Genomic DNA, 72089 nt, shown 5'->3' with positions numbered 1-72089 from the left:
TCCAATACAAAGTATATTATTTCATGCTTTATTATAGAACTATGAAAGACAGTGGGACAGTTTTTTTTCATTCAAAGAGAAAATGGTTTTGATTTCTGCAGAAAAAGTCACTTGCCTGCATCTCAGTTTTGTAGGCTTTCTCCGTGTAGAGACGGAAGCATTTCCCTGGTCGTGTTCTGCCGGCGCGACCCGCCCTCAGCTGGGCAGAAGCTTTACTTATGGCTGTGACCAGCAAAGACTCCATTCTGATCTGAGGATTGTACACCTGACAGCAACTTCTGGCTCGTACAGGGCAGTCAATGAAAATATTGTCTGACCTTAAACCAGTGTGTGGCCTAAATCAGGTAGAGATGCACTTTGACATCATCAGATATGACATCATTACAGTCTGATTAGACTGAATCAAATTGATGTCCAAATGAGTCACAACAATGTCATTAGACACATCATTGATGTCACATCTAATATTGTGACATCATTACATGTAATCCAGTGTCATATATTTGACAGAATGACATCATCAGATATGACATCATTACAGTCTGATTAGACTGAATCAAATTGATGTCAAACTGAGTCACAACGATGTCATTAGACACATCATTGATGTCACATTTAATATTGTGACATCATTACATGTAATCCAGTGTCAGAATTTGTCAGAATGACATCATCAGATAATAGTTAAAAGTCTACATATAGACCTCTTGGAAATCAATGAAAACATTTTTTGATAGGTGCACGCGGAATCCCTCACACGAACAAAGAAAAAACATGGAGTCAACAAATGCACATCACTACAAAGACATACATGGCAATGTCCTGTTACATATATGTCGCAAAAATGAAGAAACACATTATACAACAAGACGAGTAGCACCTGGGGCAGAAGAGAAACTCGATGACACCAAGACAAAAAGAGACAGCGGTGTCATGAAAGGGGAAACGGAAAAGACAAAAGAACCCTTTCAGCTAAACGAGTGGACCCATAGGGACCCGTATCAACTGCCTTCCGTTCAGTACGGAAATCCAGCCCGCACTTCCTATAACCATAGAAAGAGCTTGCCACCCAGCAAACCTGATCAGTGCCTTCAAAATGATGTCCAGCACGAGCTCACACATCCTCAAACCAGCTCCACTGGCAAAGACCCAAAAGTCTCTGTAAAAGGAATGAGTCAGGACACGTCACCTCTGGTGTGTGTAGGGAAAAGAATGACTCTGGCGGACCCTGCTACAAAACCACCCAACCGGCTTTCTATCTTGGCATCCATGAAGCCGGCAGGGAACCTTAAAAAATTTGCCAAATAAATGTACAGTTTTTAGTTGTAGGCCAGTTAGTATAGTAACTTTAGACATTAGGATTAGAAAAGTCAAAAAAGGGAGAAAAAATATAGGGTCGGGGTTAGAGCATAAAAAGTAGGAAAGATTAAAATGAATGAAATCATGAAATTGGTTTCTGGACAGATGCCATTATGTAAATAAGTCATTTTTGTATTGATTGTAGGTTTAGTTTTCAATGCAAAATAATGTGTGATCAAAAAGTAGAAAGGGGTAGAATTACAAAAAGAGGACTCTAGTTGCTGAAAGTTTTTCATTCTTTTTTTAAGTTTATTAGTATTATTTGAATAACTTGTCATGTCCAACAGCTGAGAACAAAATAGGAGCTGAATGCTTGAAAAATGTAAAAGCGTCGCAATATAACATCGGACATGGGTCTAGTTTGCAAAATCTGAGTTTGGAGTCACATTCTCAAATCTCTAGGGGAAGTTTGTCCTAGTGCGAGGCCTGCAAATGACCAAAATACAGCAAGAATGACACATTTACATCATTATAGCAGACTTCCTGTGCGACTGACAACTTGGTACCAGGAAACTTTTTTTGGTTTCCATGTGATGAAGAAGCCCTGTTAATATCAAGCTTGTACGTTCAAGCACAATGTGAATCTGAATGGTAAAGATATAAACATATCAGATTTTTGGTATAAAATCGACATATCCTACCTTAAATCTTAATATTGGACAACTGCCATCAAGTAAAGGAATCTGGATTATCAATTTCTACCTGTCACTTTAAATAATCGGCAAGCAAATTAGATAAAGATCAAATATTTTCATAGAACTGGGCGCAGCGCTGCTGCCATCTGCTGGCCAAATGTGAAATAGCTTTCTTAGACTTGTGTCTCATCTTCCCATAGTAATGGTTTATCTTCTTCAATAACGTTTTATTGAAGGGGCTGCAGGTCAGAATAGATTCGATGACAGGCCAGACTGCAGACATACCTGGTTTACACAATATTAAGTTGTTAGATGATTGTGTGAACTAAGCGTAAGGTAAACAGATAAAAACAAAAGAAGACAACTCCGTGCAGAAGCTATTCTGACACTTACTTTGTTTGAAGGCATGGTAGACATTGAGCATCGTCAAGTGGTCTCCATCAATGTGAGCAAACCTCATCTTGGACTCGTCAGCTGCCTTCTTAGCCTCCGTAGGACGGACAAAGCACTGTGGGACTAAACAAGGTTGGTATGGGCCCCAACAAAGCCGCCCATACGGATGAGTCAAACGTTCACAGAAAAATGGAGCAAAGCCTATGATGCTAGGGCACTCGACACAGCGTTGGGACAGGGCAGGACCACCCTATCAAAAGGGTAGAGGGGGAGCTGCGGTCTTTTCTCATGGTCATTTCCAACAGTAATGGATTTTAGTGCGGAGAGAGGGGAGTCATTAAGCACATCCGTAAAACAAGAGTTTTCACACAACTACAGTGTTAGGAACACCAGCAACGACTGAACTTTGCAAAACTTCAGGATCTGACTTTGGAATTCCATAAAGACTACAATTATGACAGAAAATGTTAATCTCAAGGTACACAAGACAATTGTAAACAACTAACAATATTGAAACTCATAGTTATTGTAAGTAAAGATTAATACTGGAACTGTGACATAAACCCAAGTGGTGCCTGCCCTATCCACATGTATAAATGATTAAAAAAATATAAACTTAGTCCACCCTTAATTAAAATAACAAAATTGAGAATAAATATCTCAACATTTCTGCACCTAGAAAGTAAATTCTCTAAATGTTTAAAGTGAAAGGTAACAAGCTGGCCAAAAGGACAGGGTTTGTGTTTATTCTCAAAAACTAAGGAAAGATTTTTATGAACGATTTGTTTCAAAACGTTAATCAGAATGTTAAGCTTTTTTTTCTTTTTTTATGTAATCAAGAAGGAACCGAAAAGTCATTTTAAATAGTGCTGCACTCATTTCCTCCTCCTGTTAAATGTACAGTTTTTGGCTGATTTAGTAGCCAAGATCATTTTTCATCAGAAAAGAAACCGTGTTGCAGACGTCTTTACTGACACGTTATCAACCAGATCAGACTTGGCCTACAGCAGGCCAGAAGACGTCAGCCCAGTCCTGGGCATTACCTGACAGCATGGCGGTGATGGAAAGAATTTCGTTGGAGCAGTTAAACTCGCAGCTCGCAATGACCATCTTTGCTAGCTGAGGATCCAGTGGAAACTCCGCCATCATGGAGCCCAGCTCGGTGAGGTCTCCGTCATCGTTGAGAGCGGCCAGATAGTTCAGCAGTTCAAGAGCTCTCATGAGGGTCTCTGGAGCTGCAGGTGGAGGGAGACAGGTGGAGCATTTAGGTAGAGAAATGGAAGTTGGAACGGTCCAAATTCAGCAAAATGACTCACCTGGTGGATCCATGAAATTGGACCGAAGAATCTCGGGGTATGTGTTATCCTGGAGAAAAGAGAATAGAACTGAACATTTATTAATGACATTTTTATTATCAGAATACAGGTTGTTGCTCAGTTTGTAAATAAGGTTGTTGTCAAGGCAAAGTGTTAAAGCGTGTTTGCAAAATATGCTTCTAGAGATGGTTTGACCCTTTAACACTTGAGATGCAACACCTAAATAACACACATTCGTTTTGACATAACACAACTCCTCCACCGTTCACGCCATCCACGTTAATCAGCTGATTGTGACGTGGAGGTTTGCACGGCTAATGTAAGTGGATGCATAATTGGTGCAAAGCCGATGTTCTCCGTGACAAAATCAGTTGATGTGTGTTGATTACAAAAGCTCTTCACTATTGTAAAGTTTTACATATCAGTGCAAAACTGCTTTTCCCCGCTTCTGCTGGACTTGTGTTAATTGCGTAAACGTTTTGGAAGTCAAAAGTATGTAAACACTCTGGTATAAGAGGATTAAAATGATATGTTTTTCCTTAAGGTTTCACATTTGTCCAGTTTGTATCCTTAGATCTGTAAAAACTGCTTTTTATAAACTAACTGAATTGGTTAAATGTACTAAAGTATGAATCAAAATGAACTATAAAGCCAAACAAAATTGAAAAAGGTTTGGATCTAAAAACATTTTTCAATTTACAGGAATTTTCTTTTAACCACTGCAAGGTGATTCATTTCTCTACATTTATTTATTACAAATGGTTTGTCCTTCAGTTTGCTGAGCATCTATGGGTTTGCGAAAGATGCAGTTTTACTTGTTAGAAGGATTTCTTAAATAGTCCAACAGTTTTCATTCATGTGAAGCCAGACCCAGAGACTGCTTCCAATACAAAGTATATTATTTCATGCTTTATTATAGAACTATGAAAGACAGTGGGACAGTTTTTTTTCATTCAAAGAGAAAATGGTTTTGATTTCTGCAGAAAAAGTCACTTGCCTGCATCTCAGTTTTGTAGGCTTTCTCCGTGTAGAGACGGAAGCATTTCCCTGGTCGTGTTCTGCCGGCGCGACCCGCCCTCAGCTGGGCAGAAGCTTTACTGATGGCTGTGACCAGCAAAGACTCCATTCTGATCTGAGGATTGTACACCTGACAGCAACTTCTGGCTCGTACAGGGCAGTCAATGAAAATATTGTCTGACCTTAAACCAGTGTGTGGCCTAAATCAGGTAGAGATGCACTTTGACATCATCAGATATGACATCATTACAGTCTGATTAGACTGAATCAAATTGATGTCCAAATGAGTCACAACAATGTCATTAGACACATCATTGATGTCACATCTAATATTGTGACATCATTACATGTAATCCAGTGTCATATATTTGACAGAATGACATCATCAGATATGACATCATTACAGTCTGATTAGACTGAATCAAATTGATGTCAAACTGAGTCACAACGATGTCATTAGACACATCATTGATGTCACATTTAATATTGTGACATCATTACATGTAATCCAGTGTCAGAATTTGTCAGAATGACATCATCAGATAATAGTTAAAAGTCTACATATAGACCTCTTGGAAATCAATGAAAACATTTTTTGATAGGTGCACGCGGAATCCCTCACACGAACAAAGAAAAAACATGGAGTCAACAAATGCACATCACTACAAAGACATACATGGCAATGTCCTGTTACATATATGTCGCAAAAATGAAGAAACACATTATACAACAAGACGAGTAGCACCTGGGGCAGAAGAGAAACTCGATGACACCAAGACAAAAAGAGACAGCGGTGTCATGAAAGGGGAAACGGAAAAGACAAAAGAACCCTTTCAGCTAAACGAGTGGACCCATAGGGACCCGTATCAACTGCCTTCCGTTCAGTACGGAAATCCAGCCCGCACTTCCTATAACCATAGAAAGAGCTTGCCACCCAGCAAACCTGATCAGTGCCTTCAAAATGATGTCCAGCACGAGCTCACACATCCTCAAACCAGCTCCACTGGCAAAGACCCAAAAGTCTCTGTAAAAGGAACGAGTCAGGACACGTCACCTCTGGTGTGTGTAGGGAAAAGAATGACTCTGGCGGACCCTGCTACAAAACCCCCCAACCGGCTTTCTATCTTGGCATCCATGAAGCCGGCAGGGAACCTTAAAAAATTTGCCAAATAAATGTACAGTTTTTAGTTGTAGGCCAGTTAGTATAGTAACTTTAGACATTAGGATTAGAAAAGTCAAAAAAGGGAGAAAAAATATAGGGTCGGGGTTAGAGCATAAAAAGTAGGAAAGATTAAAATGAATGAAATCATGAAATTGGTTTCTGGACAGATGCCATTATGTAAATAAGTCATTTTTGTATTGATTGTAGGTTTAGTTTTCAATGCAAAATAATGTGTGATCAAAAAGTAGAAAGGGGTAGAATTACAAAAAGAGGACTCTAGTTGCTGAAAGTTTTTCATTCTTTTTTTAAGTTTATTAGTATTATTTGAATAACTTGTCATGTCCAACAGCTGAGAACAAAATAGGAGCTGAATGCTTGAAAAATGTAAAAGCGTCGCAATATAACATCGGACATGGGTCTAGTTTGCAAAATCTGAGTTTGGAGTCACATTCTCAAATCTCTAGGGGAAGTTTGTCCTAGTGCGAGGCCTGCAAATGACCAAAATACAGCAAGAATGACACATTTACATCATTATAGCAGACTTCCTGTGCGACTGACAACTTGGTACCAGGAAACTTTTTTTGGTTTCCATGTGATGAAGAAGCCCTGTTAATATCAAGCTTGTACGTTCAAGCACAATGTGAATCTGAATGGTAAAGATATAAACATATCAGATTTTTGGTATAAAATCGACATATCCTACCTTAAATCTTAATATTGGACAACTGCCATCAAGTAAAGGAATCTGGATTATCAATTTCTACCTGTCACTTAAAATAATCGGCAAGCAAATTAGATAAAGATCAAATATTTTCATAGAACTGGGCGCAGCGCTGCTGCCATCTGCTGGCCAAATGTGAAATAGCTTTCTTAGACTTGTGTCTCATCTTCCCATAGTAATGGTTTATCTTCTTCAATAACGTTTTATTGAAGGGGCTGCAGGTCAGAATAGATTCGATGACAGGCCAGACTGCAGACATACCTGGTTTACACAATATTAAGTTGTTAGATGATTGTGTGAACTAAGCGTAAGGTAAACAGATAAAAACAAAAGAAGACAACTCCGTGCAGAAGCTATTCTGACACTTACTTTGTTTGAAGGCATGGTAGACATTGAGCATCGTCAAGTGGTCTCCATCAATGTGAGCAAACCTCATCTTGGACTCGTCAGCTGCCTTCTTAGCCTCCGTAGGACGGACAAAGCACTGTGGGACTAAACAAGGTTGGTATGGGCCCCAACAAAGCCGCCCATACGGATGAGTCAAACGTTCACAGAAAAATGGAGCAAAGCCTATGATGCTAGGGCACTCGACACAGCGTTGGGACAGGGCAGGACCACCCTATCAAAAGGGTAGAGGGGGAGCTGCGGTCTTTTCTCATGGTCATTTCCAACAGTAATGGATTTTAGTGCGGAGAGAGGGGAGTCATTAAGCACATCCGTAAAACAAGAGTTTTCACACAACTACAGTGTTAGGAACACCAGCAACGACTGAACTTTGCAAAACTTCAGGATCTGACTTTGGAATTCCATAAAGACTACAATTATGACAGAAAATGTTAATCTCAAGGTACACAAGACAATTGTAAACAACTAACAATATTGAAACTCATAGTTATTGTAAGTAAAGATTAATACTGGAACTGTGACATAAACCCAAGTGGTGCCTGCCCTATCCACATGTATAAATGATTAAAAAAATATAAACTTAGTCCACCCTTAATTAAAATAACAAAATTGAGAATAAATATCTCAACATTTCTGCACCTAGAAAGTAAATTCTCTAAATGTTTAAAGTGAAAGGTAACAAGCTGGCCAAAAGGACAGGGTTTGTGTTTATTCTCAAAAACTAAGGAAAGATTTTTATGAACGATTTGTTTCAAAACGTTAATCAGAATGTTAAGCTTTTTTTTCTTTTTTTATGTAATCAAGAAGGAACCGAAAAGTCATTTTAAATAGTGCTGCACTCATTTCCTCCTCCTGTTAAATGTACAGTTTTTGGCTGATTTAGTAGCCAAGATCATTTTTCATCAGAAAAGAAACCGTGTTGCAGACGTCTTTACTGACACGTTATCAACCAGATCAGACTTGGCCTACAGCAGGCCAGAAGACGTCAGCCCAGTCCTGGGCATTACCTGACAGCATGGCGGTGATGGAAAGAATTTCGTTGGAGCAGTTAAACTCGCAGCTCGCAATGACCATCTTTGCTAGCTGAGGATCCAGTGGAAACTCCGCCATCATGGAGCCCAGCTCGGTGAGGTCTCCGTCATCGTTGAGAGCGGCCAGATAGTTCAGCAGTTCAAGAGCTCTCATGAGGGTCTCTGGAGCTGCAGGTGGAGGGAGACAGGTGGAGCATTTAGGTAGAGAAATGGAAGTTGGAACGGTCCAAATTCAGCAAAATGACTCACCTGGTGGATCCATGAAATTGGACCGAAGAATCTCGGGGTATGTGTTATCCTGGAGAAAAGAGAATAGAACTGAACATTTATTAATGACATTTTTATTATCAGAATACAGGTTGTTGCTCAGTTTGTAAATAAGGTTGTTGTCAAGGCAAAGTGTTAAAGCGTGTTTGCAAAATATGCTTCTAGAGATGGTTTGACCCTTTAACACTTGAGATGCAACACCTAAATAACACACATTCGTTTTGACATAACACAACTCCTCCACCGTTCACGCCATCCACGTTAATCAGCTGATTGTGACGTGGAGGTTTGCACGGCTAATGTAAGTGGATGCATAATTGGTGCAAAGCCGATGTTCTCCGTGACAAAATCAGTTGATGTGTGTTGATTACAAAAGCTCTTCACTATTGTAAAGTTTTACATATCAGTGCAAAACTGCTTTTCCCCGCTTCTGCTGGACTTGTGTTAATTGCGTAAACGTTTTGGAAGTCAAAAGTATGTAAACACTCTGGTATAAGAGGATTAAAATGATATGTTTTTCCTTAAGGTTTCACATTTGTCCAGTTTGTATCCTTAGATCTGTAAAAACTGCTTTTTATAAACTAACTGAATTGGTTAAATGTACTAAAGTATGAATCAAAATGAACTATAAAGCCAAACAAAATTGAAAAAGGTTTGGATCTAAAAACATTTTTCAATTTACAGGAATTTTCTTTTAACCACTGCAAGGTGATTCATTTCTCTACATTTATTTATTACAAATGGTTTGTCCTTCAGTTTGCTGAGCATCTATGGGTTTGCGAAAGATGCAGTTTTACTTGTTAGAAGGATTTCTTAAATAGTCCAACAGTTTTCATTCATGTGAAGCCAGACCCAGAGACTGCTTCCAATACAAAGTATATTATTTCATGCTTTATTATAGAACTATGAAAGACAGTGGGACAGTTTTTTTTCATTCAAAGAGAAAATGGTTTTGATTTCTGCAGAAAAAGTCACTTGCCTGCATCTCAGTTTTGTAGGCTTTCTCCGTGTAGAGACGGAAGCATTTCCCTGGTCGTGTTCTGCCGGCGCGACCCGCCCTCAGCTGGGCAGAAGCTTTACTGATGGCTGTGACCAGCAAAGACTCCATTCTGATCTGAGGATTGTACACCTGACAGCAACTTCTGGCTCGTACAGGGCAGTCAATGAAAATATTGTCTGACCTTAAACCAGTGTGTGGCCTAAATCAGGTAGAGATGCACTTTGACATCATCAGATATGACATCATTACAGTCTGATTAGACTGAATCAAATTGATGTCCAAATGAGTCACAACAATGTCATTAGACACATCATTGATGTCACATCTAATATTGTGACATCATTACATGTAATCCAGTGTCATATATTTGACAGAATGACATCATCAGATATGATATCATTACAGTCTGATTAGACTGAATCAAATTGATGTCAAACTGAGTCACAACGATGTCATTAGACACATCATTGATGTCACAAAAATGAAGAAACACATTATACAACAAGACGAGTAGCACCTGGGGCAGAAGAGAAACTCGATGACACCAAGACAAAAAGAGACAGCGGTGTCATGAAAGGGGAAACGGAAAAGACAAAAGAACCCTTTCAGCTAAACGAGTGGACCCATAGGGACCCGTATCAACTGCCTTCCGTTCAGTACGGAAATCCAGCCCGCACTTCCTATAACCATAGAAAGAGCTTGCCACCCAGCAAACCTGATCAGTGCCTTCAAAATGATGTCCAGCACGAGCTCACACATCCTCAAACCAGCTCCACTGGCAAAGACCCAAAAGTCTCTGTAAAAGGAACGAGTCAGGACACGTCACCTCTGGTGTGTGTAGGGAAAAGAATGACTCTGGCGGACCCTGCTACAAAACCACCCAACCGGCTTTCTATCTTGGCATCCATGAAGCCGGCAGGGAACCTTAAAAAATTTGCCAAATAAATGTACAGTTTTTAGTTGTAGGCCAGTTAGTATAGTAACTTTAGACATTAGGATTAGAAAAGTCAAAAAAGGGAGAAAAAATATAGGGTCGGGGTTAGAGCATAAAAAGTAGGAAAGATTAAAATGAATGAAATCATGAAATTGGTTTCTGGACAGATGCCATTATGTAAATAAGTCATTTTTGTATTGATTGTAGGTTTAGTTTTCAATGCAAAATAATGTGTGATCAAAAAGTAGAAAGGGGTAGAATTACAAAAAGAGGACTCTAGTTGCTGAAAGTTTTTCATTCTTTTTTTAAGTTTATTAGTATTATTTGAATAACTTGTCATGTCCAACAGCTGAGAACAAAATAGGAGCTGAATGCTTGAAAAATGTAAAAGCGTCGCAATATAACATCGGACATGGGTCTAGTTTGCAAAATCTGAGTTTGGAGTCACATTCTCAAATCTCTAGGGGAAGTTTGTTCTAGTGCGAGGCCTGCAAATGACCAAAATACAGCAAGAATGACACATTTACATCATTATAGCAGACTTCCTGTGCGACTGACAACTTGGTACCAGGAAACTTTTTTTGGTTTCCATGTGATGAAGAAGCCCTGTTAATATCAAGCTTGTACGTTCAAGCACAATGTGAATCTGAATGGTAAAGATATAAACATATCAGATTTTTGGTATAAAATCGACATATCCTACCTTAAATCTTAATATTGGACAACTGCCATCAAGTAAAGGAATCTGGATTATCAATTTCTACCTGTCACTTAAAATAATCGGCAAGCAAATTAGATAAAGATCAAATATTTTCATAGAACTGGGCGCAGCGCTGCTGCCATCTGCTGGCCAAATGTGAAATAGCTTTCTTAGACTTGTGTCTCATCTTCCCATAGTAATGGTTTATCTTCTTCAATAACGTTTTATTGAAGGGGCTGCAGGTCAGAATAGATTCGATGACAGGCCAGACTGCAGACATACCTGGTTTACACAATATTAAGTTGTTAGATGATTGTGTGAACTAAGCGTAAGGTAAACAGATAAAAACAAAAGAAGACAACTCCGTGCAGAAGCTATTCTGACACTTACTTTGTTTGAAGGCATGGTAGACATTGAGCATCGTCAAGTGGTCTCCATCAATGTGAGCAAACCTCATCTTGGACTCGTCAGCTGCCTTCTTAGCCTCCGTAGGACGGACAAAGCACTGTGGGACTAAACAAGGTTGGTATGGGCCCCAACAAAGCCGCCCATACGGATGAGTCAAACGTTCACAGAAAAATGGAGCAAAGCCTATGATGCTAGGGCACTCGACACAGCGTTGGGACAGGGCAGGACCACCCTATCAAAAGGGTAGAGGGGGAGCTGCGGTCTTTTCTCATGGTCATTTCCAACAGTAATGGATTTTAGTGCGGAGAGAGGGGAGTCATTAAGCACATCCGTAAAACAAGAGTTTTCACACAACTACAGTGTTAGGAACACCAGCAACGACTGAACTTTGCAAAACTTCAGGATCTGACTTTGGAATTCCATAAAGACTACAATTATGACAGAAAATGTTAATCTCAAGGTACACAAGACAATTGTAAACAACTAACAATATTGAAACTCATAGTTATTGTAAGTAAAGATTAATACTGGAACTGTGACATAAACCCAAGTGGTGCCTGCCCTATCCACATGTATAAATGATTAAAAAAATATAAACTTAGTCCACCCTTAATTAAAATAACAAAATTGAGAATAAATATCTCAACATTTCTGCACCTAGAAAGTAAATTCTCTAAATGTTTAAAGTGAAAGGTAACAAGCTGGCCAAAAGGACAGGGTTTGTGTTTATTCTCAAAAACTAAGGAAAGATTTTTATGAACGATTTGTTTCAAAACGTTAATCAGAATGTTAAGCTTTTTTTTCTTTTTTTATGTAATCAAGAAGGAACCGAAAAGTCATTTTAAATAGTGCTGCACTCATTTCCTCCTCCTGTTAAATGTACAGTTTTTGGCTGATTTAGTAGCCAAGATCATTTTTCATCAGAAAAGAAACCGTGTTGCAGACGTCTTTACTGACACGTTATCAACCAGATCAGACTTGGCCTACAGCAGGCCAGAAGACGTCAGCCCAGTCCTGGGCATTACCTGACAGCATGGCGGTGATGGAAAGAATTTCGTTGGAGCAGTTAAACTCGCAGCTCGCAATGACCATCTTTGCTAGCTGAGGATCCAGTGGAAACTCCGCCATCATGGAGCCCAGCTCGGTGAGGTCTCCGTCATCGTTGAGAGCGGCCAGATAGTTCAGCAGTTCAAGAGCTCTCATGAGGGTCTCTGGAGCTGCAGGTGGAGGGAGACAGGTGGAGCATTTAGGTAGAGAAATGGAAGTTGGAACGGTCCAAATTCAGCAAAATGACTCACCTGGTGGATCCATGAAATTGGACCGAAGAATCTCGGGGTATGTGTTATCCTGGAGAAAAGAGAATAGAACTGAACATTTATTAATGACATTTTTATTATCAGAATACAGGTTGTTGCTCAGTTTGTAAATAAGGTTGTTGTCAAGGCAAAGTGTTAAAGCGTGTTTGCAAAATATGCTTCTAGAGATGGTTTGACCCTTTAACACTTGAGATGCAACACCTAAATAACACACATTCGTTTTGACATAACACAACTCCTCCACCGTTCACGCCATCCACGTTAATCAGCTGATTGTGACGTGGAGGTTTGCACGGCTAATGTAAGTGGATGCATAATTGGTGCAAAGCCGATGTTCTCCGTGACAAAATCAGTTGATGTGTGTTGATTACAAAAGCTCTTCACTATTGTAAAGTTTTACATATCAGTGCAAAACTGCTTTTCCCCGCTTCTGCTGGACTTGTGTTAATTGCGTAAACGTTTTGGAAGTCAAAAGTATGTAAACACTCTGGTATAAGAGGATTAAAATGATATGTTTTTCCTTAAGGTTTCACATTTGTCCAGTTTGTATCCTTAGATCTGTAAAAACTGCTTTTTATAAACTAACTGAATTGGTTAAATGTACTAAAGTATGAATCAAAATGAACTATAAAGCCAAACAAAATTGAAAAAGGTTTGGATCTAAAAACATTTTTCAATTTACAGGAATTTTCTTTTAACCACTGCAAGGTGATTCATTTCTCTACATTTATTTATTACAAATGGTTTGTCCTTCAGTTTGCTGAGCATCTATGGGTTTGCGAAAGATGCAGTTTTACTTGTTAGAAGGATTTCTTAAATAGTCCAACAGTTTTCATTCATGTGAAGCCAGACCCAGAGACTGCTTCCAATACAAAGTATATTATTTCATGCTTTATTATAGAACTATGAAAGACAGTGGGACAGTTTTTTTTCATTCAAAGAGAAAATGGTTTTGATTTCTGCAGAAAAAGTCACTTGCCTGCATCTCAGTTTTGTAGGCTTTCTCCGTGTAGAGACGGAAGCATTTCCCTGGTCGTGTTCTGCCGGCGCGACCCGCCCTCAGCTGGGCAGAAGCTTTACTGATGGCTGTGACCAGCAAAGACTCCATTCTGATCTGAGGATTGTACACCTGACAGCAACTTCTGGCTCGTACAGGGCAGTCAATGAAAATATTGTCTGACCTTAAACCAGTGTGTGGCCTAAATCAGGTAGAGATGCACTTTGACATCATCAGATATGACATCATTACAGTCTGATTAGACTGAATCAAATTGATGTCCAAATGAGTCACAACAATGTCATTAGACACATCATTGATGTCACATCTAATATTGTGACATCATTACATGTAATCCAGTGTCATATATTTGACAGAATGACATCATCAGATATGACATCATTACAGTCTGATTAGACTGAATCAAATTGATGTCAAACTGAGTCACAACGATGTCATTAGACACATCATTGATGTCACATTTAATATTGTGACATCATTACATGTAATCCAGTGTCAGAATTTGTCAGAATGACATCATCAGATAATAGTTAAAAGTCTACATATAGACCTCTTGGAAATCAATGAAAACATTTTTTGATAGGTGCACGCGGAATCCCTCACACGAACAAAGAAAAAACATGGAGTCAACAAATGCACATCACTACAAAGACATACATGGCAATGTCCTGTTACATATATGTCGCAAAAATGAAGAAACACATTATACAACAAGACGAGTAGCACCTGGGGCAGAAGAGAAACTCGATGACACCAAGACAAAAAGAGACAGCGGTGTCATGAAAGGGGAAACGGAAAAGACAAAAGAACCCTTTCAGCTAAACGAGTGGACCCATAGGGACCCGTATCAACTGCCTTCCGTTCAGTACGGAAATCCAGCCCGCACTTCCTATAACCATAAAAAGAGCTTGCCACCCAGCAAACCTGATCAGTGCCTTCAAAATGATGTCCAGCACGAGCTCACACATCCTCAAACCAGCTCCACTGGCAAAGACCCAAAAGTCTCTGTAAAAGGAACGAGTCAGGACACGTCACCTCTGGTGTGTGTAGGGAAAAGAATGACTCTGGCGGACCCTGCTACAAAACCACCCAACCGGCTTTCTATCTTGGCATCCATGAAGCCGGCAGGGAACCTTAAAAAATTTGCCAAATAAATGTACAGTTTTTAGTTGTAGGCCAGTTAGTATAGTAACTTTAGACATTAGGATTAGAAAAGTCAAAAAAGGGAGAAAAAATATAGGGTCGGGGTTAGAGCATAAAAAGTAGGAAAGATTAAAATGAATGAAATCATGAAATTGGTTTCTGGACAGATGCCATTATGTAAATAAGTCATTTTTGTATTGATTGTAGGTTTAGTTTTCAATGCAAAATAATGTGTGATCAAAAAGTAGAAAGGGGTAGAATTACAAAAAGAGGACTCTAGTTGCTGAAAGTTTTTCATTCTTTTTTTAAGTTTATTAGTATTATTTGAATAACTTGTCATGTCCAACAGCTGAGAACAAAATAGGAGCTGAATGCTTGAAAAATGTAAAAGCGTCGCAATATAACATCGGACATGGGTCTAGTTTGCAAAATCTGAGTTTGGAGTCACATTCTCAAATCTCTAGGGGAAGTTTGTTCTAGTGCGAGGCCTGCAAATGACCAAAATACAGCAAGAATGACACATTTACATCATTATAGCAGACTTCCTGTGCGACTGACAACTTGGTACCAGGAAACTTTTTTTGGTTTCCATGTGATGAAGAAGCCCTGTTAATATCAAGCTTGTACGTTCAAGCACAATGTGAATCTGAATGGTAAAGATATAAACATATCAGATTTTTGGTATAAAATCGACATATCCTACCTTAAATCTTAATATTGGACAACTGCCATCAAGTAAAGGAATCTGGATTATCAATTTCTACCTGTCACTTAAAATAATCGGCAAGCAAATTAGATAAAGATCAAATATTTTCATAGAACTGGGCGCAGCGCTGCTGCCATCTGCTGGCCAAATGTGAAATAGCTTTCTTAGACTTGTGTCTCATCTTCCCATAGTAATGGTTTATCTTCTTCAATAACGTTTTATTGAAGGGGCTGCAGGTCAGAATAGATTCGATGACAGGCCAGACTGCAGACATACCTGGTTTACACAATATTAAGTTGTTAGATGATTGTGTGAACTAAGCGTAAGGTAAACAGATAAAAACAAAAGAAGACAACTCCGTGCAGAAGCTATTCTGACACTTACTTTGTTTGAAGGCATGGTAGACATTGAGCATCGTCAAGTGGTCTCCATCAATGTGAGCAAACCTCATCTTGGACTCGTCAGCTGCCTTCTTAGCCTCCGTAGGACGGACAAAGCACTGTGGGACTAAACAAGGTTGGTATGGGCCCCAACAAAGCCGCCCATACGGATGAGTCAAACGTTCACAGAAAAATGGAGCAAAGCCTATGATGCTAGGGCACTCGACACAGCGTTGGGACAGGGCAGGACCACCCTATCAAAAGGGTAGAGGGGGAGCTGCGGTCTTTTCTCATGGTCATTTCCAACAGTAATGGATTTTAGTGCGGAGAGAGGGGAGTCATTAAGCACATCCGTAAAACAAGAGTTTTCACACAACCACAGTGTTAGGAACACCAGCAACGACTGAACTTTGCAAAACTTCAGGATCTGACTTTGGAATTCCATAAAGACTACAATTATGACAGAAAATGTTAATCTCAAGGTACACAAGACAATTGTAAACAACTAACAATATTGAAACTCATAGTTATTGTAAGTAAAGATTAATACTGGAACTGTGACATAAACCCAAGTGGTGCCTGCCCTATCCACATGTATAAATGATTAAAAAAATATAAACTTAGTCCACCCTTAATTAAAATAACAAAATTGAGAATAAATATCTCAACATTTCTGCACCTAGAAAGTAAATTCTCTAAATGTTTAAAGTGAAAGGTAACAAGCTGGCCAAAAGGACAGGGTTTGTGTTTATTCTCAAAAACTAAGGAAAGATTTTTATGAACGATTTGTTTCAAAACGTTAATCAGAATGTTGAGCTTTTTTTTCTTTTTTTATGTAATCAAGAAGGAACCGAAAAGTCATTTTAAATAGTGCTGCACTCATTTCCTCCTCCTGTTAAATGTACAGTTTTTGGCTGATTTAGTAGCCAAGATCATTTTTCATCAGAAAAGAAACCGTGTTGCAGACGTCTTTACTGACACGTTATCAACCAGATCAGACTTGGCCTACAGCAGGCCAGAAGACGTCAGCCCAGTCCTGGGCATTACCTGACAGCATGGCGGTGATGGAAAGAATTTCGTTGGAGCAGTTAAACTCGCAGCTCGCGATGACCATCTTTGCTAGCTGAGGATCCAGTGGAAACTCCGCCATCATGGAGCCCAGCTCGGTGAGGTCTCCGTCATCGTTGAGAGCGGCCAGATAGTTCAGCAGTTCAAGAGCTCTCATGAGGGTCTCTGGAGCTGCAGGTGGAGGGAGACAGGTGGAGCATTTAGGTAGAGAAATGGAAGTTGGAACGGTCCAAATTCAGCAAAATGACTCACCTGGTGGATCCATGAAATTGGACCGAAGAATCTCGGGGTATGTGTTATCCTGGAGAAAAGAGAATAGAACTGAACATTTATTAATGACATTTTTATTATCAGAATACAGGTTGTTGCTCAGTTTGTAAATAAGGTTGTTGTCAAGGCAAAGTGTTAAAGCGTGTTTGCAAAATATGCTTCTAGAGATGGTTTGACCCTTTAACACTTGAGATGCAACACCTAAATAACACACATTCGTTTTGACATAACAACTCCTCCACCGTTCACGCCATCCACGTTAATCAGCTGATTGTGATGTGGAGGTTTGCACGGCTAATATAAGTGGATGCATAATTGGTGCAAAGCCGATGTTCTCCGTGACAAAATCAGTTGATGTGTGTTGATTACAAAAGCTCTTCACTATTGTAAAGTTTTACATATCAGTGCAAAACTGCTTTTCCCCGCTTCTGCTGGACTTGTGTTAATTGCGTAAACGTTTTGGAAGTCAAAAGTATGTAAACACTCTGGTATAAGAGGATTAAAATGATATGTTTTTCCTTAAGGTTTCACATTTGTCCAGTTTGTATCCTTAGATCTGTAAAAACTGCTTTTTATAAACTAACTGAATTGGTTAAATGTACTAAAGTATAAATCAAAATGAACTATAAAGCCAAACAAAATTGAAAAAGGTTTGGATCTAAAAACATTTTTCAATTTACAGGAATTTTCTTTTAACCACTGCAAGGTGATTCATTTCTCTACATTTATTTATTACAAATGGTTTGTCCTTCAGTTTGCTGAGCATCTATGGGTTTGCGAAAGATGCAGTTTTACTTGTTAGAAGGATTTCTTAAATAGTCCAACAGTTTTCATTCATGTGAAGCCAGACCCAGAGACTGCTTCCAATACAAAGTATATTATTTCATGCTTTATTATAGAACTATGAAAGACAGTGGGACAGTTTTTTTTCATTCAAAGAGAAAATGGTTTTGATTTCTGCAGAAAAAGTCACTTGCCTGCATCTCAGTTTTGTAGGCTTTCTCCGTGTAGAGACGGAAGCATTTCCCTGGTCGTGTTCTGCCGGCGCGACCCGCCCTCAGCTGGGCAGAAGCTTTACTGATGGCTGTGACCAGCAAAGACTCCATTCTGATCTGAGGATTGTACACCTGACAGCAACTTCTGGCTCGTACAGGGCAGTCAATGAAAATATTGTCTGACCTTAAACCAGTGTGTGGCCTAAATCAGGTAGAGATGCACTTTGACATCATCAGATATGACATCATTACAGTCTGATTAGACTGAATCAAATTGATGTCCAAATGAGTCACAACAATGTCATTAGACACATCATTGATGTCACATCTAATATTGTGACATCATTACATGTAATCCAGTGTCATATATTTGACAGAATGACATCATCAGATATGACATCATTACAGTCTGATTAGACTGAATCAAATTGATGTCAAACTGAGTCACAACGATGTCATTAGACACATCATTGATGTCACATTTAATATTGTGACATCATTACATGTAATCCAGTGTCAGAATTTGTCAGAATGACATCATCAGATAATAGTTAAAAGTCTACATATAGACCTCTTGGAAATCAATGAAAACATTTTTTGATAGGTGCACGCGGAATCCCTCACACGAACAAAGAAAAAACATGGAGTCAACAAATGCACATCACTACAAAGACATACATGGCAATGTCCTGTTACATATATGTCGCAAAAATGAAGAAACACATTATACAACAAGACGAGTAGCACCTGGGGCAGAAGAGAAACTCGATGACACCAAGACAAAAAGAGACAGCGGTGTCATGAAAGGGGAAACGGAAAAGACAAAAGAACCCTTTCAGCTAAACGAGTGGACCCATAGGGACCCGTATCAACTGCCTTCCGTTCAGTACGGAAATCCAGCCCGCACTTCCTATAACCATAGAAAGAGCTTGCCACCCAGCAAACCTGATCAGTGCCTTCAAAATGATGTCCAGCACGAGCTCACACATCCTCAAACCAGCTCCACTGGCAAAGACCCAAAAGTCTCTGTAAAAGGAACGAGTCAGGACACGTCACCTCTGGTGTGTGTAGGGAAAAGAATGACTCTGGCGGACCCTGCTACAAAACCACCCAACCGGCTTTCTATCTTGGCATCCATGAAGCCGGCAGGGAACCTTAAACAATTTGCCAAATAAATGTACAGTTTTTAGTTGTAGGCCAGTTAGTATAGTAACTTTAGACATTAGGATTAGAAAAGTCAAAAAAGGGAGAAAAAATATAGGGTCGGGGTTAGAGCATAAAAAGTAGGAAAGATTAAAATGAATGAAATCATGAAATTGGTTTCTGGACAGATGCCATTATGTAAATAAGTCATTTTTGTATTGATTGTAGGTTTAGTTTTCAATGCAAAATAATGTGTGATCAAAAAGTAGAAAGGGGTAGAATTACAAAAAGAGGACTCTAGTTGCTGAAAGTTTTTCATTCTTTTTTTAAGTTTATTAGTATTATTTGAATAACTTGTCATGTCCAACAGCTGAGAACAATATAGGAGCTGAATGCTTGAAAAATGTAAAAGCGGCGCAATATAACATCGGACATGGGTCTAGTTTGCAAAATCTGAGTTTGGAGTCACATTCTCAAATCTCTAGGGGAAGTTTGTTCTAGTGCGAGGCCTGCAAATGACCAAAATACAGCAAGAATGACACATTTACATCATTATAGCAGACTTCCTGTGCGACTGACAACTTGGTACCAGGAAACTTTTTTTGGTTTCCATGTGATGAAGAAGCCCTGTTAATATCAAGCTTGTACGTTCAAGCACAATGTGAATCTGAATGGTAAAGATATAAACATATCAGATTTTTGGTATAAAATCGACATATCCTACCTTAAATCTTAATATTGGACAACTGCCATCAAGTAAAGGAATCTGGATTATCAATTTCTACCTGTCACTTAAAATAATCGGCAAGCAAATTAGATAAAGATCAAATATTTTCATAGAACTGGGCGCAGCGCTGCTGCCATCTGCTGGCCAAATGTGAAATAGCTTTCTTAGACTTGTGTCTCATCTTCCCATAGTAATGGTTTATCTTCTTCAATAACGTTTTATTGAAGGGGCTGCAGGTCAGAATAGATTCGATGACAGGCCAGACTGCAGACATACCTGGTTTACACAATATTAAGTTGTTAGATGATTGTGTGAACTAAGCGTAAGGTAAACAGATAAAAACAAAAGAAGACAACTCCGTGCAGAAGCTATTCTGACACTTACTTTGTTTGAAGGCATGGTAGACATTGAGCATCGTCAAGTGGTCTCCATCAATGTGAGCAAACCTCATCTTGGACTCGTCAGCTGCCTTCTTAGCCTCCGTAGGACGGACAAAGCACTGTGGGACTAAACAAGGTTGGTATGGGCCCCAACAAAGCCGCCCATACGGATGAGTCAAACGTTCACAGAAAAATGGAGCAAAGCCTATGATGCTAGGGCACTCGACACAGCGTTGGGACAGGGCAGGACCACCCTATCAAAAGGGTAGAGGGGGAGCTGCGGTCTTTTCTCATGGTCATTTCCAACAGTAATGGATTTTAGTGCGGAGAGAGGGGAGTCATTAAGCACATCCGTAAAACAAGAGTTTTCACACAACCACAGTGTTAGGAACACCAGCAACGACTGAACTTTGCAAAACTTCAGGATCTGACTTTGGAATTCCATAAAGACTACAATTATGACAGAAAATGTTAATCTCAAGGTACACAAGACAATTGTAAACAACTAACAATATTGAAACTCATAGTTATTGTAAGTAAAGATTAATACTGGAACTGTGACATAAACCCAAGTGGTGCCTGCCCTATCCACATGTATAAATGATTAAAAAAATATAAACTTAGTCCACCCTTAATTAAAATAACAAAATTGAGAATAAATATCTCAACATTTCTGCACCTAGAAAGTAAATTCTCTAAATGTTTAAAGTGAAAGGTAACAAGCTGGCCAAAAGGACAGGGTTTGTGTTTATTCTCAAAAACTAAGGAAAGATTTTTATGAACGATTTGTTTCAAAACGTTAATCAGAATGTTGAGCTTTTTTTTCTTTTTTTATGTAATCAAGAAGGAACCGAAAAGTCATTTTAAATAGTGCAGCACTCATTTCCTCCTCCTGTTAAATGTACAGTTTTTGGCTGATTTAGTAGCCAAGATCATTTTTCATCAGAAAAGAAACCGTGTTGCAGACGTCTTTACTGACACGTTATCAACCAGATCAGACTTGGCCTACAGCAGGCCAGAAGACGTCAGCCCAGTCCTGGGCATTACCTGACAGCATGGCGGTGATGGAAAGAATTTCGTTGGAGCAGTTAAACTCGCAGCTCGCGATGACCATCTTTGCTAGCTGAGGATCCAGTGGAAACTCCGCCATCATGGAGCCCAGCTCGGTGAGGTCTCCGTCATCGTTGAGAGCGGCCAGATAGTTCAGCAGTTCAAGAGCTCTCATGAGGGTCTCTGGAGCTGCAGGTGGAGGGAGACAGGTGGAGCATTTAGGTAGAGAAATGGAAGTTGGAACGGTCCAAATTCAGCAAAATGACTCACCTGGTGGATCCATGAAATTGGACCGAAGAATCTCGGGGTATGTGTTATCCTGGAGAAAAGAGAATAGAACTGAACATTTATTAATGACATTTTTATTATCAGAATACAGGTTGTTGCTCAGTTTGTAAATAAGGTTGTTGTCAAGGCAAAGTGTTAAAGCGTGTTTGCAAAATATGCTTCTAGAGATGGTTTGACCCTTTAACACTTGAGATGCAACACCTAAATAACACACATTCGTTTTGACATAACACAACTCCTCCACCGTTCACGCCATCCACGTTAATCAGCTGATTGTGACGTGGAGGTTTGCACGGCTAATGTAAGTGGATGCATAATTGGTGCAAAGCCGATGTTCTCCGTGACAAAATCAGTTGATGTGTGTTGATTACAAAAGCTCTTCACTATTGTAAAGTTTTACATATCAGTGCAAAACTGCTTTTCCCCACTTCTGCTGGACTTGTGTTAATTGCGTAAACGTTTTGGAAGTCAAAAGTATGTAAACACTCTGGTATAAGAGGATTAAAATGATATGTTTTTCCTTAAGGTTTCACATTTGTCCAGTTTGTATCCTTAGATCTGTAAAAACTGCTTTTTATAAACTAACTGAATTGGTTAAATGTACTAAAGTATGAATCAAAATGAACTATAAAGCCAAACAAAATTGAAAAAGGTTTGGATCTAAAAACATTTTTCAATTTACAGGGATTTTCTTTTAACCACTGCAAGGTGATTCATTTCTCTACATTTATTTATTACAAATGGTTTGTCCTTCAGTTTGCTGAGCATCTATGGGTTTGCGAAAGATGCAGTTTTACTTGTTAGAAGGATTTCTTAAATAGTCCAACAGTTTTCATTCATGTGAAGCCAGACCCAGAGACTGCTTCCAATACAAAGTATATTATTTCATGCTTTATTATAGAACTATGAAAGACAGTGGGACAGTTTTTTTTCATTCAAAGAGAAAATGGTTTTGATTTCTGCAGAAAAAGTCACTTGCCTGCATCTCAGTTTTGTAGGCTTTCTCCGTGTAGAGACGGAAGCATTTCCCTGGTCGTGTTCTGCCGGCGCGACCCGCCCTCAGCTGGGCAGAAGCTTTACTGATGGCTGTGACCAGCAAAGACTCCATTCTGATCTGAGGATTGTACACCTGACAGCAACTTCTGGCTCGTACAGGGCAGTCAATGAAAATATTGTCTGACCTTAAACCAGTGTGTGGCCTAAATCAGGTAGAGATGCACTTTGACATCATCAGATATGACATCATTACAGTCTGATTAGACTGAATCAAATTGATGTCCAAATGAGTCACAACAATGTCATTAGACACATCATTGATGTCACATCTAATATTGTGACATCATTACATGTAATCCAGTGTCATATATTTGACAGAATGACATCATCAGATATGACATCATTACAGTCTGATTAGACTGAATCAAATTGATGTCAAACTGAGTCACAACGATGTCATTAGACACATCATTGATGTCACATTTAATATTGTGACATCATTACATGTAATCCAGTGTCAGAATTTGTCAGAATGACATCATCAGATAATAGTTAAAAGTCTACATATAGACCTCTTGGAAATCAATGAAAACATTTTTTGATAGGTGCACGCGGAATCCCTCACACGAACAAAGAAAAAACATGGAGTCAACAAATGCACATCACTACAAAGACATACATGGCAATGTCCTGTTACATATATGTCGCAAAAATGAAGAAACACATTATACAACAAGACGAGTAGCACCTGGGGCAGAAGAGAAACTCGATGACACCAAGACAAAAAGAGACAGCGGTGTCATGAAAGGGGAAACGGAAAAGACAAAAGAACCCTTTCAGCTAAACGAGTGGACCCATAGGGACCCGTATCAACTGCCTTCCGTTCAGTACGGAAATCCAGCCCGCACTTCCTATAACCATAGAAAGAGCTTGCCACCCAGCAAACCTGATCAGTGCCTTCAAAATGATGTCCAGCACGAGCTCACACATCCTCAAACCAGCTCCACTGGCAAAGACCCAAAAGTCTCTGTAAAAGGAACGAGTCAGGACACGTCACCTCTGGTGTGTGTAGGGAAAAGAATGACTCTGGCGGACCCTGCTACAAAACCACCCAACCGGCTTTCTATCTTGGCATCCATGAAGCCGGCAGGGAACCTTAAACAATTTGCCAAATAAATGTACAGTTTTTAGTTGTAGGCCAGTTAGTATAGTAACTTTAGACATTAGGATTAGAAAAGTCAAAAAAGGGAGAAAAAATATAGGGTCGGGGTTAGAGCATAAAAAGTAGGAAAGATTAAAATGAATGAAATCATGAAATTGGTTTCTGGACAGATGCCATTATGTAAATAAGTCATTTTTGTATTGATTGTAGGTTTAGTTTTCAATGCAAAATAATGTGTGATCAAAAAGTAGAAAGGGGTAGAATTACAAAAAGAGGACTCTAGTTGCTGAAAGTTTTTCATTCTTTTTTTAAGTTTATTAGTATTATTTGAATAACTTGTCATGTCCAACAGCTGAGAACAAAATAGGAGCTGAATGCTTGAAAAATGTAAAAGCGGCGCAATATAACATCGGACATGGGTCTAGTTTGCAAAATCTGAGTTTGGAGTCACATTCTCAAATCTCTAGGGGAAGTTTGTTCTAGTGCGAGGCCTGCAAATGACCAAAATACAGCAAGAATGACACATTTACATCATTATAGCAGACTTCCTGTGCGACTGACAACTTGGTACCAGGAAACTTTTTTTGGTTTCCATGTGATGAAGAAGCCCTGTTAATATCAAGCTTGTACGTTCAAGCACAATGTGAATCTGAATGGTAAAGATATAAACATATCAGATTTTTGGTATAAAATCGACATATCCTACCTTAAATCTTAATATTGGACAACTGCCATCAAGTAAAGGAATCTGGATTATCAATTTCTACCTGTCACTTAAAATAATCGGCAAGCAAATTAGATAAAGATCAAATATTTTCATAGAACTGGGCGCAGCGCTGCTGCCATCTGCTGGCCAAATGTGAAATAGCTTTCTTAGACTTGTGTCTCATCTTCCCATAGTAATGGTTTATCTTCTTCAATAACGTTTTATTGAAGGGGCTGCAGGTCAGAATAGATTCGATGACAGGCCAGACTGCAGACATACCTGGTTTACACAATATTAAGTTGTTAGATGATTGTGTGAACTAAGCGTAAGGTAAACAGATAAAAACAAAAGAAGACAACTCCGTGCAGAAGCTATTCTGACACTTACTTTGTTTGAAGGCATGGTAGACATTGAGCATCGTCAAGTGGTCTCCATCAATGTGAGCAAACCTCATCTTGGACTCGTCAGCTGCCTTCTTAGCCTCCGTAGGACGGACAAAGCACTGTGGGACTAAACAAGGTTGGTATGGGCCCCAACAAAGCCGCCCATACGGATGAGTCAAACGTTCACAGAAAAATGGAGCAAAGCCTATGATGCTAGGGCACTCGACACAGCGTTGGGACAGGGCAGGACCACCCTATCAAAAGGGTAGAGGGGGAGCTGCGGTCTTTTCTCATGGTCATTTCCAACAGTAATGGATTTTAGTGCGGAGAGAGGGGAGTCATTAAGCACATCCGTAAAACAAGAGTTTTCACACAACTACAGTGTTAGGAACACCAGCAACGACTGAACTTTGCAAAACTTCAGGATCTGACTTTGGAATTCCATAAAGACTACAATTATGACAGAAAATGTTAATCTCAAGGTACACAAGACAATTGTAAACAACTAACAATATTGAAACTCATAGTTATTGTAAGTAAAGATTAATACTGGAACTGTGACATAAACCCAAGTGGTGCCTGCCCTATCCACATGTATAAATGATTAAAAAAATATAAACTTAGTCCACCCTTAATTAAAATAACAAAATTGAGAATAAATATCTCAACATTTCTGCACCTAGAAAGTAAATTCTCTAAATGTTTAAAGTGAAAGGTAACAAGCTGGCCAAAAGGACAGGGTTTGTGTTTATTCTCAAAAACTAAGGAAAGATTTTTATGAACGATTTGTTTCAAAACGTTAATCAGAATGTTGAGCTTTTTTTTCTTTTTTTATGTAATCAAGAAGGAACCGAAAAGTCATTTTAAATAGTGCTGCACTCATTTCCTCCTCCTGTTAAATGTACAGTTTTTGGCTGATTTAGTAGCCAAGATCATTTTTCATCAGAAAAGAAACCGTGTTGCAGACGTCTTTACTGACACGTTATCAACCAGATCAGACTTGGCCTACAGCAGGCCAGAAGACGTCAGCCCAGTCCTGGGCATTACCTGACAGCATGGCGGTGATGGAAAGAATTTCGTTGGAGCAGTTAAACTCGCAGCTCGCAATGACCATCTTTGCTAGCTGAGGATCCAGTGGAAACTCCGCCATCATGGAGCCCAGCTCGGTGAGGTCTCCGTCATCGTTGAGAGCGGCCAGATAGTTCAGCAGTTCAAGAGCTCTCATGAGGGTCTCTGGAGCTGCAGGTGGAGGGAGACAGGTGGAGCATTTAGGTAGAGAAATGGAAGTTGGAACGGTCCAAATTCAGCAAAATGACTCACCTGGTGGATCCATGAAATTGGACCGAAGAATCTCGGGGTATGTGTTATCCTGGAGAAAAGAGAATAGAACTGAACATTTATTAATGACATTTTTATTATCAGAATACAGGTTGTTGCTCAGTTTGTAAATAAGGTTGTTGTCAAGGCAAAGTGTTAAAGCGTGTTTGCAAAATATGCTTCTAGAGATGGTTTGACCCTTTAACACTTGAGATGCAACACCTAAATAACACACATTCGTTTTGACATAACACAACTCCTCCACCGTTCACGCCATCCACGTTAATCAGCTGATTGTGACGTGGAGGTTTGCACGGCTAATGTAAGTGGATGCATAATTGGTGCAAAGCCGATGTTCTCCGTGACAAAATCAGTTGATGTGTGTTGATTACAAAAGCTCTTCACTATTGTAAAGTTTTACATATCAGTGCAAAACTGCTTTTCCCCGCTTCTGCTGGACTTGTGTTAATTGCGTAAACGTTTTGGAAGTCAAAAGTATGTAAACACTCTGGTATAAGAGGATTAAAATGATATGTTTTTCCTTAAGGTTTCACATTTGTCCAGTTTGTATCCTTAGATCTGTAAAAACTGCTTTTTATAAACTAACTGAATTGGTTAAATGTACTAAAGTATGAATCAAAATGAACTATAAAGCCAAACAAAATTGAAAAAGGTTTGGATCTAAAAACATTTTTCAATTTACAGGAATTTTCTTTTAACCACTGCAAGGTGATTCATTTCTCTACATTTATTTATTACAAATGGTTTGTCCTTCAGTTTGCTGAGCATCTATGGGTTTGCGAAAGATGCAGTTTTACTTGTTAGAAGGATTTCTTAAATAGTCCAACAGTTTTCATTCATGTGAAGCCAGACCCAGAGACTGCTTCCAATACAAAGTATATTATTTCATGCTTTATTATAGAACTATGAAAGACAGTGGAACAGTTTTTTTTCATTCAAAGAGAAAATGGTTTTGATTTCTGCAGAAAAAGTCACTTGCCTGCATCTCAGTTTTGTAGGCTTTCTCCGTGTAGAGACGGAAGCATTTCCCTGGTCGTGTTCTGCCGGCGCGACCCGCCCTCAGCTGGGCAGAAGCTTTACTGATGGGTGTGACCAGCAAAGACTCCATTCTGATCTGAGGATTGTACACCTGACAGCAACTTCTGGCTCGTACAGGGCAGTCAATGAAAATATTGTCTGACCTTAAACCAGTGTGTGGCCTAAATCAGGTAGAGATGCACTTTGACATCATCGGATATGACATCATTACAGTCTGATTAGACTGAATCAAATTGATGTCCAAATGAGTCACAACAATGTCATTAGACACATCATTGATGTCACATCTAATATTGTGACATCATTACATGTAATCCAGTGTCATATATTTGACAGAATGACATCATCAGATATGACATCATTACAGTCTGATTAGACTGAATCAAATTGATGTCAAACTGAGTCACAACGATGTCATTAGACACATCATTGATGTCACATTTAATATTGTGACATCATTACATGTAATCCAGTGTCAGAATTTGTCAGAATGACATCATCAGATAATAGTTAAAAGTCTACATATAGACCTCTTGGAAATCAATGAAAACATTTTTTGATAGGTGCACGCGGAATCCCTCACACGAACAAAGAAAAAACATGGAGTCAACAAATGCACATCACTACAAAGACATACATGGCAATGTCCTGTTACATATATGTCGCAAAAATGAAGAAACACATTATACAACAAGACGAGTAGCACCTGGGGCAGAAGAGAAACTCGATGACACCAAGACAAAAAGAGACAGCGGTGTCATGAAAGGGGAAACGGAAAAGACAAAAGAACCCTTTCAGCTAAACGAGTGGACCCATAGGGACCCGTATCAACTGCCTTCCGTTCAGTACGGAAATCCAGCCCGCACTTCCTATAACCATAGAAAGAGCTTGCCACCCAGCAAACCTGATCAGTGCCTTCAAAATGATGTCCAGCACGAGCTCACACATCCTCAAACCAGCTCCACTGGCAAAGACCCAAAAGTCTCTGTAAAAGGAACGAGTCAGGACACGTCACCTCTGGTGTGTGTAGGGAAAAGAATGACTCTGGCGGACCCTGCTACAAAACCACCCAACCGGCTTTCTATCTTGGCATCCATGAAGCCGGCAGGGAACCTTAAACAATTTGCCAAATAAATGTACAGTTTTTAGTTGTAGGCCAGTTAGTATAGTAACTTTAGACATTAGGATTAGAAAAGTCAAAAAAGGGAGAAAAAATATAGGGTCGGGGTTAGAGCATAAAAAGTAGGAAAGATTAAAATGAATGAAATCATGAAATTGGTTTCTGGACAGATGCCATTATGTAAATAAGTCATTTTTGTATTGATTGTAGGTTTAGTTTTCAATGCAAAATAATGTGTGATCAAAAAGTAGAAAGGGGTAGAATTACAAAAAGAGGACTCTAGTTGCTGAAAGTTTTTCATTCTTTTTTTAAGTTTATTAGTATTATTTGAATAACTTGTCATGTCCAACAGCTGAGAACAAAATAGGAGCTGAATGCTTGAAAAATGTAAAAGCGTCGCAATATAACATCGGACATGGGTCTAGTTTGCAAAATCTGAGTTTGGAGTCACATTCTCAAATCTCTAGGGGAAGTTTGTTCTAGTGCGAGGCCTGCAAATGACCAAAATACAGCAAGAATGACACATTTACATCATTATAGCAGACTTCCTGTGCGACTGACAACTTGGTACCAGGAAACTTTTTTTGGTTTCCATGTGATGAAGAAGCCCTGTTAATATCAAGCTTGTACGTTCAAGCACAATGTGAATCTGAATGGTAAAGATATAAACATATCAGATTTTTGGTATAAAATCGACATATCCTACCTTAAATCTTAATATTGGACAACTGCCATCAAGTAAAGGAATCTGGATTATCAATTTCTACCTGTCACTTAAAATAATCGGCAAGCAAATTAGATAAAGATCAAATATTTTCATAGAACTGGGCGCAGCGCTGCTGCCATCTGCTGGCCAAATGTGAAATAGCTTTCTTAGACTTGTGTCTCATCTTCCCATAGTAATGGTTTATCTTCTTCAATAACGTTTTATTGAAGGGGCTGCAGGTCAGAATAGATTCGATGACAGGCCAGACTGCAGACATACCTGGTTTACACAATATTAAGTTGTTAGATGATTGTGTGAACTAAGCGTAAGGTAAACAGATAAAAACAAAAGAAGACAACTCCGTGCAGAAGCTATTCTGACACTTACTTTGTTTGAAGGCATGGTAGACATTGAGCATCGTCAAGTGGTCTCCATCAATGTGAGCAAACCTCATCTTGGACTCGTCAGCTGCCTTCTTAGCCTCCGTAGGACGGACAAAGCACTGTGGGACTAAACAAGGTTGGTATGGGCCCCAACAAAGCCGCCCATACGGATGAGTCAAACGTTCACAGAAAAATGGAGCAAAGCCTATGATGCTAGGGCACTCGACACAGCGTTGGGACAGGGCAGGACCACCCTATCAAAAGGGTAGAGGGGGAGCTGCGGTCTTTTCTCATGGTCATTTCCAACAGTAATGGATTTTAGTGCGGAGAGAGGGGAGTCATTAAGCACATCCGTAAAACAAGAGTTTTCACACAACTACAGTGTTAGGAACACCAGCAACGACTGAACTTTGCAAAACTTCAGGATCTGACTTTGGAATTCCATAAAGACTACAATTATGACAGAAAATGTTAATCTCAAGGTACACAAGACAATTGTAAACAACTAACAATATTGAAACTCATAGTTATTGTAAGTAAAGATTAATACTGGAACTGTGACATAAACCCAAGTGGTGCCTGCCCTATCCACATGTATAAATGATTAAAAAAATATAAACTTAGTCCACCCTTAATTAAAATAACAAAATTGAGAATAAATATCTCAACATTTCTGCACCTAGAAAGTAAATTCTCTAAATGTTTAAAGTGAAAGGTAACAAGCTGGCCAAAAGGACAGGGTTTGTGTTTATTCTCAAAAACTAAGGAAAGATTTTTATGAACGATTTGTTTCAAAACGTTAATCAGAATGTTAAGCTTTTTTTTCTTTTTTTATGTAATCAAGAAGGAACCGAAAAGTCATTTTAAATAGTGCTGCACTCATTTCCTCCTCCTGTTAAATGTACAGTTTTTGGCTGATTTAGTAGCCAAGATCATTTTTCATCAGAAAAGAAACCGTGTTGCAGACGTCTTTACTGACACGTTATCAACCAGATCAGACTTGGCCTACAGCAGGCCAGAAGACGTCAGCCCAGTCCTGGGCATTACCTGACAGCATGGCGGTGATGGAAAGAATTTCATTGGAGCAGTTAAACTCGCAGCTCGCAATGACCATCTTTGCTAGCTGAGGATCCAGTGGAAACTCCGCCATCATGGAGCCCAGCTCGGTGAGGTCTCCGTCATCGTTGAGAGCGGCCAGATAGTTCAGCAGTTCAAGAGCTCTCATGAGGGTCTCTGGAGCTGCAGGTGGAGGGAGACAGGTGGAGCATTTAGGTAGAGAAATGGAAGTTGGAACGGTCCAAATTCAGCAAAATGACTCACCTGGTGGATCCATGAAATTGGACCGAAGAATCTCGGGGTATGTGTTATCCTGGAGAAAAGAGAATAGAACTGAACATTTATTAATGACATTTTTATTATCAGAATACAGGTTGTTGCTCAGTTTGTAAATAAGGTTGTTGTCAAGGCAAAGTGTTAAAGCGTGTTTGCAAAATATGCTTCTAGAGATGGTTTGACCCTTTAACACTTGAGATGCAACACCTAAATAACACACATTCGTTTTGACATAACACAACTCCACCGTTCACGCCATCCACGTTAATCAGCTGATTGTGACGTGGAGGTTTGCACGGCTAATGTAAGTGGATGCATAATTGGTGCAAAGCCGATGTTCTCCGTGACAAAATCAGTTGATGTGTGTTGATTACAAAAGCTCTTCACTATTGTAAAGTTTTACATATCAGTGCAAAACTGCTTTTCCCCGCTTCTGCTGGACTTGTGTTAATTGCGTAAACGTTTTGGAAGTCAAAAGTATGTAAACACTCTGGTATAAGAGGATTAAAATGATATGTTTTTCCTTAAGGTTTCACATTTGTCCAGTTTGTATCCTTAGATCTGTAAAAAACTGCTTTTTATAAACTAACTGAATTGGTTAAATGTACTAAAGTATGAATCAAAATGAACTATAAAGCCAAACAAAATTGAAAAAGGTTTGGATCTAAAAACATTTTTCAATTTACAGGAATTTTCTTTTAACCACTGCAAGGTGATTCATTTCTCTACATTTATTTATTACAAATGGTTTGTCCTTCAGTTTGCTGAGCATCTATGGGTTTGCGAAAGATGCAGTTTTACTTGTTAGAAGGATTTCTTAAATAGTCCAACAGTTTTCATTCATGTGAAGCCAGACCCAGAGACTGCTTCCAATACAAAGTATATTATTTCATGCTTTATTATAGAACTATGAAAGACAGTGGGACAGTTTTTTTTCATTCAAAGAGAAAATGGTTTTGATTTCTGCAGAAAAAGTCACTTGCCTGCATCTCAGTTTTGTAGGCTTTCTCCGTGTAGAGACGGAAGCATTTCCCTGGTCGTGTTCTGCCGGCGCGACCCGCCCTCAGCTGGGCAGAAGCTTTACTGATGGCTGTGACCAGCAAAGACTCCATTCTGATCTGAGGATTGTACACCTGACAGCAACTTCTGGCTCGTACAGGGCAGTCAATGAAAATATTGTCTGACCTTAAACCAGTGTGTGGCCTAAATCAGGTAGAGATGCACTTTGACATCATCAGATATGACATCATTACAGTCTGATTAGACTGAATCAAATTGATGTCCAAATGAGTCACAACAATGTCATTAGACACATCATTGATGTCACATCTAATATTGTGACATCATTACATGTAATCCAGTGTCATATATTTGACAGAATGACATCATCAGATATGACATCATTACAGTCTGATTAGACTGAATCAAATTGATGTCAAACTGAGTCACAACGATGTCATTAGACACATCATTGATGTCACATTTAATATTGTGACATCATTACATGTAATCCAGTGTCAGAATTTGTCAGAATGACATCATCAGATAATAGTTAAAAGTCTACATATAGACCTCTTGGAAATCAATGAAAACATTTTTTGATAGGTGCACGCGGAATCCCTCACACGAACAAAGAAAAAACATGGAGTCAACAAATGCACATCACTACAAAGACATACATGGCAATGTCCTGTTACATATATGTCGCAAAAATGAAGAAACACATTATACAACAAGACGAGTAGCACCTGGGGCAGAAGAGAAACTCGATGACACCAAGACAAAAAGAGACAGCGGTGTCATGAAAGGGGAAACGGAAAAGACAAAAGAACCCTTTCAGCTAAACGAGTGGACCCATAGGGACCCGTATCAACTGCCTTCCGTTCAGTACGGAAATCCAGCCCGCACTTCCTATAACCATAAAAAGAGCTTGCCACCCAGCAAACCTGATCAGTGCCTTCAAAATGATGTCCAGCACGAGCTCACACATCCTCAAACCAGCTCCACTGGCAAAGACCCAAAAGTCTCTGTAAAAGGAACGAGTCAGGACACGTCACCTCTGGTGTGTGTAGGGAAAAGAATGACTCTGGCGGACCCTGCTACAAAACCACCCAACCGGCTTTCTATCTTGGCATCCATGAAGCCGGCAGGGAACCTTAAAAAATTTGCCAAATAAATGTACAGTTTTTAGTTGTAGGCCAGTTAGTATAGTAACTTTAGACATTAGGATTAGAAAAGTCAAAAAAGGGAGAAAAAATATAGGGTCGGGGTTAGAGCATAAAAAGTAGGAAAGATTAAAATGAATGAAATCATGAAATTGGTTTCTGGACAGATGCCATTATGTAAATAAGTCATTTTTGTATTGATTGTAGGTTTAGTTTTCAATGCAAAATAATGTGTGATCAAAAAGTAGAAAGGGGTAGAATTACAAAAAGAGGACTCTAGTTGCTGAAAGTTTTTCATTCTTTTTTTAAGTTTATTAGTATTATTTGAATAACTTGTCATGTCCAACAGCTGAGAACAAAATAGGAGCTGAATGCTTGAAAAATGTAAAAGCGTCGCAATATAACATCGGACATGGGTCTAGTTTGCAAAATCTGAGTTTGGAGTCACATTCTCAAATCTCTAGGGGAAGTTTGTTCTAGTGCGAGGCCTGCAAATGACCAAAATACAGCAAGAATGACACATTTACATCATTATAGCAGACTTCCTGTGCGACTGACAACTTGGTACCAGGAAACTTTTTTTGGTTTCCATGTGATGAAGAAGCCCTGTTAATATCAAGCTTGTACGTTCAAGCACAATGTGAATCTGAATGGTAAAGATATAAACATATCAGATTTTTGGTATAAAATCGACATATCCTACCTTAAATCTTAATATTGGACAACTGCCATCAAGTAAAGGAATCTGGATTATCAATTTCTACCTGTCACTTAAAATAATCGGCAAGCAAATTAGATAAAGATCAAATATTTTCATAGAACTGGGCGCAGCGCTGCTGCCATCTGCTGGCCAAATGTGAAATAGCTTTCTTAGACTTGTGTCTCATCTTCCCATAGTAATGGTTTATCTTCTTCAATAACGTTTTATTGAAGGGGCTGCAGGTCAGAATAGATTCGATGACAGGCCAGACTGCAGACATACCTGGTTTACACAATATTAAGTTGTTAGATGATTGTGTGAACTAAGCGTAAGGTAAACAGATAAAAACAAAAGAAGACAACTCCGTGCAGAAGCTATTCTGACACTTACTTTGTTTGAAGGCATGGTAGACATTGAGCATCGTCAAGTGGTCTCCATCAATGTGAGCAAACCTCATCTTGGACTCGTCAGCTGCCTTCTTAGCCTCCGTAGGACGGACAAAGCACTGTGGGACTAAACAAGGTTGGTATGGGCCCCAACAAAGCCGCCCATACGGATGAGTCAAACGTTCACAGAAAAATGGAGCAAAGCCTATGATGCTAGGGCACTCGACACAGCGTTGGGACAGGGCAGGACCACCCTATCAAAAGGGTAGAGGGGGAGCTGCGGTCTTTTCTCATGGTCATTTCCAACAGTAATGGATTTTAGTGCGGAGAGAGGGGAGTCATTAAGCACATCCGTAAAACAAGAGTTTTCACACAACTACAGTGTTAGGAACACCAGCAACGACTGAACTTTGCAAAACTTCAGGATCTGACTTTGGAATTCCATAAAGACTACAATTATGACAGAAAATGTTAATCTCAAGGTACACAAGACAATTGTAAACAACTAACAATATTGAAACTCATAGTTATTGTAAGTAAAGATTAATACTGGAACTGTGACATAAACCCAAGTGGTGCCTGCCCTATCCACATGTATAAATGATTAAAAAAATATAAACTTAGTCCACCCTTAATTAAAATAACAAAATTGAGAATAAATATCTCAACATTTCTGCACCTAGAAAGTAAATTCTCTAAATGTTTAAAGTGAAAGGTAACAAGCTGGCCAAAAGGACAGGGTTTGTGTTTATTCTCAAAAACTAAGGAAAGATTTTTATGAACGATTTGTTTCAAAACGTTAATCAGAATGTTAAGCTTTTTTTTCTTTTTTTATGTAATCAAGAAGGAACCGAAAAGTCATTTTAAATAGTGCTGCACTCATTTCCTCCTCCTGTTAAATGTACAGTTTTTGGCTGATTTAGTAGCCAAGATCATTTTTCATCAGAAAAGAAACCGTGTTGCAGACGTCTTTACTGACACGTTATCAACCAGATCAGACTTGGCCTACAGCAGGCCAGAAGACGTCAGCCCAGTCCTGGGCATTACCTGACAGCATGGCGGTGATGGAAAGAATTTCGTTGGAGCAGTTAAACTCGCAGCTCGCAATGACCATCTTTGCTAGCTGAGGATCCAGTGGAAACTCCGCCATCATGGAGCCCAGCTCGGTGAGGTCTCCGTCATCGTTGAGAGCGGCCAGATAGTTCAGCAGTTCAAGAGCTCTCATGAGGGTCTCTGGAGCTGCAGGTGGAGGGAGACAGGTGGAGCATTTAGGTAGAGAAATGGAAGTTGGAACGGTCCAAATTCAGCAAAATGACTCACCTGGTGGATCCATGAAATTGGACCGAAGAATCTCGGGGTATGTGTTATCCTGGAGAAAAGAGAATAGAACTGAACATTTATTAATGACATTTTTATTATCAGAATACAGGTTGTTGCTCAGTTTGTAAATAAGGTTGTTGTCAAGGCAAAGTGTTAAAGCGTGTTTGCAAAATATGCTTCTAGAGATGGTTTGACCCTTTAACACTTGAGATGCAACACCTAAATAACACACATTCGTTTTGACATAACACAACTCCTCCACCGTTCACGCCATCCACGTTAATCAGCTGATTGTGACGTGGAGGTTTGCACGGCTAATGTAAGTGGATGCATAATTGGTGCAAAGCCGATGTTCTCCGTGACAAAATCAGTTGATGTGTGTTGATTACAAAAGCTCTTCACTATTGTAAAGTTTTACATATCAGTGCAAAACTGCTTTTCCCCGCTTCTGCTGGACTTGTGTTAATTGCGTAAACGTTTTGGAAGTCAAAAGTATGTAAACACTCTGGTATAAGAGGATTAAAATGATATGTTTTTCCTTAAGGTTTCACATTTGTCCAGTTTGTATCCTTAGATCTGTAAAAAACTGCTTTTTATAAACTAACTGAATTGGTTAAATGTACTAAAGTATGAATCAAAATGAACTATAAAGCCAAACAAAATTGAAAAAGGTTTGGATCTAAAAACATTTTTCAATTTACAGGAATTTTCTTTTAACCACTGCAAGGTGATTCATTTCTCTACATTTATTTATTACAAATGGTTTGTCCTTCAGTTTGCTGAGCATCTATGGGTTTGCGAAAGATGCAGTTTTACTTGTTAGAAGGATTTCTTAAATAGTCCAACAGTTTTCATTCATGTGAAGCCAGACCCAGAGACTGCTTCCAATACAAAGTATATTATTTCATGCTTTATTATAGAACTATGAAAGACAGTGGGACAGTTTTTTTTCATTCAAAGAGAAAATGGTTTTGATTTCTGCAGAAAAAGTCACTTGCCTGCATCTCAGTTTTGTAGGCTTTCTCCGTGTAGAGACGGAAGCATTTCCCTGGTCGTGTTCTGCCGGCGCGACCCGCCCTCAGCTGGGCAGAAGCTTTACTGATGGCTGTGACCAGCAAAGACTCCATTCTGATCTGAGGATTGTACACCTGACAGCAACTTCTGGCTCGTACAGGGCAGTCAATGAAAATATTGTCTGACCTTAAACCAGTGTGTGGCCTAAATCAGGTAGAGATGCACTTTGACATCATCAGATATGACATCATTACAGTCTGATTAGACTGAATCAAATTGATGTCCAAATGAGTCACAACAATGTCATTAGACACATCATTGATGTCACATCTAATATTGTGACATCATTACATGTAATCCAGTGTCATATATTTGACAGAATGACATCATCAGATATGACATCATTACAGTCTGATTAGACTGAATCAAATTGATGTCAAACTGAGTCACAACGATGTCATTAGACACATCATTGATGTCACATTTAATATTGTGACATCATTACATGTAATCCAGTGTCAGAATTTGTCAGAATGACATCATCAGATAATAGTTAAAAGTCTACATATAGACCTCTTGGAAATCAATGAAAACATTTTTTGATAGGTGCACGCGGAATCCCTCACACGACCAAAGAAAAAACATGGAGTCAACAAATGCACATCACTACAAAGACATACATGGCAATGTCCTGTTACATATATGTCGCAAAAATGAAGAAACACATTATACAACAAGACGAGTAGCACCTGGGGCAGAAGAGAAACTCGATGACACCAAGACAAAAAGAGACAGCGGTGTCATGAAAGGGGAAACGGAAAAGACAAAAGAACCCTTTCAGCTAAACGAGTGGACCCATAGGGACCCGTATCAACTGCCTTCCGTTCAGTACGGAAATCCAGCCCGCACTTCCTATAACCATAGAAAGAGCTTGCCACCCAGCAAACCTGATCAGTGCCTTCAAAATGATGTCCAGCACGAGCTCACACATCCTCAAACCAGCTCCACTGGCAAAGACCCAAAAGTCTCTGTAAAAGGAACGAGTCAGGACACGTCACCTCTGGTGTGTGTAGGGAAAAGAATGACTCTGGCGGACCCTGCTACAAAACCACCCAACCGGCTTTCTATCTTGGCATCCATGAAGCCGGCAGGGAACCTTAAAAAATTTGCCAAATAAATGTACAGTTTTTAGTTGTAGGCCAGTTAGTATAGTAACTTTAGACATTAGGATTAGAAAAGTCAAAAAAGGGAGAAAAAATATAGGGTCGGGGTTAGAGCATAAAAAGTAGGAAAGATTAAAATGAATGAAATCATGAAATTGGTTTCTGGACAGATGCCATTATGTAAATAAGTCATTTTTGTATTGATTGTAGGTTTAGTTTTCAATGCAAAATAATGTGTGATCAAAAAGTAGAAAGGGGTAGAATTACAAAAAGAGGACTCTAGTTGCTGAAAGTTTTTCATTCTTTTTTTAAGTTTATTAGTATTATTTGAATAACTTGTCATGTCCAACAGCTGAGAACAAAATAGGAGCTGAATGCTTGAAAAATGTAAAAGCGGCGCAATATAACATCGGACATGGGTCTAGTTTGCAAAATCTGAGTTTGGAGTCACATTCTCAAATCTCTAGGGGAAGTTTGTTCTAGTGCGAGGCCTGCAAATGACCAAAATACAGCAAGAATGACACATTTACATCATTATAGCAGACTTCCTGTGCGACTGACAACTTGGTACCAGGAAACTTTTTTTGGTTTCCATGTGATGAAGAAGCCCTGTTAATATCAAGCTTGTACGTTCAAGCACAATGTGAATCTGAATGGTAAAGATATAAACATATCAGATTTTTGGTATAAAATCGACATATCCTACCTTAAATCTTAATATTGGACAACTGCCATCAAGTAAAGGAATCTGGATTATCAATTTCTACCTGTCACTTAAAATAATCGGCAAGCAAATTAGATAAAGATCAAATATTTTCATAGAACTGGGCGCAGCGCTGCTGCCATCTGCTGGCCAAATGTGAAATAGCTTTCTTAGACTTGTGTCTCATCTTCCCATAGTAATGGTTTATCTTCTTCAATAACGTTTTATTGAAGGGGCTGCAGGTCAGAATAGATTCGATGACAGGCCAGACTGCAGACATACCTGGTTTACACAATATTAAGTTGTTAGATGATTGTGTGAACTAAGCGTAAGGTAAACAGATAAAAACAAAAGAAGACAACTCCGTGCAGAAGCTATTCTGACACTTACTTTGTTTGAAGGCATGGTAGACATTGAGCATCGTCAAGTGGTCTCCATCAATGTGAGAAAACCTCATCTTGGACTCGTCAGCTGCCTTCTTAGCCTCCGTAGGACGGACAAAGCACTGTGGGACTAAACAAGGTTGGTATGGGCCCCAACAAAGCCGCCCATACGGATGAGTCAAACGTTCACAGAAAAATGGAGCAAAGCCTATGATGCTAGGGCACTCGACACAGCGTTGGGACAGGGCAGGACCACCCTATCAAAAGGGTAGAGGGGGAGCTGCGGTCTTTTCTCATGGTCATTTCCAACAGTAATGGATTTTAGTGCGGAGAGAGGGGAGTCATTAAGCACATCCGTAAAACAAGAGTTTTCACACAACTACAGTGTTAGGAACACCAGCAACGACTGAACTTTGCAAAACTTCAGGATCTGACTTTGGAATTCCATAAAGACTACAATTATGACAGAAAATGTTAATCTCAAGGTACACAAGACAATTGTAAACAACTAACAATATTGAAACTCATAGTTATTGTAAGTAAAGATTAATACTGGAACTGTGACATAAACCCAAGTGGTGCCTGCCCTATCCACATGTATAAATGATTAAAAAAATATAAACTTAGTCCACCCTTAATTAAAATAACAAAATTGAGAATAAATATCTCAACATTTCTGCACCTAGAAAGTAAATTCTCTAAATGTTTAAAGTGAAAGGTAACAAGCTGGCCAAAAGGACAGGGTTTGTGTTTATTCTCAAAAACTAAGGAAAGATTTTTATGAACGATTTGTTTCAAAACGTTAATCAGAATGTTAAGCTTTTTTTTCTTTTTTTATGTAATCAAGAAGGAACCGAAAAGTCATTTTAAATAGTGCTGCACTCATTTCCTCCTCCTGTTAAATGTACAGTTTTTGGCTGATTTAGTAGCCAAGATCATTTTTCATCAGAAAAGAAACCGTGTTGCAGACGTCTTTACTGACACGTTATCAACCAGATCAGACTTGGCCTACGGCAGGCCAGAAGACGTCAGCCCAGTCCTGGGCATTACCTGACAGCATGGCGGTGATGGAAAGAATTTCGTTGGAGCAGTTAAACTCGCAGCTCGCGATGACCATCTTTGCTAGCTGAGGATCCAGTGGAAACTCCGCCATCATGGAGTTCAGCTCGGTGAGGTCTCCGTCATCGTTGAGAGCGGCCAGATAGTTCAGCAGTTCAAGAGCTCTCATGAGGGTCTCTGGAGCTGCAGGTGGAGGGAGACAGGTGGAGCATTTAGGTAGAGAAATGGAAGTTGGAACGGTCCAAATTCAGCAAAATGACTCACCTGGTGGATCCATGAAATTGGACCGAAGAATCTCGGGGTATGTGTTATCCTGGAGAAAAGAGAATAGAACTGAACATTTATTAATGACATTTTTATTATCAGAATACAGGTTGTTGCTCAGTTTGTAAATAAGGTTGTTGTCAAGGCAAAGTGTTAAAGCGTGTTTGCAAAATATGCTTCTAGAGATGGTTTGACCCTTTAACACTTGAGATGCAACACCTAAATAACACACATTCGTTTTGACATAACACAACTCCTCCACCGTTCACGCCATCCACGTTAATCAGCTGATTGTGACGTGGAGGTTTGCACGGCTAATGTAAGTGGATGCATAATTGGTGCAAAGCCGATGTTCTCCGTGACAAAATCAGTTGATGTGTGTTGATTACAAAAGCTCTTCACTATTGTAAAGTTTTACATATCAGTGCAAAACTGCTTTTCCCCGCTTCTGCTGGACTTGTGTTAATTGCGTAAACGTTTTGGAAGTCAAAAGTATGTAAACACTCTGGTATAAGAGGATTAAAATGATATGTTTTTCCTTAAGGTTTCACATTTGTCCAGTTTGTATCCTTAGATCTGTAAAAAACTGCTTTTTATAAACTAACTGAATTGGTTAAATGTACTAAAGTATGAATCAAAATGAACTATAAAGCCAAACAAAATTGAAAAAGGTTTGGATCTAAAAACATTTTTCAATTTACAGGAATTTTCTTTTAACCACTGCAAGGTGATTCATTTCTCTACATTTATTTATTACAAATGGTTTGTCCTTCAGTTTGCTGAGCATCTATGGGTTTGCGAAAGATGCAGTTTTACTTGTTAGAAGGATTTCTTAAATAGTCCAACAGTTTTCATTCATGTGAAACCAGACCCAGAGACTGCTTCCAATACAAAGTATATTATTTCATGCTTTATTATAGAACTATGAAAGACAGTGGGACAGTTTTTTTTCATTCAAAGAGAAAATGGTTTTGATTTCTGCAGAAAAAGTCACTTGCCTGCATCTCAGTTTTGTAGGCTTTCTCCGTGTAGAGACGGAAGCATTTCCCTGGTCGTGTTCTGCCGGCGCGACCCGCCCTCAGCTGGGCAGAAGCTTTACTGATGGCTGTGACCAGCAAAGACTCCATTCTGATCTGAGGATTGTACACCTGACAGCAACTTCTGGCTCGTACAGGGCAGTCAATGAAAATATTGTCTGACCTTAAACCAGTGTGTGGCCTAAATCAGGTAGAGATGCACTTTGACATCATCAGATATGACATCATTACAGTCTGATTAGACTGAATCAAATTGATGTCCAAATGAGTCACAACAATGTCATTAGACACATCATTGATGTCACATCTAATATTGTGACATCATTACATGTAATCCAGTGTCATATATTTGACAGAATGACATCATCAGATATGACATCATTACAGTCTGATTAGACTGAATCAAATTGATGTCAAACTGAGTCACAACGATGTCATTAGACACATCATTGATGTCACATTTAATATTGTGACATCATTACATGTAATCCAGTGTCAGAATTTGTCAGAATGACATCATCAGATAATAGTTAAAAGTCTACATATAGACCTCTTGGAAATCAATGAAAACATTTTTTGATAGGTGCACGCGGAATCCCTCACACGAACAAAGAAAAAACATGGAGTCAACAAATGCACATCACTACAAAGACATACATGGCAATGTCCTGTTACATATATGTCGCAAAAATGAAGAAACACATTATACAACAAGACGAGTAGCACCTGGGGCAGAAGAGAAACTCGATGACACCAAGACAAAAAGAGACAGCGGTGTCATGAAAGGGGAAACGGAAAAGACAAAAGAACCCTTTCAGCTAAACGAGTGGACCCATAGGGACCCGTATCAACTGCCTTCCGTTCAGTACGGAAATCCAGCCCGCACTTCCTATAACCATAGAAAGAGCTTGCCACCCAGCAAACCTGATCAGTGCCTTCAAAATGATGTCCAGCACGAGCTCACACATCCTCAAACCAGCTCCACTGGCAAAGACCCAAAAGTCTCTGTAAAAGAAACGAGTCAGGACACGTCACCTCTGGTGTGTGTAGGGAAAAGAATGACTCTGGCGGACCCTGCTACAAAACCACCCAACCGGCTTTCTATCTTGGCATCCATGAAGCCGGCAGGGAACCTTAAAAAATTTGCCAAATAAATGTACAGTTTTTAGTTGTAGGCCAGTTAGTATAGTAACTTTAGACATTAGGATTAGAAAAGTCAAAAAAGGGAGAAAAAATATAGGGTCGGGGTTAGAGCATAAAAAGTAGGAAAGATTAAAATGAATGAAATCATGAAATTGGTTTCTGGACAGATGCCATTATGTAAATAAGTCATTTTTGTATTGATTGTAGGTTTAGTTTTCAATGCAAAATAATGTGTGATCAAAAAGTAGAAAGGGGTAGAATTACAAAAAGAGGACTCTAGTTGCTGAAAGTTTTTCATTCTTTTTTTAAGTTTATTAGTATTATTTGAATAACTTGTCATGTCCAACAGCTGAGAACAAAATAGGAGCTGAATGCTTGAAAAATGTAAAAGCGTCGCAATATAACATCGGACATGGGTCTAGTTTGCAAAATCTGAGTTTGGAGTCACATTCTCAAATCTCTAGGGGAAGTTTGTTCTAGTGCGAGGCCTGCAAATGACCAAAATACAGCAAGAATGACACATTTACATCATTATAGCAGACTTCCTGTGCGACTGACAACTTGGTACCAGGAAACTTTTTTTGGTTTCCATGTGATGAAGAAGCCCTGTTAATATCAAGCTTGTACGTTCAAGCACAATGTGAATCTGAATGGTAAAGATATAAACATATCAGATTTTTGGTATAAAATCGACATATCCTACCTTAAATCTTAATATTGGACAACTGCCATCAAGTAAAGGAATCTGGATTATCAATTTCTACCTGTCACTTAAAATAATCGGCAAGCAAATTAGATAAAGATCAAATATTTTCATAGAACTGGGCGCAGCGCTGCTGCCATCTGCTGGCCAAATGTGAAATAGCTTTCTTAGACTTGTGTCTCATCTTCCCATAGTAATGGTTTATCTTCTTCAATAACGTTTTATTGAAGGGGCTGCAGGTCAGAATAGATTCGATGACAGGCCAGACTGCAGACATACCTGGTTTACACAATATTAAGTTGTTAGATGATTGTGTGAACTAAGCGTAAGGTAAACAGATAAAAACAAAAGAAGACAACTCCGTGCAGAAGCTATTCTGACACTTACTTTGTTTGAAGGCATGGTAGACATTGAGCATCGTCAAGTGGTCTCCATCAATGTGAGCAAACCTCATCTTGGACTCGTCAGCTGCCTTCTTAGCCTCCGTAGGACGGACAAAGCACTGTGGGACTAAACAAGGTTGGTATGGGCCCCAACAAAGCCGCCCATACGGATGAGTCAAACGTTCACAGAAAAATGGAGCAAAGCCTATGATGCTAGGGCACTCGACACAGCGTTGGGACAGGGCAGGACCACCCTATCAAAAGGGTAGAGGGGGAGCTGCGGTCTTTTCTCATGGTCATTTCCAACAGTAATGGATTTTAGTGCGGAGAGAGGGGAGTCATTAAGCACATCCGTAAAACAAGAGTTTTCACACAACTACAGTGTTAGGAACACCAGCAACGACTGAACTTTGCAAAACTTCAGGATCTGACTTTGGAATTCCATAAAGACTACAATTATGACAGAAAATGTTAATCTCAAGGTACACAAGACAATTGTAAACAACTAACAATATTGAAACTCATAGTTATTGTAAGTAAAGATTAATACTGGAACTGTGACATAAACCCAAGTGGTGCCTGCCCTATCCACATGTATAAATGATTAAAAAAATATAAACTTAGTCCACCCTTAATTAAAATAACAAAATTGAGAATAAATATCTCAACATTTCTGCACCTAGAAAGTAAATTCTCTAAATGTTTAAAGTGAAAGGTAACAAGCTGGCCAAAAGGACAGGGTTTGTGTTTATTCTCAAAAACTAAGGAAAGATTTTTATGAACGATTTGTTTCAAAACGTTAATCAGAATGTTAAGCTTTTTTTTCTTTTTTTATGTAATCAAGAAGGAACCGAAAAGTCATTTTAAATAGTGCTGCACTCATTTCCTCCTCCTGTTAAATGTACAGTTTTTGGCTGATTTAGTAGCCAAGATCATTTTTCATCAGAAAAGAAACCGTGTTGCAGACGTCTTTACTGACACGTTATCAACCAGATCAGACTTGGCCTACAGCAGGCCAGAAGACGTCAGCCCAGTCCTGGGCATTACCTGACAGCATGGCGGTGATGGAAAGAATTTCGTTGGAGCAGTTAAACTCGCAGCTCGCAATGACCATCTTTGCTAGCTGAGGATCCAGTGGAAACTCCGCCATCATGGAGCCCAGCTCGGTGAGGTCTCCGTCATCGTTGAGAGCGGCCAGATAGTTCAGCAGTTCAAGAGCTCTCATGAGGGTCTCTGGAGCTGCAGGTGGAGGGAGACAGGTGGAGCATTTAAGTAGAGAAATGGAAGTTGGAACGGTCCAAATTCAGCAAAATGACTCACCTGGTGGATCCATGAAATTGGACCGAAGAATCTCGGGGTATGTGTTATCCTGGAGAAAAGAGAATAGAACTGAACATTTATTAATGACATTTTTATTATCAGAATACAGGTTGTTGCTCAGTTTGTAAATAAGGTTGTTGTCAAGGCAAAGTGTTAAAGCGTGTTTGCAAAATATGCTTCTAGAGATGGTTTGACCCTTTAACACTTGAGATGCAACACCTAAATAACACACATTCGTTTTGACATAACACAACTCCTCCACCGTTCACGCCATCCACGTTAATCAGCTGATTGTGACGTGGAGGTTTGCACGGCTAATGTAAGTGGATGCATAATTGGTGCAAAGCCGATGTTCTCCGTGACAAAATCAGTTGATGTGTGTTGATTACAAAAGCTCTTCACTATTGTAAAGTTTTACATATCAGTGCAAAACTGCTTTTCCCCGCTTCTGCTGGACTTGTGTTAATTGCGTAAACGTTTTGGAAGTCAAAAGTATGTAAACACTCTGGTATAAGAGGATTAAAATGATATGTTTTTCCTTAAGGTTTCACATTTGTCCAGTTTGTATCCTTAGATCTGTAAAAACTGCTTTTTATAAACTAACTGAATTGGTTAAATGTACTAAAGTATGAATCAAAATGAACTATAAAGCCAAACAAAATTGAAAAAGGTTTGGATCTAAAAACATTTTTCAATTTACAGGAATTTTCTTTTAACCACTGCAAGGTGATTCATTTCTCTACATTTATTTATTACAAATGGTTTGTCCTTCAGTTTGCTGAGCATCTATGGGTTTGCGAAAGATGCAGTTTTACTTGTTAGAAGGATTTCTTAAATAGTCCAACAGTTTTCATTCATGTGAAGCCAGACCCAGAGACTGCTTCCAATACAAAGTATATTATTTCATGCTTTATTATAGAACTATGAAAGACAGTGGGACAGTTTTTTTTCATTCAAAGAGAAAATGGTTTTGATTTCTGCAGAAAAAGTCACTTGCCTGCATCTCAGTTTTGTAGGCTTTCTCCGTGTAGAGACGGAAGCATTTCCCTGGTCGTGTTCTGCCGGCGCGACCCGCCCTCAGCTGGGCAGAAGCTTTACTGATGGCTGTGACCAGCAAAGACTCCATTCTGATCTGAGGATTGTACACCTGACAGCAACTTCTGGCTCGTACAGGGCAGTCAATGAAAATATTGTCTGACCTTAAACCAGTGTGTGGCCTAAATCAGGTAGAGATGCACTTTGACATCATCAGATATGACATCATTACAGTCTGATTAGACTGAATCAAATTGATGTCCAAATGAGTCACAACAATGTCATTAGACACATCATTGATGTCACATCTAATATTGTGACATCATTACATGTAATCCAGTGTCATATATTTGACAGAATGACATCATCAGATATGACATCATTACAGTCTGATTAGACTGAATCAAATTGATGTCAAACTGAGTCACAACGATGTCATTAGACACATCATTGATGTCACATTTAATATTGTGACATCATTACATGTAATCCAGTGTCAGAATTTGTCAGAATGACATCATCAGATAATAGTTAAAAGTCTACATATAGACCTCTTGGAAATCAATGAAAACATTTTTTGATAGGTGCACGCGGAATCCCTCACACGAACAAAGAAAAAACATGGAGTCAACAAATGCACATCACTACAAAGACATACATGGCAATGTCCTGTTACATATATGTCGCAAAAATGAAGAAACACATTATACAACAAGACGAGTAGCACCTGGGGCAGAAGAGAAACTCGATGACACCAAGACAAAAAGAGACAGCGGTGTCATGAAAGGGGAAACGGAAAAGACAAAAGAACCCTTTCAGCTAAACGAGTGGACCCATAGGGACCCGTATCAACTGCCTTCCGTTCAGTACGGAAATCCAGCCCGCACTTCCTATAACCATAGAAAGAGCTTGCCACCCAGCAAACCTGATCAGTGCCTTCAAAATGATGTCCAGCACGAGCTCACACATCCTCAAACCAGCTCCACTGGCAAAGACCCAAAAGTCTCTGTAAAAGGAACGAGTCAGGACACGTCACCTCTGGTGTGTGTAGGGAAAAGAATGACTCTGGCGGACCCTGCTACAAAACCACCCAACCGGCTTTCTATCTTGGCATCCATGAAGCCGGCAGGGAACCTTAAAAAATTTGCCAAATAAATGTACAGTTTTTAGTTGTAGGCCAGTTAGTATAGTAACTTTAGACATTAGGATTAGAAAAGTCAAAAAAGGGAGAAAAAATATAGGGTCGGGGTTAGAGCATAAAAAGTAGGAAAGATTAAAATGAATGAAATCATGAAATTGGTTTCTGGACAGATGCCATTATGTAAATAAGTCATTTTTGTATTGATTGTAGGTTTAGTTTTCAATGCAAAATAATGTGTGATCAAAAAGTAGAAAGGGGTAGAATTACAAAAAGAGGACTCTAGTTGCTGAAAGTTTTTCATTCTTTTTTTAAGTTTATTAGTATTATTTGAATAACTTGTCATGTCCAACAGCTGAGAACAAAATAGGAGCTGAATGCTTGAAAAATGTAAAAGCGGCGCAATATAACATCGGACATGGGTCTAGTTTGCAAAATCTGAGTTTGGAGTCACATTCTCAAATCTCTAGGGGAAGTTTGTTCTAGTGCGAGGCCTGCAAATGACCAAAATACAGCAAGAATGACACATTTACATCATTATAGCAGACTTCCTGTGCGACTGACAACTTGGTACCAGGAAACTTTTTTTGGTTTCCATGTGATGAAGAAGCCCTGTTAATATCAAGCTTGTACGTTCAAGCACAATGTGAATCTGAATGGTAAAGATATAAACATATCAGATTTTTGGTATAAAATCGACATATCCTACCTTAAATCTTAATATTGGACAACTGCCATCAAGTAAAGGAATCTGGATTATCAATTTCTACCTGTCACTTAAAATAATCGGCAAGCAAATTAGATAAAGATCAAATATTTTCATAGAACTGGGCGCAGCGCTGCTGCCATCTGCTGGCCAAATGTGAAATAGCTTTCTTAGACTTGTGTCATCTTCCCATAGTAATGGTTTATCTTCTTCAATAACGTTTTATTGAAGGGGCTGCAGGTCAGAATAGATTCGATGACAGGCCAGACTGCAGACATACCTGGTTTACACAATATTAAGTTGTTAGATGATTGTGTGAACTAAGCGTAAGGTAAACAGATAAAAACAAAAGAAGACAACTCCGTGCAGAAGCTATTCTGACACTTACTTTGTTTGAAGGCATGGTAGACATTGAGCATCGTCAAGTGGTCTCCATCAATGTGAGCAAACCTCATCTTGGACTCGTCAGCTGCCTTCTTAGCCTCCGTAGGACGGACAAAGCACTGTGGGACTAAACAAGGTTGGTATGGGCCCCAACAAAGCCGCCCATACGGATGAGTCAAACGTTCACAGAAAAATGGAGCAAAGCCTATGATGCTAGGGCACTCGACACAGCGTTGGGACAGGGCAGGACCACCCTATCAAAAGGGTAGAGGGGGAGCTGCGGTCTTTTCTCATGGTCATTTCCAACAGTAATGGATTTTAGTGCGGAGAGAGGGGAGTCATTAAGCACATCCGTAAAACAAGAGTTTTCACACAACTACAGTGTTAGGAACACCAGCAACGACTGAACTTTGCAAAACTTCAGGATCTGACTTTGGAATTCCATAAAGACTACAATTATGACAGAAAATGTTAATCTCAAGGTACACAAGACAATTGTAAACAACTAACAATATTGAAACTCATAGTTATTGTAAGTAAAGATTAATACTGGAACTGTGACATAAACCCAAGTGGTGCCTGCCCTATCCACATGTATAAATGATTAAAAAAATATAAACTTAGTCCACCCTTAATTAAAATAACAAAATTGAGAATAAATATCTCAACATTTCTGCACCTAGAAAGTAAATTCTCTAAATGTTTAAAGTGAAAGGTAACAAGCTGGCCAAAAGGACAGGGTTTGTGTTTATTCTCAAAAACTAAGGAAAGATTTTTATGAACGATTTGTTTCAAAACGTTAATCAGAATGTTAAGCTTTTTTTTCTTTTTTTATGTAATCAAGAAGGAACCGAAAAGTCATTTTAAATAGTGCTGCACTCATTTCCTCCTCCTGTTAAATGTACAGTTTTTGGCTGATTTAGTAGCCAAGATCATTTTTCATCAGAAAAGAAACCGTGTTGCAGACGTCTTTACTGACACGTTATCAACCAGATCAGACTTGGCCTACAGCAGGCCAGAAGACGTCAGCCCAGTCCTGGGCATTACCTGACAGCATGGCGGTGATGGAAAGAATTTCGTTGGAGCAGTTAAACTCGCAGCTCGCAATGACCATCTTTGCTAGCTGAGGATCCAGTGGAAACTCCGCCATCATGGAGCCCAGCTCGGTGAGGTCTCCGTCATCGTTGAGAGCGGCCAGATAGTTCAGCAGTTCAAGAGCTCTCATGAGGGTCTCTGGAGCTGCAGGTGGAGGGAGACAGGTGGAGCATTTAGGTAGAGAAATGGAAGTTGGAACGGTCCAAATTCAGCAAAATGACTCACCTGGTGGATCCATGAAATTGGACCGAAGAATCTCGGGGTATGTGTTATCCTGGAGAAAAGAGAATAGAACTGAACATTTATTAATGACATTTTTATTATCAGAATACAGGTTGTTGCTCAGTTTGTAAATAAGGTTGTTGTCAAGGCAAAGTGTTAAAGCGTGTTTGCAAAATATGCTTCTAGAGATGGTTTGACCCTTTAACACTTGAGATGCAACACCTAAATAACACACATTCGTTTTGACATAACACAACTCCACCGTTCACGCCATCCACGTTAATCAGCTGATTGTGACGTGGAGGTTTGCACGGCTAATGTAAGTGGATGCATAATTGGTGCAAAGCCGATGTTCTCCGTGACAAAATCAGTTGATGTGTGTTGATTACAAAAGCTCTTCACTATTGTAAAGTTTTACATATCAGTGCAAAACTGCTTTTCCCCGCTTCTGCTGGACTTGTGTTAATTGCGTAAACGTTTTGGAAGTCAAAAGTATGTAAACACTCTGGTATAAGAGGATTAAAATGATATGTTTTTCCTTAAGGTTTCACATTTGTCCAGTTTGTATCCTTAGATCTGTAAAAACTGCTTTTTATAAACTAACTGAATTGGTTAAATGTACTAAAGTATGAATCAAAATGAACTATAAAGCCAAACAAAATTGAAAAAGGTTTGGATCTAAAAACATTTTTCAATTTACAGGAATTTTCTTTTAACCACTGCAAGGTGATTCATTTCTCTACATTTATTTATTACAAATGGTTTGTCCTTCAGTTTGCTGAGCATCTATGGGTTTGCGAAAGATGCAGTTTTACTTGTTAGAAGGATTTCTTAAATAGTCCAACAGTTTTCATTCATGTGAAGCCAGACCCAGAGACTGCTTCCAATACAAAGTATATTATTTCATGCTTTATTATAGAACTATGAAAGACAGTGGGACAGTTTTTTTTCATTCAAAGAGAAAATGGTTTTGATTTCTGCAGAAAAAGTCACTTGCCTGCATCTCAGTTTTGTAGGCTTTCTCCGTGTAGAGACGGAAGCATTTCCCTGGTCGTGTTCTGCCGGCGCGACCCGCCCTCAGCTGGGCAGAAGCTTTACTGATGGCTGTGACCAGCAAAGACTCCATTCTGATCTGAGGATTGTACACCTGACAGCAACTTCTGGCTCGTACAGGGCAGTCAATGAAAATATTGTCTGACCTTAAACCAGTGTGTGGCCTAAATCAGGTAGAGATGCACTTTGACATCATCAGATATGACATCATTACAGTCTGATTAGACTGAATCAAATTGATGTCCAAATGAGTCACAACAATGTCATTAGACACATCATTGATGTCACATCTAATATTGTGACATCATTACATGTAATCCAGTGTCATATATTTGACAGAATGACATCATCAGATATGACATCATTACAGTCTGATTAGACTGAATCAAATTGATGTCAAACTGAGTCACAACGATGTCATTAGACACATCATTGATGTCACATTTAATATTGTGACATCATTACATGTAATCCAGTGTCAGAATTTGTCAGAATGACATCATCAGATAATAGTTAAAAGTCTACATATAGACCTCTTGGAAATCAATGAAAACATTTTTTGATAGGTGCACGCGGAATCCCTCACACGAACAAAGAAAAAACATGGAGTCAACAAATGCACATCACTACAAAGACATACATGGCAATGTCCTGTTACATATATGTCGCAAAAATGAAGAAACACATTATACAACAAGACGAGTAGCACCTGGGGCAGAAGAGAAACTCGATGACACCAAGACAAAAAGAGACAGCGGTGTCATGAAAGGGGAAACGGAAAAGACAAAAGAACCCTTTCAGCTAAACGAGTGGACCCATAGGGACCCGTATCAACTGCCTTCCGTTCAGTACGGAAATCCAGCCCGCACTTCCTATAACCATAGAAAGAGCTTGCCACCCAGCAAACCTGATCAGTGCCTTCAAAATGATGTCCAGCACGAGCTCACACATCCTCAAACCAGCTCCACTGGCAAAGACCCAAAAGTCTCTGTAAAAGGAACGAGTCAGGACACGTCACCTCTGGTGTGTGTAGGGAAAAGAATGACTCTGGCGGACCCTGCTACAAAACCACCCAACCGGCTTTCTATCTTGGCATCCATGAAGCCGGCAGGGAACCTTAAAAAATTTGCCAAATGTACAGTTTTTAGTTGTAGGCCAGTTAGTATAGTAACTTTAGACATTAGGATTAGAAAAGTCAAAAAAGGGAGAAAAAATATAGGGTCGGGGTTAGAGCATAAAAAGTAGGAAAGATTAAAATGAATGAAATCATGAAATTGGTTTCTGGACAGATGCCATTATGTAAATAAGTCATTTTTGTATTGATTGTAGGTTTAGTTTTCAATGCAAAATAATGTGTGATCAAAAAGTAGAAAGGGGTAGAATTACAAAAAGAGGACTCTAGTTGCTGAAAGTTTTTCATTCTTTTTTTAAGTTTATTAGTATTATTTGAATAACTTGTCATGTCCAACAGCTGAGAACAAAATAGGAGCTGAATGCTTGAAAAATGTAAAAGCGGCGCAATATAACATCGGACATGGGTCTAGTTTGCAAAATCTGAGTTTGGAGTCACATTCTCAAATCTCTAGGGGAAGTTTGTTCTAGTGCGAGGCCTGCAAATGACCAAAATACAGCAAGAATGACACATTTACATCATTATAGCAGACTTCCTGTGCGACTGACAACTTGGTACCAGGAAACTTTTTTTGGTTTCCATGTGATGAAGAAGCCCTGTTAATATCAAGCTTGTACGTTCAAGCACAATGTGAATCTGAATGGTAAAGATATAAACATATCAGATTTTTGGTATAAAATCGACATATCCTACCTTAAATCTTAATATTGGACAACTGCCATCAAGTAAAGGAATCTGGATTATCAATTTCTACCTGTCACTTAAAATAATCGGCAAGCAAATTAGATAAAGATCAAATATTTTCATAGAACTGGGCGCAGCGCTGCTGCCATCTGCTGGCCAAATGTGAAATAGCTTTCTTAGACTTGTGTCTCATCTTCCCATAGTAATGGTTTATCTTCTTCAATAACGTTTTATTGAAGGGGCTGCAGGTCAGAATAGATTCGATGACAGGCCAGACTGCAGACATACCTGGTTTACACAATATTAAGTTGTTAGATGATTGTGTGAACTAAGCGTAAGGTAAACAGATAAAAACAAAAGAAGACAACTCCGTGCAGAAGCTATTCTGACACTTACTTTGTTTGAAGGCATGGTAGACATTGAGCATCGTCAAGTGGTCTCCATCAATGTGAGAAAACCTCATCTTGGACTCGTCAGCTGCCTTCTTAGCCTCCGTAGGACGGACAAAGCACTGTGGGACTAAACAAGGTTGGTATGGGCCCCAACAAAGCCGCCCATACGGATGAGTCAAACGTTCACAGAAAAATGGAGCAAAGCCTATGATGCTAGGGCACTCGACACAGCGTTGGGACAGGGCAGGACCACCCTATCAAAAGGGTAGAGGGGGAGCTGCGGTCTTTTCTCATGGTCATTTCCAACAGTAATGGATTTTAGTGCGGAGAGAGGGGAGTCATTAAGCACATCCGTAAAACAAGAGTTTTCACACAACTACAGTGTTAGGAACACCAGCAACGACTGAACTTTGCAAAACTTCAGGATCTGACTTTGGAATTCCATAAAGACTACAATTATGACAGAAAATGTTAATCTCAAGGTACACAAGACAATTGTAAACAACTAACAATATTGAAACTCATAGTTATTGTAAGTAAAGATTAATACTGGAACTGTGACATAAACCCAAGTGGTGCCTGCCCTATCCACATGTATAAATGATTAAAAAAATATAAACTTAGTCCACCCTTAATTAAAATAACAAAATTGAGAATAAATATCTCAACATTTCTGCACCTAGAAAGTAAATTCTCTAAATGTTTAAAGTGAAAGGTAACAAGCTGGCCAAAAGGACAGGGTTTGTGTTTATTCTCAAAAACTAAGGAAAGATTTTTATGAACGATTTGTTTCAAAACGTTAATCAGAATGTTAAGCTTTTTTTTCTTTTTTTATGTAATCAAGAAGGAACCGAAAAGTCATTTTAAATAGTGCTGCACTCATTTCCTCCTCCTGTTAAATGTACAGTTTTTGGCTGATTTAGTAGCCAAGATCATTTTTCATCAGAAAAGAAACCGTGTTGCAGACGTCTTTACTGACACGTTATCAACCAGATCAGACTTGGCCTACAGCAGGCCAGAAGACGTCAGCCCAGTCCTGGGCATTACCTGACAGCATGGCGGTGATGGAAAGAATTTCGTTGGAGCAGTTAAACTCGCAGCTCGCAATGACCATCTTTGCTAGCTGAGGATCCAGTGGAAACTCCGCCATCATGGAGCCCAGCTCGGTGAGGTCTCCGTCATCGTTGAGAGCGGCCAGATAGTTCAGCAGTTCAAGAGCTCTCATGAGGGTCTCTGGAGCTGCAGGTGGAGGGAGACAGGTGGAGCATTTAGGTAGAGAAATGGAAGTTGGAACGGTCCAAATTCAGCAAAATGACTCACCTGGTGGATCCATGAAATTGGACCGAAGAATCTCGGGGTATGTGTTATCCTGGAGAAAAGAGAATAGAACTGAACATTTATTAATGACATTTTTATTATCAGAATACAGGTTGTTGCTCAGTTTGTAAATAAGGTTGTTGTCAAGGCAAAGTGTTAAAGCGTGTTTGCAAAATATGCTTCTAGAGATGGTTTGACCCTTTAACACTTGAGATGCAACACCTAAATAACACACATTCGTTTTGACATAACACAACTCCTCCACCGTTCACGCCATCCACGTTAATCAGCTGATTGTGACGTGGAGGTTTGCACGGCTAATGTAAGTGGATGCATAATTGGTGCAAAGCCGATGTTCTCCGTGACAAAATCAGTTGATGTGTGTTGATTACAAAAGCTCTTCACTATTGTAAAGTTTTACATATCAGTGCAAAACTGCTTTTCCCCGCTTCTGCTGGACTTGTGTTAATTGCGTAAACGTTTTGGAAGTCAAAAGTATGTAAACACTCTGGTATAAGAGGATTAAAATGATATGTTTTTCTTTAAGGTTTCACATTTGTCCAGTTTGTATCCTTAGATCTGTAAAAAACTGCTTTTTATAAACTAACTGAATTGGTTAAATGTACTAAAGTATGAATCAAAATGAACTATAAAGCCAAACAAAATTGAAAAAGGTTTGGATCTAAAAACATTTTTCAATTTACAGGAATTTTCTTTTATCCACTGCAAGGTGATTCATTTCTCTACATTTATTTATTACAAATGGTTTGTCCTTCAGTTTGCTGAGCATCTATGGGTTTGCGAAAGATGCAGTTTTACTTGTTAGAAGGATTTCTTAAATAGTCCAACAGTTTTCATTCATGTGAAGCCAGACCCAGAGACTGCTTCCAATACAAAGTATATTATTTCATGCTTTATTATAGAACTATGAAAGACAGTGGGACAGTTTTTTTTCATTCAAAGAGAAAATGGTTTTGATTTCTGCAGAAAAAGTCACTTGCCTGCATCTCAGTTTTGTAGGCTTTCTCCGTGTAGAGACGGAAGCATTTCCCTGGTCGTGTTCTGCCGGCGCGACCCGCCCTCTGCTGGGCAGAAGCTTTACTGATGGCTGTGACCAGCAAAGACTCCATTCTGATCTGAGGATTGTACACCTGACAGCAACTTCTGGCTCGTACAGGGCAGTCAATGAAAATATTGTCTGACCTTAAACCAGTGTGTGGCCTAAATCAGGTAGAGATGCACTTTGACATCATCAGATATGACATCATTACAGTCTGATTAGACTGAATCAAATTGATGTCCAAATGAGTCACAACAATGTCATTAGACACATCATTGATGTCACATCTAATATTGTGACATCATTACATGTAATCCAGTGTCAGAATTTGACAGAATGACATCATCAGATATGACATCATTACAGTCTGATTAGACTGAATCAAATTGACGTCAAAATGAGTCACAACGATGTCAGACACATCATTGATGTCACATTTAATATTGTGACATCATTACATGTAATCCAGTGTCAGAATTTGTCAGAATGACATCATCAGATAATAGTTAAAAGTCTACATATAGACCTCTTGGAAATCAATGAAAACATTTTTTGATAGGTGCACGCGGAATCCCTCACACGAACAAAGAAAAAACATGGAGTCAACAAATGCACATCACTACAAAGACATACATGGCAATGTCCTGTTACATATATGTCGCAAAAATGAAGAAACACATTATACAACAAGACGAGTAGCACCTGGGGCAGCAGAGAAACTCGATGACACCAAGACAAAAAGAGACAGCGGTGTCATGAAAGGGGAAACGGAAAAGACAAAAGAACCCTTTCAGCTAAACGAGTGGACCCATAGGGACCCGTATCAACTGCCTTCCGTTCAGTACGGAAATCCAGCCCGCACTTCCTATAACCATAGAAAGAGCTTGCCACCCAGCAAACCTGATCAGTGCCTTCAAAATGATGTCCAGCACGAGCTCACACATCCTCAAACCAGCTCCACTGGCAAAGACCCAAAAGTCTCTGTAAAAGGAATGAGTCAGGACACGTCACCTCTGGTGTGTGTAGGGAAAAGAATGACTCTGGCGGACCCTGCTACAAAACCACCCAACCGGCTTTCTATCTTGGCATCCATGAAGCCGGCAGGGAACCTTAAAAAATTTGCCAAATAAATGTACAGTTTTTAGTTGTAGGCCAGTTAGTATAGTAACTTTAGACATTAGGATTAGAAAAGTCAAAAAAGGGAGAGAAAATATAGGCTCGGGGTTAGAGCATAAAAAGTAGGAAAGATTAAAATGAATGAAATCATGAAATTGGTTTCTGGACAGATGCCATTATGTAAATAAGTCATTTCTGTATTGATTGTAGGTTTAGTTTTCAATGCAAAATAATGTGTGATCAAAAAGTAGAAAGGGGTAGAATTACAAAAAGAGGACTCTAGTTGCTGAAAGTTTTTCATTCTTTTTTTAAGTTTATTAGTATTATTTGAATAACTTGTCATATCCAACAGCTGAGAACAAAATAGGAGCTGAATGCTTGAAACATGTAAAAGCGTCGCAATATAACATCGGACATGGGTCTAGTTTGCAAAATCTGAGTTTGGAGTCACATTCTCAAATCTCTAGGGGAAGTTTGTTCTAGTGCGAGGCCTGCAAATGACCAAAATACAGCAAGAATGACACATTTACATCATTATAGCAGACTTCCTGTGCGACTGACAACTTGGTACCAGGAAACTTTTTTTGGTTTCCATGTGATGAAGAAGCCCTGTTAATATCAAGCTTGTACGTTCAAGCACAATGTGAATCTGAATGGTAAAGATATAAACATATCAGATTTTTGGTATAAAATCGACATATCCTACCTTAAATCTTAATATTGGACAACTGCCATCAAGTAAAGGAATCTGGATTATCAATTTCTACCTGTCACTTAAAATAATCGGCAAGCAAATTAGATAAAGATCAAATATTTTCATAGAACTGGGCGCAGCGCTGCTGCCATCTGCTGGCCAAATGTGAAATAGCTTTCTTAGACTTGTGTCTCATCTTCCCATAGTAATGGTTTATCTTCTTCAATAACGTTTTATTGAAGGGGCTGCAGGTCAGAATAGATTCGATGACAGGCCAGACTGCAGACATACCTGGTTTACACAATATTAAGTTGTTAGATGATTGTGTGAACTAAGCGTAAGGTAAACAGATAAAAACAAAAGAAGACAACTCCGTGCAGAAGCTATTCTGACACTTACTTTGTTTGAAGGCATGGTAGACATTGAGCATCGTCAAGTGGTCTCCATCAATGTGAGCAAACCTCATCTTGGACTCGTCAGCTGCCTTCTTAGCCTCCGTAGGACGGACAAAGCACTGTGGGACTAAACAAGGTTGGTATGGGCCCCAACAGAGCCGCCCATACGGATGAGTCAAACGTTCACAGAAAAATGGAGCAAAGCCTATGATGCTAGGGCACTCGACACAGCGTTGGGACAGGGCAGGACCACCCTATCAAAAGGGTAGAGGGGGAGCTGCGGTCTTTTCTCATGGTCATTTCCAACAGTAATGGATTTTAGTGCGGAGAGAGGGGAGTCATTAAGCACATCCGTAAAACAAGAGTTTTCACACAACTACAGTGTTAGGAACACCAGCAACGACTGAACTTTGCAAAACTTCAGGATCTGACTTTGGAATTCCATAAAGACTACAATTATGACAGAAAATGTTAATCTCAAGGTACACAAGACAATTGTAAACAACTAACAATATTGAAACTCATAGTTATTGTAAGTAAAGATTAATACTGGAACTGTGACATAAACCCAAGTGGTGCCTGCCCTATCCACATGTATAAATGATTAAAAAAATATAAACTTAGTCCACCCTTAATTAAAATAACAAAATTGAGAATAAATATCTCAACATTTCTGCACCTAGAAAGTAAATTCTCTAAATGTTTAACGTGAAAGGTAACAAGCTGGCCAAAAGGACAGGGTTTGTGTTTATTCTCAAAAACTAAGGAAAGATTTTTATAAACAATTTGTTTCAAAACGTTAATCAGAATGTTAAGCTTTTTTTTCTTTTTTTATGTAATCAAGAAGGAACCGAAAAGTCATTTTAAATAGTGCTGCACTCATTTCCTCCTCCTGTTAAATGTACAGTTTTTGGCTGATTTAGTAGCCAAGATCATTTTTCATCAGAAAAGAAACCGTGTTGCAGACGTCTTTACTGACACGTTATCAACCAGATCAGACTTGGCCTACAGCAGGCAAGAAGACGTCAGCCCAGTCCTGGGCATTACCTGACAGCATGGCGGTGATGGAAAGAATTTCGTTGGAGCAGTTAAACTCGCAGCTCGCAATGACCATCTTTGCTAGCTGAGGATCCAGTGGAAACTCCGCCATCATGGAGCCCAGCTCGGTGAGGTCTCCGTCATCGTTGAGAGCGGCCAGATAGTTCAGCAGTTCAAGAGCTCTCATGAGGGTCTCTGGAGCTGCAGGTGGAGGGAGACAGGTGGAGCATTTAGGTAGAGAAATGGAAGTTGGAACGGTCCAAATTCAGCAAAATGACTCACCTGGTGGATCCATGAAATTGGACCGAAGAATCTCGGGGTATGTGTTATCCTGGAGAAAAGAGAATAGAACTGAACATTTATTAATGACATTTTTATTATCAGAATACAGGTTGTTGCTCAGTTTGTAAATAAGGTTGTTGTCAAGGCAAAGTGTTAAAGTGTGTTTGCAAAATATGCTTCTAGAGATGGTTTGACCCTTTAACACTTGAGATGCAACACCTAAATAACACACATTCGTTTTGACATAACACAACTCCTCCACCGTTCACGCCATCCACGTTAATCAGCTGATTGTGACGTGGAGGTTTGCACGGCTAATGTAAGTGGATGCATAATTGGTGCAAAGCCGATGTTCTCCGTGACAAAATCAGTTGATGTGTGTTGATTACAAAAGCTCTTCACTATTGTAAAGTTTTACATATCAGTGCAAAACTGCTTTTCCCCACTTCTGCTGGACTTGTGTTAATTGCGTAAACGTTTTGGAAGTCAAAAGTATGTAAACACTCTGGTATAAGAGGATTAAAATGATATGTTTTTCCTTAAGGTTTCACATTTGTCCAGTTTGTATCCTTAGATCTGTAAAAAACTGCTTTTTATAAACTAACTGAATTGGTTAAATGTACTAAAGTATGAATCAAAATGAACTATAAAGCCAAACAAAATTGAAAAAGGTTTGGATCTAAAAACATTTTTCAATTTACAGGAATTTTCTTTTAACCACTGCAAGGTGATTCATTTCTCTACATTTATTTATTACAAATGGTTTGTCCTTCAGTTTGCTGAGCATCTATGGGTTTGCGAAAGATGCAGTTTTACTTGTTAGAAGGATTTCTTAAATAGTCCAACAGTTTTCATTCATGTGAAGCCAGACCCAGAGACTGCTTCCAATACAAAGTATATTATTTCATGCTTTATTATAGAACTATGAAAGACAGTGGGACAGTTTTTTTTCATTCAAAGAGAAAATGGTTTTGATTTCTGCAGAAAAAGTCACTTGCCTGCATCTCAGTTTTGTAGGCTTTCTCCGTGTAGAGACGGAAGCATTTCCCTGGTCGTGTTCTGCCGGCGCGACCCGCCCTCTGCTGGGCAGAAGCTTTACTGATGGCTGTGACCAGCAAAGACTCCATTCTGATCTGAGGATTGTGCACCTGACAGCAACTTCTGGCTCGTACAGGGCAGTCAATGAAAATATTGTCTGACCTTAAACCAGTGTGTGGCCTAAATCAGGTAGAGATGCACTTTGACATCATCAGATATGACATCATTACAGTCTGATTAGACTGAATCAAATTGATGTCCAAATGAGTCACAACAATGTCATTAGACACATCATTGATGTCACATCTAATATTGTGACATCATTACATGTAATCCAGTGTCAGAATTTGACAGAATGACATCATCAGATATGACATCATTACAGTCTGATTAGACTGAATCAAATTGATGTCAAAATGAGTCACAACGATGTCATTAGACACATCATTGATGTCACATTTAATATTGTGACATCATTACATGTAATCCAGTGTCAGAATTTGTCAGAATGACATCATCAGATAATAGTTAAAAGTCTACATATAGACCTCTTGGAAATCAATGAAAACATTTTTTGATAGGTGCACGCGGAATCCCTCACACGAACAAAGAAAAAACATGGAGTCAACAAATGCACATCACTACAAAGACATACATGGCAATGTCCTGTTACATATATGTCGCAAAAATGAAGAAACACATTATACAACAAGACGAGTAGCACCTGGGGCAGCAGAGAAACTCGATGACACCAAGACAAAAAGAGACAGCGGTGTCATGAAAGGGGAAACGGAAAAGACAAAAGAACCCTTTCAGCTAAACGAGTGGACCCATAGGGACCCGTATCAACTGCCTTCCGTTCAGTACGGAAATCCAGCCCGCACTTCCTATAACCATAGAAAGAGCTTGCCACCCAGCAAACCTGATCAGTGCCTTCAAAATGATGTCCAGCACGAGCTCACACATCCTCAAACCAGCTCCACTGGCAAAGACCCAAAAGTCTCTGTAAAAGGAATGAGTCAGGACACGTCACCTCTGGTGTGTGTAGGGAAAAGAATGACTCTGGCGGACCCTGCTACAAAACCACCCAACCGGCTTTCTATCTTGGCATCCATGAAGCCGGCAGGGAAACTTAAAAAATTTGCCAAATAAATGTACAGTTTTTAGTTGTAGGCCAGTTAGTATAGTAACTTTAGACATTAGGATTAGAAAAGTCAAAAAAGGGAGAGAAAATATAGGCTCGGGGTTAGAGCATAAAAAGTAGGAAAGATTAAAATGAATGAAATCATGAAATTGGTTTCTGGACAGATGCCATTATGTAAATAAGTCATTTCTGTATTGATTGTAGGTTTAGTTTTCAATGCAAAATAATGTGTGATCAAAAAGTAGAAAGGGGTAGAATTACAAAAAGAGGACTCTAGTTGCTGAAAGTTTTTCATTCTTTTTTTAAGTTTATTAGTATTATTTGAATAACTTGTCATGTCCAACAGCTGAGAACAAAATAGGAGCTGAATGCTTGAAACATGTAAAAGCGTCGCAATATAACATCGGACATGGGTCTAGTTTGCAAAATCTGAGTTTGGAGTCACATTCTCAAATCTCTAGGGGAAGTTTGTTCTAGTGCGAGGCCTGCAAATGACCAAAATGCAGCAAGAATGACACATTTACATCATTATAGCAGACTTCCTGTGCGACTGACAACTTGGTACCAGGAAACTTTTTTTGGTTTCCATGTGATGAAGAAGCCCTGTTAATATCAAGCTTGTACGTTCAAGCACAATGTGAATCTGAATGGTAAAGATATAAACATATCAGATTTTTGGTATAAAATCGACATATCCTACCTTAAATCTTAATATTGGACAACTGCCATCAAGTAAAGGAATCTGGATTATCAATTTCTACCTGTCACTTTAAATAATCGGCAAGCAAATTAGATAAAGATCAAATATTTTCATAGAACTGGGCGCAGCGCTGCTGCCATCTGCTGGCCAAATGTGAAATAGCTTTCTTAGACTTGTGTCTCATCTTCCCATAGTAATGGTTTATCTTCTTCAATAACGTTTTATTGAAGGGGCTGCAGGTCAGAATAGATTCGATGACAGGCCAGACTGCAGACATACCTGGTTTACACAATATTAAGTTGTTAGATGATTGTGTGAACTAAGCGTAAGGTAAACAGATAAAAACAAAAGAAGACAACTCCGTGCAGAAGCTATTCTGACACTTACTTTGTTTGAAGGCATGGTAGACATTGAGCATCGTCAAGTGGTCTCCATCAATGTGAGCAAACCTCATCTTGGACTCGTCAGCTGCCTTCTTAGCCTCCGTAGGACGGACAAAGCACTGTGGGACTAAACAAGGTTGGTATGGGCCCCAACAGAGCCGCCCATACGGATGAGTCAAACGTTCACAGAAAAATGGAGCAAAGCCTATGATGCTAGGGCACTCGACACAGCGTTGGGACAGGGCAGGACCACCCTATCAAAAGGGTAGAGGGGGAGCTGCGGTCTTTTCTCATGGTCATTTCCAACAGTAATGGATTTTAGTGCGGAGAGAGGGGAGTCATTAAGCACATCCGTAAAACAAGAGTTTTCACACAACTACAGTGTTAGGAACACCAGCAACGACTGAACTTTGCAAAACTTCAGGATCTGACTTTGGAATTCCATAAAGACTACAATTATGACAGAAAATGTTAATCTCAAGGTACACAAGACAATTGTAAACAACTAACAATATTGAAACTCATAGTTATTGTAAGTAAAGATTAATACTGGAACTGTGACATAAACCCAAGTGGTGCCTGCCCTATCCACATGTATAAATGATTAAAAAAATATAAACTTAGTCCACCCTTAATTAAAATAACAAAATTGAGAATAAATATCTCAACATTTCTGCACCTAGAAAGTAAATTCTCTAAATGTTTAAAGTGAAAGGTAACAAGCTGGCCAAAAGGACAGGGTTTGTGTTTATTCTCAAAAACTAAGGAAAGATTTTTATAAACGATTTGTTTCAAAACGTTAATCAGAATGTTAAGCTTTTTTTTCTTTTTTTATGTAATCAAGAAGGAACCGAAAAGTCATTTTAAATAGTGCTGAACTCATTTCCTCCTCCTGTTAAATGTACAGTTTTTGGCTGATTTAGTAGCCAAGATCATTTTTCATCAGAAAAGAAACCGTGTTGCAGACGTCTTTACTGACACGTTATCAACCAGATCAGACTTGGCCTACAGCAGGCAAGAAGACGTCAGCCCAGTCCTGGGCATTACCTGACAGCATGGCGGTGATGGAAAGAATTTCGTTGGAGCAGTTAAACTCGCAGCTCGCAATGACCATCTTTGCTAGCTGAGGATCCAGTGGAAACTCCGCCATCATGGAGCCCAGCTCGGTGAGGTCTCCGTCATCGTTGAGAGCGGCCAGATAGTTCAGCAGTTCAAGAGCTCTCATGAGGGTCTCTGGAGCTGCAGGTGGAGGGAGACAGGTGGAGCATTTAGGTAGAGAAATGGAAGTTGGAACGGTCCAAATTCAGCAAAATGACTCACCTGGTGGATCCATGAAATTGGACCGAAGAATCTCGGGGTATGTGTTATCCTGGAGAAAAGAGAATAGAACTGAACATTTATTAATGACATTTTTATTATCAGAATACAGGTTGTTGCTCAGTTTGTAAATAAGGTTGTTGTCAAGGCAAAGTGTTAAAGTGTGTTTGCAAAATATGCTTCTAGAGATGGTTTGACCCTTTAACACTTGAGATGCAACACCTAAATAACACACATTCGTTTTGACATAACACAACTCCTCCACCGTTCACGCCATCCACGTTAATCAGCTGATTGTGACGTGGAGGTTTGCACGGCTAATGTAAGTGGATGCATAATTGGTGCAAAGCCGATGTTCTCCGTGACAAAATCAGTTGATGTGTGTTGATTACAAAAGCTCTTCACTATTGTAAAGTTTTACATATCAGTGCAAAACTGCTTTTCCCCGCTTCTGCTGGACTTGTGTTAATTGCGTAAACGTTTTGGAAGTCAAAAGTATGTAAACACTCTGGTATAAGAGGATTAAAATGATATGTTTTTCCTTAAGGTTTCACATTTGTCCAGTTTGTATCCTTAGATCTGTAAAAAACTGCTTTTTATAAACTAACTGAATTGGTTAAATGTACTAAAGTATGAATCAAAATGAACTATAAAGCCAAACAAAATTGAAAAAGGTTTGGATCTAAAAACATTTTTCAATTTACAGGAATTTTCTTTTAACCACTGCAAGGTGATTCATTTCTCTACATTTATTTATTACAAATGGTTTGTCCTTCAGTTTGCTGAGCATCTATGGGTTTGCGAAAGATGCAGTTTTACTTGTTAGAAGGATTTCTTAAATAGTCCAACAGTTTTCATTCATGTGAAGCCAGACCCAGAGACTGCTTCCAATACAAAGTATATTATTTCATGCTTTATTATAGAACTATGAAAGACAGTGGGACAGTTTTTTTTCATTCAAAGAGAAAATGGTTTTGATTTCTGCAGAAAAAGTCACTTGCCTGCATCTCAGTTTTGTAGGCTTTCTCCGTGTAGAGACGGAAGCATTTCCCTGGTCGTGTTCTGCCGGCGCGACCCGCCCTCTGCTGGGCAGAAGCTTTACTGATGGCTGTGACCAGCAAAGACTCCATTCTGATCTGAGGATTGTGCACCTGACAGCAACTTCTGGCTCGTACAGGGCAGTCAATGAAAATATTGTCTGACCTTAAACCAGTGTGTGGCCTAAATCAGGTAGAGATGCACTTTGACATCATCAGATATGACATCATTACAGTCTGATTAGACTGAATCAAATTGATGTCCAAATGAGTCACAACAATGTCATTAGACACATCATTGATGTCACATCTAATATTGTGACATCATTACATGTAATCCAGTGTCAGAATTTGACAGAATGACATCATCAGATATGACATCATTACAGTCTGATTAGACTGAATCAAATTGATGTCAAAATGAGTCACAACGATGTCATTAGACACATCATTGATGTCACATTTAATATTGTGACATCATTACATGTAATCCAGTGTCAGAATTTGTCAGAATGACATCATCAGATAATAGTTAAAAGTCTACATATAGACCTCTTGGAAATCAATGAAAACATTTTTTGATAGGTGCACGCGGAATCCCTCACACGAACAAAGAAAAAACATGGAGTCAACAAATGCACATCACTACAAAGACATACATGGCAATGTCCTGTTACATATATGTCGCAAAAATGAAGAAACACATTATACAACAAGACGAGTAGCACCTGGGGCAGAAGAGAAACTCGATGACACCAAGACAAAAAGAGACAGCGGTGTCATGAAAGGGGAAACGGAAAAGACAAAAGAACCCTTTCAGCTAAACGAGTGGACCCATAGGGACCCGTATCAACTGCCTTCCGTTCAGTACGGAAATCCAGCCCGCACTTCCTATAACCATAGAAAGAGCTTGCCACCCAACAAACCTGATCAGTGCCTTCAAAATGATGTCCAGCACGAGCTCACACATCCTCAAACCAGCTCCACTGGCAAAGACCCAAAAGTCTCTGTAAAAGGAACGAGTCAGGACACGTCACCTCTGGTGTGTGTAGGGAAAAGAATGACTCTGGCGGACCCTGCTACAAAACCACCCAACCGGCTTTCTATCTTGGCATCCATGAAGCCGGCAGGGAACCTTAAACAATTTGCCAAATAAATGTACAGTTTTTAGTTGTAGGCCAGTTAGTATAGTAACTTTAGACATTAGGATTAGAAAAGTCAAAAAAGGGAGAAAAAATATAGGGTCGGGGTTAGAGCATAAAAAGTAGGAAAGATTAAAATGAATGAAATCATGAAATTGGTTTCTGGACAGATGCCATTATGTAAATAAGTCATTTTTGTATTGATTGTAGGTTTAGTTTTCAATGCAAAATAATGTGTGATCAAAAAGTAGAAAGGGGTAGAATTACAAAAAGAGGACTCTAGTTGCTGAAAGTTTTTCATTCTTTTTTTTAGTTTATTAGTATTATTTGAATAACTTGTCATGTCCAACAGCTGAGAACAAAATAGGAGCTGAATGCTTGAAAAATGTAAAAGCGGCGCAATATAACATCGGACATGGGTCTAGTTTGCAAAATCTGAGTTTGGAGTCACATTCTCAAATCTCTAGGGGAAGTTTGTTCTAGTGCGAGGCCTGCAAATGACCAAAATACAGCAAGAATGACACATTTACATCATTATAGCAGACTTCCTGTGCGACTGACAACTTGGTACCAGGAAACTTTTTTTGGTTTCCATGTGATGAAGAAGCCCTGTTAATATCAAGCTTGTACGTTCAAGCACAATGTGAATCTGAATGGTAAAGATATAAACATATCAGATTTTTGGTATAAAATCGACATATCCTACCTTAAATCTTAATATTGGACAACTGCCATCAAGTAAAGGAATCTGGATTATCAATTTCTACCTGTCACTTTAAATAATCGGCAAGCAAATTAGATAAAGATCAAATATTTTCATAGAACTGGGCGCAGCGCTGCTGCCATCTGCTGGCCAAATGTGAAATAGCTTTCTTAGACTTGTGTCTCATCTTCCCATAGTAATGGTTTATCTTCTTCAATAACGTTTTATTGAAGGGGCTGCAGGTCAGAATAGATTCGATGACAGGCCAGACTGCAGACATACCTGGTTTACACAATATTAAGTTGTTAGATGATTGTGTGAACTAAGCGTAAGGTAAACAGATAAAAACAAAAGAAGACAACTCCGTGCAGAAGCTATTCTGACACTTACTTTGTTTGAAGGCATGGTAGACATTGAGCATCGTCAAGTGGTCTCCATCAATGTGAGAAAACCTCATCTTGGACTCGTCAGCTGCCTTCTTAGCCTCCGTAGGACGGACAAAGCACTGTGGGACTAAACAAGGTTGGTATGGGCCCCAACAAAGCCGCCCATACGGATGAGTCAAACGTTCACAGAAAAATGGAGCAAAGCCTATGATGCTAGGGCACTCGACACAGCGTTGGGACAGGGCAGGACCACCCTATCAAAAGGGTAGAGGGGGAGCTGCGGTCTTTTCTCATGGTCATTTCCAACAGTAATGGATTTTAGTGCGGAGAGAGGGGAGTCATTAAGCACATCCGTAAAACAAGAGTTTTCACACAACTACAGTGTTAGGAACACCAGCAACGACTGAACTTTGCAAAACTTCAGGATCTGACTTTGGAATTCCATAAAGACTACAATTATGACAGAAAATGTTAATCTCAAGGTACACAAGACAATTGTAAACAACTAACAATATTGAAACTCATAGTTATTGTAAGTAAAGATTAATACTGGAACTGTGACATAAACCCAAGTGGTGCCTGCCCTATCCACATGTATAAATGATTAAAAAAATATAAACTTAGTCCACCCTTAATTAAAATAACAAAATTGAGAATAAATATCTCAACATTTCTGCACCTAGAAAGTAAATTCTCTAAATGTTTAAAGTGAAAGGTAACAAGCTGGCCAAAAGGACAGGGTTTGTGTTTATTCTCAAAAACTAAGGAAAGATTTTTATGAACGATTTGTTTCAAAACGTTAATCAGAATGTTAAGCTTTTTTTTCTTTTTTTATGTAATCAAGAAGGAACCGAAAAGTCATTTTAAATAGTGCTGCACTCATTTCCTCCTCCTGTTAAATGTACAGTTTTTGGCTGATTTAGTAGCCAAGATCATTTTTCATCAGAAAAGAAACCGTGTTGCAGACGTCTTTACTGACACGTTATCAACCAGATCAGACTTGGCCTACAGCAGGCCAGAAGACGTCAGCCCAGTCCTGGGCATTACCTGACAGCATGGCGGTGATGGAAAGAATTTCGTTGGAGCAGTTAAACTCGCAGCTCGCAATGACCATCTTTGCTAGCTGAGGATCCAGTGGAAACTCCGCCATCATGGAGCCCAGCTCGGTGAGGTCTCCGTCATCGTTGAGAGCGGCCAGATAGTTCAGCAGTTCAAGAGCTCTCATGAGGGTCTCTGGAGCTGCAGGTGGAGGGAGACAGGTGGAGCATTTAGGTAGAGAAATGGAAGTTGGAACGGTCCAAATTCAGCAAAATGACTCACCTGGTGGATCCATGAAATTGGACCGAAGAATCTCGGGGTATGTGTTATCCTGGAGAAAAGAGAATAGAACTGAACATTTATTAATGACATTTTTATTATCAGAATACAGGTTGTTGCTCAGTTTGTAAATAAAGTTGTTGTCAAGGCAAAGTGTTAAAGCGTGTTTGCAAAATATGCTTCTAGAGATGGTTTGACCCTTTAACACTTGAGATGCAACACCTAAATAACACACATTCGTTTTGACATAACACAACTCCTCCACCGTTCACGCCATCCACGTTAATCAGCTGATTGTGACGTGGAGGTTTGCACGGCTAATGTAAGTGGATGCATAATTGGTGCAAAGCCGATGTTCTCCGTGACAAAATCAGTTGATGTGTGTTGATTACAAAAGCTCTTCACTATTGTAAAGTTTTACATATCAGTGCAAAACTGCTTTTCCCCGCTTCTGCTGGACTTGTGTTAATTGCGTAAACGTTTTGGAAGTCAAAAGTATGTAAACACTCTGGTATAAGAGGATTAAAATGATATGTTTTTCCTTAAGGTTTCACATTTGTCCAGTTTGTATCCTTAGATCTGTAAAAAACTGCTTTTTATAAACTAACTGAATTGGTTAAATGTACTAAAGTATGAATCAAAATGAACTATAAAGCCAAACAAAATTGAAAAAGGTTTGGATCTAAAAACATTTTTCAATTTACAGGAATTTTCTTTTAACCACTGCAAGGTGATTCATTTCTCTACATTTATTTATTACAAATGGTTTGTCCTTCAGTTTGCTGAGCATCTATGGGTTTGCGAAAGATGCAGTTTTACTTGTTAGAAGGATTTCTTAAATAGTCCAACAGTTTTCATTCATGTGAAGCCAGACCCAGAGACTGCTTCCAATACAAAGTATATTATTTCATGCTTTATTATAGAACTATGAAAGACAGTGGGACAGTTTTTTTTCATTCAAAGAGAAAATGGTTTTGATTTCTGCAGAAAAAGTCACTTGCCTGCATCTCAGTTTTGTAGGCTTTCTCCGTGTAGAGACGGAAGCATTTCCCTGGTCGTGTTCTGCCGGCGCGACCCGCCCTCAGCTGGGCAGAAGCTTTACTGATGGCTGTGACCAGCAAAGACTCCATTCTGATCTGAGGATTGTACACCTGACAGCAACTTCTGGCTCGTACAGGGCAGTCAATGAAAATATTGTCTGACCTTAAACCAGTGTGTGGCCTAAATCAGGTAGAGATGCACTTTGACATCATCAGATATGACATCATTACAGTCTGATTAGACTGAATCAAATTGATGTCCAAATGAGTCACAACAATGTCATTAGACACATCATTGATGTCACATCTAATATTGTGACATCATTACATGTAATCCAGTGTCATATATTTGACAGAATGACATCATCAGATATGACATCATTACAGTCTGATTAGACTGAATCAAATTGATGTCAAACTGAGTCACAACGATGTCATTAGACACATCATTGATGTCACATTTAATATTGTGACATCATTACATGTAATCCAGTGTCAGAATTTGTCAGAATGACATCATCAGATAATAGTTAAAAGTCTACATATAGACCTCTTGGAAATCAATGAAAACATTTTTTGATAGGTGCACGCGGAATCCCTCACACAAACAAAGAAAAAACATGGAGTCAACAAATGCACATCACTACAAAGACATACATGGCAATGTCCTGTTACATATATGTCGCAAAAATGAAGAAACACATTATACAACAAGACGAGTAGCACCTGGGGCAGAAGAGAAACTCGATGACACCAAGACAAAAAGAGACAGCGGTGTCATGAAAGGGGAAACGGAAAAGACAAAAGAACCCTTTCAGCTAAACGAGTGGACCCATAGGGACCCGTATCAACTGCCTTCCGTTCAGTACGGAAATCCAGCCCGCACTTCCTATAACCATAGAAAGAGCTTGCCACCCAGCAAACCTGATCAGTGCCTTCAAAATGATGTCCAGCACGAGCTCACACATCCTCAAACCAGCTCCACTGGCAAAGACCCAAAAGTCTCTGTAAAAGGAACGAGTCAGGACACGTCACCTCTGGTGTGTGTAGGGAAAAGAATGACTCTGGCGGACCCTGCTACAAAACCACCCAACCGGCTTTCTATCTTGGCATCCATGAAGCCGGCAGGGAACCTTAAAAAATTTGCCAAATAAATGTACAGTTTTTAGTTGTAGGCCAGTTAGTATAGTAACTTTAGACATTAGGATTAGAAAAGTCAAAAAAGGGAGAAAAAATATAGGGTCGGGGTTAGAGCATAAAAAGTAGGAAAGATTAAAATGAATGAAATCATGAAATTGGTTTCTGGACAGATGCCATTATGTAAATAAGTCATTTTTGTATTGATTGTAGGTTTAGTTTTCAATGCAAAATAATGTGTGATCAAAAAGTAGAAAGGGGTAGAATTACAAAAAGAGGACTCTAGTTGCTGAAAGTTTTTCATTCTTTTTTTAAGTTTATTAGTATTATTTGAATAACTTGTCATGTCCAACAGCTGAGAACAAAATAGGAGCTGAATGCTTGAAAAATGTAAAAGCGGCGCAATATAACATCGGACATGGGTCTAGTTTGCAAAATCTGAGTTTGGAGTCACATTCTCAAATCTCTAGGGGAAGTTTGTTCTAGTGCGAGGCCTGCAAATGACCAAAATACAGCAAGAATGACACATTTACATCATTATAGCAGACTTCCTGTGCGACTGACAACTTGGTACCAGGAAACTTTTTTTGGTTTCCATGTGATGAAGAAGCCCTGTTAATATCAAGCTTGTACGTTCAAGCACAATGTGAATCTGAATGGTAAAGATATAAACATATCAGATTTTTGGTATAAAATCGACATATCCTACCTTAAATCTTAATATTGGACAACTGCCATCAAGTAAAGGAATCTGGATTATCAATTTCTACCTGTCACTTTAAATAATCGGCAAGCAAATTAGATAAAGATCAAATATTTTCATAGAACTGGGCGCAGCGCTGCTGCCATCTGCTGGCCAAATGTGAAATAGCTTTCTTAGACTTGTGTCTCATCTTCCCATAGTAATGGTTTATCTTCTTCAATAACGTTTTATTGAAGGGGCTGCAGGTCAGAATAGATTCGATGACAGGCCAGACTGCAGACATACCTGGTTTACACAATATTAAGTTGTTAGATGATTGTGTGAACTAAGCGTAAGGTAAACAGATAAAAACAAAAGAAGACAACTCCGTGCAGAAGCTATTCTGACACTTACTTTGTTTGAAGGCATGGTAGACATTGAGCATCGTCAAGTGGTCTCCATCAATGTGAGCAAACCTCATCTTGGACTCGTCAGCTGCCTTCTTAGCCTCCGTAGGACGGACAAAGCACTGTGGGACTAAACAAGGTTGGTATGGGCCCCAACAAAGCCGCCCATACGGATGAGTCAAACGTTCACAGAAAAATGGAGCAAAGCCTATGATGCTAGGGCACTCGACACAGCGTTGGGACAGGGCAGGACCACCCTATCAAAAGGGTAGAGGGGGAGCTGCGGTCTTTTCTCATGGTCATTTCCAACAGTAATGGATTTTAGTGCGGAGAGAGGGGAGTCATTAAGCACATCCGTAAAACAAGAGTTTTCACACAACTACAGTGTTAGGAACACCAGCAACGACTGAACTTTGCAAAACTTCAGGATCTGACTTTGGAATTCCATAAAGACTACAATTATGACAGAAAATGTTAATCTCAAGGTACACAAGACAATTGTAAACAACTAACAATATTGAAACTCATAGTTATTGTAAGTAAAGATTAATACTGGAACTGTGACATAAACCCAAGTGGTGCCTGCCCTATCCACATGTATAAATGATTAAAAAAATATAAACTTAGTCCACCCTTAATTAAAATAACAAAATTGAGAATAAATATCTCAACATTTCTGCACCTAGAAAGTAAATTCTCTAAATGTTTAAAGTGAAAGGTAACAAGCTGGCCAAAAGGACAGGGTTTGTGTTTATTCTCAAAAACTAAGGAAAGATTTTTATGAACGATTTGTTTCAAAACGTTAATCAGAATGTTAAGCTTTTTTTTCTTTTTTTATGTAATCAAGAAGGAACCGAAAAGTCATTTTAAATAGTGCTGCACTCATTTCCTCCTCCTGTTAAATGTACAGTTTTTGGCTGATTTAGTAGCCAAGATCATTTTTCATCAGAAAAGAAACCGTGTTGCAGACGTCTTTACTGACACGTTATCAACCAGATCAGACTTGGCCTACAGCAGGCCAGAAGACGTCAGCCCAGTCCTGGGCATTACCTGACAGCATGGCGGTGATGGAAAGAATTTCGTTGGAGCAGTTAAACTCGCAGCTCGCAATGACCATCTTTGCTAGCTGAGGATCCAGTGGAAACTCCGCCATCATGGAGCCCAGCTCGGTGAG

At 39.2% G+C, this 72089-nt stretch overlaps 1 protein-coding gene across 1 annotated transcript; it reads right to left on the bottom strand.

The window, feature by feature from the left end:
* Positions 1–52516: 52516 nt before the first annotated feature.
* On the bottom strand, positions 52517–55110 carry LOC144992804 (ATP-dependent RNA helicase DHX15-like). The gene is made up of 4 exons (XM_078949449.1): positions 54899–55110; positions 53901–53949; positions 53628–53819; positions 52517–52707 (listed from the first exon to the last, which is right to left on the bottom strand). The coding sequence occupies exons 1-4, from the start codon at positions 55025–55027 to the stop codon at positions 52517–52519; spliced, it is 561 nt and encodes a 186-aa protein (XP_078805575.1). The 5' UTR covers positions 55028–55110.
* Positions 55111–72089: the final 16979 nt, after the last annotated feature.

This window comes from Oryzias latipes, chromosome 1 (genome assembly GCF_053564925.1).
Source record: "Oryzias latipes strain Hd-rR chromosome 1, Olatipes_Hd-rR_3.1".
Classification (NCBI taxonomy): domain Eukaryota; kingdom Metazoa; phylum Chordata; class Actinopteri; order Beloniformes; family Adrianichthyidae; genus Oryzias; species Oryzias latipes.
The sequence above is the reverse complement of the archived record's forward strand: the minus strand, read 5'-3'. Positions and strand labels throughout refer to the sequence as shown.

Bases quoted from the DNA above. Each gene is read 5' to 3' on its own strand.
- LOC144992804 (XM_078949449.1), bottom strand. From the start codon at position 55,027: ATGGAGTCTTTGCTGGTCACAGCCATCAGTAAAGCTTCTGCCCAGCAG. The intron at 53,950-54,898 runs GCAAGTGACTTT...TCTTTTCTCCAG, and splicing joins CCTACAAAACTGAGATGCAG to GATAACACATACCCCGAGAT. The intron at 53,820-53,900 runs GTGAGTCATTTT...CTCCACCTGCAG, and splicing joins CAATTTCATGGATCCACCAG to CTCCAGAGACCCTCATGAGA.